This window comes from Diabrotica virgifera, chromosome 3, assembly GCF_917563875.1.
Source record: "Diabrotica virgifera virgifera chromosome 3, PGI_DIABVI_V3a".
Taxonomy (NCBI): domain Eukaryota; kingdom Metazoa; phylum Arthropoda; class Insecta; order Coleoptera; family Chrysomelidae; genus Diabrotica; species Diabrotica virgifera.
This window is the reverse complement of record NC_065445.1, coordinates 274,307,439-274,379,527: the sequence shown is the minus strand read 5'-3', so window position 1 is coordinate 274,379,527 and position 72,089 is coordinate 274,307,439. Positions and strand designations below refer to the sequence as shown.

At 32.4% G+C, this 72,089-nt stretch overlaps 1 protein-coding gene across 1 annotated transcript; it reads right to left on the bottom strand.

Annotated features, from left to right (window-relative positions):
• Positions 1–41,123: 41,123 nt before the first annotated feature.
• Positions 41,124–54,044, bottom strand: LOC126882756 (uncharacterized). Its single transcript, XM_050647750.1, has 6 exons — positions 53,997–54,044; positions 51,759–52,246; positions 50,824–50,925; positions 46,945–47,044; positions 43,263–43,421; positions 41,124–41,243 (listed from the first exon to the last, which is right to left on the bottom strand). The coding sequence occupies exons 1-6, from the start codon at positions 54,042–54,044 to the stop codon at positions 41,187–41,189; spliced, it is 954 nt and encodes a 317-aa protein (XP_050503707.1). The 3' UTR covers positions 41,124–41,186.
• Positions 54,045–72,089: the final 18,045 nt, after the last annotated feature.

Sequence of the window (72,089 nt, the reverse complement as noted above, 5' to 3'; positions counted from 1 at the left end):
AAAAATAACAGCTTAGTAATAGAATAATGACAAAAATTTCTTCGGGATCTTGTATGGGGAACTTTCATTTATAGTCCATGTGGTGAGACCGCTCCCGTCTGAAAAAAATGTCTGATTCGTTTTCTTTGTGGATTCCTATTCAAAAATGTCCCCTCTAAACAAATCTGAAGGGTACCGGTCGGAATTTTTGGGCAGAAATTGTTTAAACAATTTTTTTAAACGAATACAAAAGATAACGTTTTTTTGCTCTGTAACATAAATTTTTAGGATTTTGGGTCATTCTAAACAAGAAAGGTATCTTGTAATTTTTCTTAAAAATTGACAGTTTTCGAGTTATAGGCGATTTAAAATCTGAAAAATGTGAAAATACGCATTTTCGAGGCCTAAAAACTCATATTTAAATTAGTATTTTTGAGGTTGCCAGATGCTTATATTGAAGATTAAACATTTAGCTTCAAGATTATAAAAAGTGGTTTCGTCTAACCTTAATTTATACCGTTGTTTTTAATTGTTAATTATGCGTGTTTTTCCGATTTTTTTGCCGGTGCGGCGAGCTCTATTTCAAAAATCTCCTATTTTCCTCCGAAAAATATTTTTTTCTAGATTCTTTGGAATATTCTAAATAAGATAAGTTTCTTGACATTTTTCTCAAAAATTAATAGTTTTAAAGTTATAAGCGATTTAAAATCCGAAAAATTTAAAATCCGAAAAACAAACGCATTTTTGGATTTTAAATCGCTTATAACTTTAAAACTGTTAACTTTTGAGAAAAACGTCAAGATACTTATTTTATTTAGAATATTCCAAAGAAACTAGAAACAATATTTTTCGGAGGAAAATAGGAGATTTTTTAAATAGAGCTCACCGCACCGGCAAAAAAATCGGATAAACACGCATATTTAACAATTTAAAAACAACGGTATAAATTAAGGTTAGACGCAATCACTCTTCAGAATCTTGAAGCTAAATGTCTAAACTTCAATTTAAGTATCTGGCAACCTCAAAAATACTAATTTAAATATGAGTTTTTAGGCCTCGAAATTTCGCATTTTTCAGATTTTGAATCGCCTATAACTCGAAAACTATCAATTTTTGAGAAAATTTACAGGATTCCTTTATTGTTTATAATTACCCACAAAACTTAAAAATATATGTTCCGGAGCAAAAAAACGTAATCTTTTGTATTTGTTTAAAAAAATTGTTTAAACAATTTCTGCCCAAAAATTCCGCCCGGCACCCTTCAGATTTGTTTAAAGGGGACATTTTTGAATAGGAATCCACAAAGAAACCGAATCAGAAATTTTTCCAGACGGGAGCGGTGTCACCACATGGACTATTAGTCACTTTCTGACTTTCATAATAATAACTTTTAACCGAGTTATTAAGCCTTGAAAACCGCCATTTTTCGTTTTTTTCAATTTTAAATTGCTTATAACTCGAAAACGATCAACTTTAGAGAAAAATTATAAAAGACCTTTTTTATCCAGAAACGTCTAAAAAATCTATAAAAAAATTGTCCGGGCCAAAAATATTGATTTTGGCAATTTGATTAAAAAATAATGTTAAAAAAAATTTGCCCCACTTTTCACGTGGGTGACTTTTTGAACCTTATTCTGGGATGTCTCACGAATGTAATTATGCAAAAAAATCTCATGGGAATATTTTTCCCAACGAACCCGCCGTTTTCGTCTTGTCTATTACTAGAGATGAAGCTGTTTTGCGTCTCAAAGGTGGAATTTCTGCATCGCGGTGATTTCCCTTAAAAAGCAGGCTTGTTTGATTTTTGATTCAGAGTTGGGACTGCATAGCTACACTGATGAAACATAAGATGCAGAAATAGCTATCTTCACAGAAATTTTCACAGAAGGTAGGTAATAGTGCAAGGATCATTTTCTATATCATGCCGCTGTACGCTAAAACCTTGGGGGTAGTTACCACCCCATCTCGGGGGTGGGAATTTTTTATTACATTTTAACCGTGTAGATCGATGTAAAATGTAATTCTAAGAAAAAAATGTATTTTACATTTTCTTCGTAAAACTAATATTTTTCGAGTTATTCGCGCTTGAAAGTAACAGTTCTTCGTCGAATAAATCGACTTTTTTAGAGGGTTTTTTGAGAATACCTCGAAAAATATGCATTTAATCAAAAAAACTGCACATAACAAAATTGTATCTTTTAGTAACACACACTAAATTCTATTTCTATAATATCTTTAAGACCAACACAAACCGAGATACGGCATGTTAAAAGTTAGCTTTTCGTCAAAGGCATAATTTAAAATATTCAAAGCCAAATAACGGGAAAACTTTGACTTTTTCGAGGAAAATTTAAATTATCTTTTTTAAGTATACAGTTAAACCTTTCAAAAAATAATAATAAAAACATTTTTTCATGAAAATAGAGCGACTTATGATCAAAGAAGGTCGGTACCTGCTTTTCTCTACGAAAAAATCAGTGAAAATAGCCCTCTAACTACCCTCCTAGTTAAAAATTGGTCTTCACTTTTCTGTAATTTTTTGTATATTTGTATTGTCAATACACCCAAGAAGTTGGACCTATTTAAATGGCCTAATTTTAGAAAAATTTGAGTTTAAATAAAAATTGATTTTTTGCAATTTCGTATTTTTCACCTTTTACTTCCAAATATCTCCGAAATACTGGAGATACGAAAAAAATGATAGACTGCTAAATTGTAGGTTTTTTGATAGATAAATTTATATTGTGCATATATTTTCATTACAGTGAACAGTTAGCGAGATATAGCTGTTTTAAAACTTCTATTTACGAGCAAACACCCCCTTATTCGAGCCCTTTAAACCCACCCCAATTAAAAAGTAAGGGATATAACGGAATTTAATTTACACAGTCTTATAGTTCTTCAAAAATCCTACAAAATTATTTTTGAGAAAACTTTTTATCGCCGAAAACGAAGGAGTTATGTTTATAAAACGAACTTTTTTTTCGAAATATTCGAATAGTCCGCTTATGGAACATTTTCAATGCATGTATAATACCACAGAACTGGTTCGTATACTGGAAGATAACTTAAAAACTATTTGTATGTGTACTTCTACATCTACATATTTGTAAATTCGTATTTTTGTGTAAATAAATGTTTTTGTAATTCTTTAATTCTATTTTTTTCTGTATAGATCTATTAAATTATCTACTTATTAAAATTTTAATGTTCTTAAGGGTGGTTTTTAAGGGTTGAAATATTATGATATTATATCCTAAAGCATAAAACAATCTTTTTTTTTTTGAGTAAATCAGAACCAAATTTTACCCATATTAAAGGTTAAAATGTTTTTATATAATTTTTGACAATACGGGGTAGTTTACACCCTTAAAAATAATCGACGCCCTTGATCATGTTATAGAATATGAAGTACAGGGTGAGATGATCCTAATCCCAAATTTTTATGTAAGTCGATACAAGCCGAAATTATTCTTATAGGATAAGTTATTTTTTATATATAGCTCCAACAAGGGTGGTTTTAAGGGTTGAAATATTATGATAGTATATCTTAAAGCATAAAACAATCATTATGTAACTAATAAGAACCAAATGTTGACAATATTAAAGTTTAAAATGTTGATTTATAATTTTTTACAAGTAGTTTTTTAGGGGTAGTTTTCACCCTTAAAAAACCAAAAGCGTACAACCGCTCAATATAGAAAATGAACTAGAGGATGAAATGAGCCTAATCCCAAATTTTTGTACAAATCGATGCTGGACGAAGAAATTGCGAGGTTTTGCCATTTTTTCAGTTTCATTTCCTCGACTATCTGTAGATGGTGGTCCAACTCTGAATCAAATTAAAACAAAACTGCCTTTCCCCCATGTTCTCCTTTACTCAGATTTTTGAGTACTCGAAACTGTCTTTCGGCACTTTTTCCTAGACGAAAAGGGAGTAGATACGTGACCGTGGTCCTTTCTACTTTCTTCTATATTCGTCGTCTCCGTGCTTATAATGCCATAGGTTCAGGATGTAACCAGAAAGCAGTTTCTTTCGACGAAAAGTCTTGGATTTAAAATATTGTCTATTGTTTTATTTCAATTATTTTAATTGTTTTATTACAGTAAACTTTGCATCTCGGTCTTTTCGTCGTCTTCCTAGTTTTGCTAGAGATGTCGGTGTTTTGCGTCTCAAAGGTGGATTTTCCGATAAGGTTCTTACATTACATGTATTTCTGTAGAGCGTTCGTCGTTGTTGGTAGCCTCCTATCATGGTACAAAGATGCCAGGTACGATATTGCGCATGCGACTATCAGCTGATCGTGTTCTGTCGACGTCACAATGAGAGTAGTCGCTGTTGGAATACATACGTTTATATCGAAGTTTTATCGATTTTTTAGCTTTTGGGGAGATTTTTGTGAGATTTAAGTTTATTAGTACGCTTGTTAGTGTGAAAGAATTATAATTTATCCCTTAATGTATTGTCTCCAAAATTAGTTTATTTAAAAAACAACTGAACGGGTATCTTAAAATAAGTTTATTGTAGTTTATTATTCTGAGATGTTTGATAGTTTAAAATTTATTGTTTATAAAGTAAAGCTTTCTTAAAACTTTTGTAAATGGATGCCGTTAATAAATAAATAATGTACAAATTACTTTTGAAATTTGATTCGGTCGACAAATTATTGAATTTTACAGAAATGAGTGAAATTTAAAGATGGATAACTATATAATTTATGTATAATATTGATGTTTTGATATACTATATAAATTATATCCAATGTTCTTAATTACAATTTACGCTATATATGTCGGTATATACCTACTCAATATTTTCCTATGCTAAATAGTTCAAATTTCAAAATTGCTGTGGTAAGTATTTTATATTGAAGACCAAAGTAATAATTATTTATTCATCAAATTTTGCCCTATCGCAAAACAAAATTCTGACATAAATACGTATCAGTTATTAATAGTTCCGACTGGACGTTATTAGATAAAAAATAAATATCATCTTACAGTGACTCAACCCGGGCTTGGCATTGGGCAATAAAAAAGGTAATACCTATTTAGATACTGCCACATGTATATACTTACTGCCACTTTAGTCCAGAGAAATAAGATTTTTTTCGGGACACTTGAGCAGTCTGGTTGCAAATGGGTTTTTTTTGGGTACTATATACCTAATACATTATAAATACAAAAATGCCCGTCACAGTTCAGACGGGAAATTTAGTTATTAACAAATATGGGTCAAAAATGGCAGTTTTTTCGTTTAAATCGCTACAGGTAAAAATAGAGTATTTAAATATCTTCCACTTACACGTGGATTGACCAAGTCTCCGAAGGGGGCCTAAACGCTTAAAGAAACCTCCAGAAAAATTGGTGGTAAAAATGCATCAACTGGATACTATATTTAATAATTTTAATGGGTCTGTACTTCAGTTAAAGTCAGAGAAAAATTATTTGCAAAGACTTGATTTGTCTGAAAAGATTGAATGTGATTACAAAACCAAACTCCTGCTTTTTCGGTCGCGCATGTATTCTAGGATTAAGAAATTAAATTAACACTTAAAGAAAATATGAGAAATAAAAGAAAATTAAAGAAAATTGTAACTTAGTGTTTTATTTGTTTTGTGATTTTGTTTCACACCATTAATAATCAATTATTTTCATCTGTTTACGTGCACACATATGGGTGGGAGGCGTGGCCCCCATGGCTTTTCGGGTGCTGTAAACTGTATATTGTCATCCAAAGTATACAAAATGTAATGTGCAACATCTTCAAGTCTAGCCCCCCTGCAAATTTTTATATGTACGCCCATGGCTCGCTCCCCTCCTTAACACTGGCCCCAAATAAGACAAGCCAATCAAAAACAAGCTCGTAAAATTTATTTAAAAAGCGACGAATACAAAAAAAAATTTGAATATACATCACAAAATTTTAGAAATTTATTTTTGTTCATTGTACTGTTAATTAATTTTTTAAATCAAAATAATAAAACACCTACATTTCAATAAATCCTAAATAGTTAAACAGAAATTATATTAATCTATTAAAATGACTCTTTATGACCAATTTAAGACTAATTGTGCTCCAAGCGCTAATGTTTTAATTGGGGAATATTTGAAATCACTCTCATTGTGACGTCATGCGCGAACTCATCCGAATGTCGGATATTCCGGCTATCGTACCTGGCGTCTTTATACCATGGCCTCCTATAACCCGGGGATTTTTTGCTACCCACTGTCCTTGAATCCTTCCACTACCTTTGTTGGGAACAAGCAAGCTGCCGGGGACTAAGGGCCATTTTCTTGAATGTTTGAATGTCTAATTATACTCGGGTGGGGGGGGGGGGGTTCTGGCATTTAAACACCACGCTTGATAGGCGGATTGATGAGTTGGTTTAGGAAAGTGGTAGAGTATGGTAAATATTGGGTAGGAATGGGGTTAGGACATGATTCCTCTCCAGCACAGTAGTTGAGAGAGAATTAAGGCTTGCGTATCCCTCAAGTAAGTGTGTCCTCCACTGGGATTGTGGAACAGTACCTACCATGTATAAACTTACCCTATTAAAAAGTTGTGGTGATCTACGCATTTCTTCAAACCTACTTTTAATTTATATCTCTCTTCATACGTTTCTGCTCTACTATTCATTACTCCGTCTAGTACATTATTCAATATTTTCCATTGAACAAGTGTTTGCAACAAAATAGTGCTAAAGAAGATATCGAAAGACAGACTACAAAATAAAACAAGAAAAGTGTAATCTTCTACTAAATGAAGAAACCAGTATGGAGGTGACTCTGGAACATAAGGCGAGAATGGTAGGATTCTCTCGTCATGGAAAAACGTTCGAATGATCGTCGATCCAACTGAATAGACACCAAGTGCTGGATACCAAAATAACATTTGTCTTGCTAGCTTTATTAAATATTCACCAATTCTGTTTGTTTTTTCGTAGGGATTTTCATCCTGGCTCCAAAAGATTTTGACATCGTTTAGTAAACTACACGCTACATTGTGATTAAGAAAAATAGCTGTGGACTTCAGAACATACTAAAAAATATTAAAAATTAAGTTTTTTAGTCAATATATTACCTATTAACACCTATTTGTTTTCTGCAGACAATTAGGTGTTTTGTTTAGTTATTAACAATTCAGAGTTAAAAGTGCCATTGTTTACTTACGATTAAAGACTTTTTAAAATAAAGTTCCAAATTTTGTCTTTCAAAATATTAAAGAAAGCTTCAAAATGGCGTAGTATATTGCAAAAAGGGTTATTTTGGGATTGAGCCCCCAATTCTTACTGCACATTCTTCTACATTTCCCAAGAACATAGTGGCTTTCTGTGTGGTTTTCACTACGTGAGTATTCCATGTAAGCCTATGATCAAAATCGATTCCTAGGAATTTTGTTTTTTTGGTAAATGGAATATCTATTCCTCCCAGAACTGGTCGTTTTATGCATTGTAACGCTCTCTTTTTTGTGAAGTTGACGATTTGTGTTTTTTGAGCATTGACTATCAGTTTCTCTTGATTATACTCTAGTTATCCACTATATATAAGGTTGGTTGCATTCTCTCAGACACTTTCTGGGCAAATTTGCCCTTGACGATGATTTCAATAGCGTCAGCGTATCCTAGGCAGTAAAACTCTTGTGGACAAACTGGTACCACATTCCAGTAGTACCTCTTTTGCCGAAGCGAAAATCAATAATTATCCTACCACAGAGAAGGAACTGTTAACAATAGTATGGAATATGTCCAATTGGAGACATCACCTGCCGAAGAAGGAATTTATTTTTCTGACGGACTACCACCCATTAGTGTACCTATTTGGTATGACCAACATTTCAACCAGACTGTCTGAATTCAGATTGAAGTTAGAGGAATACAACTTTACAAATAGGTACTTGAGCGAGGTGAAAACGTTCCAGCAGTTGTTTTATCACGAATAGAAGTTATATTAAAAGAGCTATATAAGTAAGGACACAGAAAGAAGCATATTGAAGCATAACAAACAGAAAGAAACTTTAATATCGGTCATACAGGTGATTGATTAGTAGGGTAAAGCTCAATAGCTCCGCTATAGTAATAGATAGCAATAAAAGTCAATAACAAAAATTTTAGCCACCTTTGAGCTTCACATTACAAAATTAGTTAGAATGTTACAGGGTGTTCGATAACATAGTGGCAGACCAAACTTTTGTTTTTTTAAATGGAACACCCTATATTTTATTTTATATTCGAAATCCTGTTAACTTCTCCATCACAAAAATATAAAGGTTTGTAATGTTATACAAGGTATTTACAAAGTTATAACCAATTTTGTATGAAAATCGTAACAAGTTCAACTCCCTGTATAAATAAAAATAAGCAAAACAACAATGGTTTATTAATGCCATATTTATTAACGTATTGTCAATATTTTCAAGAATGGTCGATATTGCTAATTTTCTTTATATCAAATATAGGGTGAGTCAGTATATGCAGATGATACAGTAATAATAGCCGATAGTTTACAAGACCTGCAAATACTCATGAGTAAAATAGTAAGGTGTAGTAGGGAGTACGGACTCTCTCTCAATATCAAAAAGACGAAGTTTATGAAAATTAGTAAAAACAACCATAATACTAACGAAATCTTGATAGTAGAGGGCCAGCAGATCGAAAGAGTTAAAAAGTACACTTACCTAGGGACACTTCTAACCGAAAATAATGACTACACTGCAGAAATCAAAGTCAGAATCGAGAAAGCACGTTCTAATTTTATGAAAATGAAAAAGGTCCTATCTAGCAAAGATTTAACATTAGCTCTTAAAGTACGCCTAACAAAATGTTACGTATATAGTGTACTATACTATGGACTGGAATCATGGACGTTAAATGTAGAGACAATGAGACGACTTAACACCTTTGAAATGTGGACCTATAGAAGAATTATGAGGGTTTCCTGGGTAGATAGAGTTACGAACAATGAAGTACTGAGAAGAATAGGTAAAGAGAAGGAAGTTGAACTTACAATTAAAGAAAGAAAACTACAGTATCTCGGACATGTGATGCGGGGCGAGAAGTATGGCATCCTGCGACTCATAATGCAGGGAATAGATGGAAGAAGAAGCATCGGCAGAAGACGAATTTCATGGCTGAAGAACCTCAGAGAATGGTTTGGATGCAGCTGAAAACAACTATTTAGAGCTACTGCCTCAAAAATTAAAATAGCTATGATGATTGCCAACCTCCGTAGCGGAGATGGCACCTGAAGAAGAAGAAGGGTGAGTCAAAACGCAAGTACATTATTTTCTCAGTAATTTTAAATGGAATACCCTGTATTTTATATCACTATTGAAAAGTACCATTACCGTACTTTAATTTTTAGATAACATTCCCTATGTCTCAATTTATTAGTTTTCGAGATATTTTCATTTTTCAATGGACCAGTAGCGTGGCCACCCAAATCACCAGAATTTAATAAACTGGACTGATTTTTTTGGGGTTACGTTTATAATGAAGTTTATAAAATACCTCCAACAACAAGGGATGAGATGAAAAATAGAATACAAAGTGTATTTCGGTGTGTTAATTTACAAATGCTCCGTAGAGTAAGTAGCTCATTTAATGATCATTTTTAGGCGTACATAAATGTGTTAGGAGATCATTTTGAACACCTTATGTAATTAAATATTAAAAATATTATATTAAAAGTAGCTTCTAATTTTTTCAAACATGTTTTTTTGCAAAATGTATTACTGATAAATTATGTTTCGTTCTTTATTTGTTACATTGTTACATTTACATACAAAAGTAGTGTTTGTCTTCACAAAATATTGCATTTTATGCTTGTGTGTTTTTTTGTAAAATTTATTACTAATTTTCTTTGTTTATTTGTTGCATTTACATAAAAAGATAGTTTTTAAATGTTTAAAAAATGTTGCATGTAGTGGTTGTGTTTTTGTTTGTAAAATGTATTACTAATAAATTATTTTTATTTCTTTATTTGCTACAGTGTTACATTGATTACCGGATTGATAATCGGTAATCTTCAATTGTCAATTCAGTCATGGCTTACTTAAAATTTAGATAAATTTAAACACCTAAAATAATTTGCTCTGAAACATGAAAATATCTCGAAAACTAATAAATTTGGGCATAGGGAATGTTATATAAAGATTAAAGTACGTTAATGTTAATTTTCAATAATGATATAAAATACAGTGTGTTCCATTTAACATTACTGAGAAAATAATGTACTTGCGTTTTGACTCACCCTGTATTTGATATAAAGAAAATTAGCCATATCAATAATTCTTAAAAATTTTGACAATAAATAAAAAAATATGGCATTAATAGACCACTGCTGTTTTGCTTATTTTTATTTATACAGGGAGTTGAACTTGTTACGATTTTCATACAAAATTGGTTATAGCTTTGTAAATACCCTGTATAACATTACAAAACTTTATATTTTTGTGATGGAGAAGTTAAGAGGATTTCGAATTTAAAATAAAATATAGGATGTTCCATTTAAAAAAACAAAAGTTTGGTCTGCCACTATGTTATCGAACACCCTGTAACATTCTAACTAATTTTGTAATGTGAAGCTCAAAGGTGGCTAAAATTTTTGTTATTAACTTTTATTGGTATCTATTACTATAGTGGAGCTATTGAGCTTTACCCTACTAATCAATCACCCTGTATAAAGATCGTTGTTGAATATAATGTAGATGTGGAGGTACACGGTTCGTTAGATCGACGACATCTTAAGCCTGAAAATCTTAGTCTATCAAAATTCTGCCATAATCGTTCTTTCTGATACTTATTCTACATTCTAAATGTTTTTTTTTATTTGAGTATTTCTGTAACCATGCCTTCTTTTGTTGTGTCGTTCTTAGGAACTCCGCTACCCACCAGAAGGCATTCCACTAGACATTGCTGTGCTTTGCCTTTCTTTTCTGTTTCTTGTATTGTTCATATACATATTTTGTGACTTTTAATCACTTTACTACCCTTCGTTTTTGTTGGTCAATACCTTGATATTCCAGGTCACTATTCTCATATTGTTGCTTTCTTTTTTATTCCTAATATTATAATAGGTCTGGATCCCGCGTATGAAAAAAAGTTGATTAATAGCAAGCTTAAAATTTGTTAATAGCTTAAGGGTGTCTACTCGGACAAACTTTGATATATAGGAACACTGGAACAGGGGAAGTTTTAATTGTGGAACAGGTTAAAAATTTGGAACGGTCAGACCACGAAAACGTCACTTGTTTTTTGTCCGACAGAACTTCCAATTGATTTGTTACCCTTTAATTAAACTTTCAAGCAAAAATCAGGCTGCTATTTATCACCAAATGGGAATTATGATGAGTGGAACACGTGTAGAATATGTCAAATGACAGGAATTATGACAGGTGATAAATAGCAGCCTGATTTTTGCATGAGAGTTTAGTGAAAGGGTAACAAATCAATTGGAAGTTCTGTCGGACAAAATACGTTTGACGTTTTCGTGGTCTGACCGTTCCAAATTTTTAACCTGTTCCACAATTAAAACTTCCCCTGTTCCAGTGTTCCCATATATTAAAGTTTATCCGACAAGACACCCTTAAGCTATTAACAAATTTTCAGCTTGCTATTAATCAACTTTTTTTTCATACGCAGGATCAAGACCTATAATAGTTAATTGTTAACAACTTAAAAACAACATCAATTTATCAGATAACAGATAATATAATGCAAGCAAGTGATTAAAAAATTAAAATCTAAAGGAAATTGCACACATAGGGTTAGGAAAGACAGAAATAAGCTGAATGCATTTTTAGTAGCACTGTGAAAGTGTAGGTTCTGGAGTGACAACCCAATTGTTGCCGAATTCAGTTTCAATCTACAACAATCTAAATAGAGTCAAAATAGACATAACATTGATCTCTTTACACAAAAGGGGAAGACAGGGAGACATAATTTAACGTTGAAAAATTGATAAAACAAGTACGACTGCCATCTACAACTGATAAAACGAAAGTACAGGATGCAAACATTCAATGGAAGAACTTAAAAGACCGTAGTTTGCAAATAAGTAAATATGAACTAAATAAAAATTACAAGAAGAAGAAAAAGGACTGGATGACCATAACAAGAGGATCATAACAACTATAGAGAGAGAAAAAAAGATATGCTAAGATAGCTACACAGAGAAATACAAAAGGATATGAGTTAAGCAAAGAAAAATTGGTTGAATGAGAAACACTATGAAATAGAAAATCTACAAGAATTACACGATTAGTTTAAATTAAAGATTCATCGGAAACTACAGATGCAGGCACGGAAATAATCTAATTGACGACAACGGATAGATAGCAGCAAACAACGAAACAAAAATACGAATATGGTGGAATAAGGCCTCTTTCAATTGGTCCAACAACATGAGAAGAACCAGACAGCGAACGAATAATAATAAATGAAGAGGTAGTATATGGACTCAATTTGAAAAGCGAAAAGACTCCTGGGTCAGAAGAGATGCCTGTTCAACTATTAAAGTTGGTCTATGAAACAGGAGAAACACCGGATGATTGGCTGACTTCTACTATCAAAGTTGATGTGAACTAAGACAATGAGAAAATCACCCCTGTGATGTATCAAACACGTTATAAATAACATGCACGTTATCCTGCATTTACGTTAAATTCTACAAATTGATGTGATGTATGACAGATAACGTTTCTCAAAAGCGTTATCTGGTAACATAACATGTTCATTTTAACGGGACCTATTTAACCTCTTGTTATAAAATAACGTGTAGTATAAAGAATAAATAAATATAACAAATGGACAATTTAGTCCAGAATTTTGCCAGATTGTAAACGTCGGGTTATTAAAATAATTATATGATGCTATTAGAAGGTTTGTTAAAGTTATTTTTTAGAAATAGTGTTATTTTTTGAGCTTACGTTATTTGTAAACAAAAACATTTTATTCACATACTTAAATTAAGAAAACATACAGACTATAGAGACCAGTTTGGCCAGATTGGGTAAATCCATTTGTATGTTCGTTTTGTAGTTTATTTCAATCCTTGTTGAGCCATTTTATAACATAACAACACGACAAGCAAAAATTAAATAACAAATAACATGCACAATAGAAAGAACACCTGACGGACCGAGAACCGGAAATATCAAATAACATCTTGAGTCATCTTGGTCTTGGTTTTGGTGAAATCTTAGAAAATGGAAATTTTTTTTCCCTCTCAAAAAATTTTCCATCCTCTAAGGGTGCAATGCAAGTGCCCAGGCCAGATGTGCGATGTGCGAGTGCGATGAACAAGATGCGTACTTCGTTGCACGCTGCATGTTTATGTCTGTCTTCCTGTAACGTATTCAATTTCTGTATACTGTTATTCTTGTCGTGCAAGACGATACTTTAACGTTTTGAAAATAACATGCTGGATAACGTGCACGTTAAAAACATGATACATCACATCTAATTTTTGGCAACACGTTATACAGGCTGTTATACTCAAACGTTATCTTAACATAACGTGTACACGTTATTTATAACGGGTTTGTTACATCACAGGGCTGAATGATTTTAAAACATTACAAATAAGAAACATCTTTAACTTACATTAATCATCATCGCAAAAGGTTCAAGTCGTGAGAGAATCTCATTCGAATCCAAATCTTCATATCTGAATTGTAATGTACATATGTACGCCGATATACCTACAAAAGTTATCTGAAAAAAGTATGTCATCTTTTGACTGGTTTGGTGGTGAAAGAAAGGGTTTATACCCAAGAAATTGAACACTTTTAAACAAATTTCTAAATTTCTGTACATCTTGCTGCGTTGTGAATCTAGAAATATAAAATTATAATTTAGATATTGTTAAATTTTTCACATGTTAAAAATAATATTATATTTTTGACTGTATCATTTCGATAATTTTCACCGTCAATTTTACATTAGTACCTTAATTCAACTACTCTTATCATTAATTTTACTAACTCTACTTCTTCTTCTTCTCTTCTACGGCACTACAACCCAAATTGAGCCTTGGCTTCACTTATCGTTTGCCTCCACCCTTGCTTGTCTGTGGCTGCTCTTCTCCATACACGGACTCCACTCCACTTCTTTAGAAACACAGACATTTTTGAACAATGTAAACGAAAACTATCTCTCTGCTGCCTCCTCTCGAAGTGAGAATCTCTCTTGTCTGTTGATCCCCGCAGTCAACAAACTTGCGAAGAGCTCTCTATGATTCTAACTCCCGGACAGAGAAGTCTTTTTTTTCGCTCTTGTATCCTCTCTCAGTGATAAAAACTAGCTGAACAAAAACAGTACCGCCAAGCTCTATGATTTCGTCTCCTAATAAACAAATGCTTTTTCTCCTTGCAAACTAATTTAAAACGTAAACAGTGACGTGTACATATTATTGTGTTTCAATTTATCATTCAAAGATTGAATAAAATTTTTTATTTTTTTAATATAACGCGGGCACATAAATTTGATACACCCTGTATATTGATTTGTAAATATTTATTAGAAGTTAGCTTTCAACGCAAAGTGGTTTCTCCTTAATGAATTTTTCCATGAAGAATATTCAAAACATTTTTGTAAATAAAAGTGTAGTGAAAGTTATTTAGGATTATTATTTTAAACCGATTGTTTATTACGGGAAATATAGAAGCCATAGGTAATTAGTTCTTAGAAAATTAAGGTAAAGAAAGTTTGGAATTTTAAAAACTTTTTGTTTAACCCCGAGTAAATTTTGTAGAATTTCCCAAAAGTAATTAGTATGATGATAGGAATATTTTTTAAAGTATGGGTGGGTGTTTCGAATGAAAAAAGAATGGGGAAGAAGAAATGTCTCTGATTGGTTTAGGCAATTTGGAATGGGAAGGAGAGAAGTTTAAATTTTCAGATAGTTTTGGAAAGAGGGATTATTGTGTTATCGGCATCCAAAAGGGGCAGTCAAAATTTTCGTGAGTAGTTCAGCAGCAAGTACTAGTGTTTTGTTTTGATAGTGAGAGTAGCCGAAAAGTGGTACGAGAGACAAATCAAATCGAGAAGAAATATCTCTTTGATTATGTACAGTCCAAGAGAGTAAGTTACAGGAATTATCATTATAAAAATTATTTGTGACACCAAGTAAAAAAGATACTTGGGTCTAAGGAGATTATTGTTGAGAGAAAGAGAGGAAAGAGTTTTGGAGTTTATTGAACGAGTACTGGCAAAAAAGACGCCTGGCTTGTGTTTTGGAGAAATAGTTGCTGGTATCCTGCTGGATTGTTTGCTGAGAACGGAGAGGGCTTTGATTGGTAGCGTAACATAATCAACAAGGAGGAACTGTTTGGGTCAAGAGGAGACATCATTGTGTGTGAATCAAAAAGGTCAGTCAATAACCTATGTGAGAGATTTTTTTATAATCAGAAGTTAATTTTTTTACGTAAAAGCATATGAATTTAAAATTCCAACATTTCAAAAATTTAATAGGAAATATAAGTAATTTTGCGAATACTAAATTTGTTTGTTTAGTTGGGTTTATTAATGGTATCAAGAACAAAGCGATAAATATTTGTTTGAATTAGATTAATTTATATAATAAAAGTTTCTTTTGGACAGTTATGCCCACAGAATTTAATTGATAAATTTACAGAACATTGCTTTTGGTAATAAAGATAATTGTATGTTTTTAATTATGATTTTTCTATTTATTTCCTTTTCCTATTTTATCCCGATAAGGATCAACTAAGAGATACTGAAACCACGAGAGAAGATAAGTATAACATAAGATAATTTAGACATTTTTTTATATTATAAAAAGGCACCCTGAGATTCTTTCTTAATTTTTATGTATGATTTGCGTTAATTAAATAATTGATCAAGTAAATAATAATTAATATAAAAGTAATAAGAAGCAGATCATAACAATATGTATTCGTGAAAAACAGACAGACAAAACATCCAAGTACAAAACATACACGTACTATATTTTTCTTTCTTTGATTATTCTTATTAATTTTTTTTGTTTGTTCATGTGCCGAAGTACCTCAGTGTCCCAGATAATGTAACTTTATTATTTTTGTGTTTATTATTTCGTATTCTTTGCCCATTTCTCGCAATACTTTCGTGTTCATTTTCTTTTGTGTCCATGCTAGTGTAAGCATCCTTCTGTAACACCACATTTCAAATGATTGTAGCTTGCCAAGATGATTGATGCCAAGAGACAAATCATAGAGCAAGTAACGCCCATAAAATATTTGGGAGCAAATGTCAATAGTCAGTGTAACCCAAAAAAGAAATCCTTTCAAGAATCGATGAAAACACTCATGAACAAGAAAACATTTTTTACAAGATCAGATCTTAGTCTGGAGCTCAGAATTCGAATGATGTTATGTGTTTTCTGTCTTGCTATATGGCTGTGAAATTTTTTACAATGGACTCTGAAACAAAAAAGAGAATAGATGCCTTTGAGATGTATATATACAGACGGATGCTGAAAATTCCATGGGTACAAAAAGTTTCTAACAATGAGGTACTTCGGCGCATGAATAAACACAAAGAATCACTGGGAATAATCCTTCTTCTTTGGGTGCCGTCTTCTTAGAGAAGGTTTGCGGTGACTTCTACAAATTCTTCTCCATTTTGAGCTTTTATTATTAAACTTTGAAAGTCTAATCCTGTCCATTCTTTGATGTTGCGCAGCCAGGTCATTTGTCGTCTACCAGGGTCGCGTCTTTCTTCTATTTAGAATAATCCAAGAAGCAAAAATAACATACTTGGGCCATGTGTTAAGAGGGGAAAGATATGAACTACTTCAGATCATATTGGAAGATAAAGTACAGGGCAAAATATCAGTAGAAAGGCGCCAGCACGCGTGGTTGAAGGACCTGAGAAGATGGTTTGACCGCTGATCCGCAGACGTTTTTCGTGCAGCAGTTTCCAAAGCTGCAGTTGCCATTTGGATCGCCAATCTTCAAAAGGAGACGGCGCAATAAGAAGAAGAAAAGTATTTTTACCAAATTAATGTTTTTTATGTACTTGAAACAATTATTACATGAAGCTTATTTGGCTTTTAAAAATTAGTAACGTATGTAAGAGTTTTGGAAGACGTAAGTATTTAATTTGACAGGTACTAAACAAAAACTGTATGAAATCCTAAGAAGCAAAAACATTGACAGTCGCGACATTAACATCATATCCAGGTTGTACTGGGGACAAACAGCAAAAATCAAGGTTGATAATGAGTTAACCGAAGAAATAGAGATTCTTCGAGGTGTGCATCAGGGTTGTGTGCTTTCTCCACTACTATTCAATATATATAGCGAAACAATATGTCAGGAAGCGCTCCTAGAGCAAAACATTGGTATGAACATTACCGACAACATAAACACTCACACCAATAAGTATGGTCTAAAACTGAACATCAAAAAGACTAAATTCATGATTGTAACAAAGAAGCTATATACCAATGTGAATTTAACCATAAATAATCAGCCAGTTGAAAGAGTTACGTCCTACAAATATTTAGGGGTTTGCTTCACTGATACTAATCGAATCGACACAATCGTTTGTCAAAATGAAAAAGTTCCTATGCAGCCGGGACATAAATATAAACTTAAGAACGAGAATGTTAAGATGCTATGTTTTCTCCGTTCTGCTGTACGGCATGGAAGCTTGGACACTAAAAAAGATAAACATCAAAAACATTGAGGCATTCGAGATGTGGTGTTACAGGAGAATGTGGAAAACACCATGGACAGAAAGAGTAACAAATCAAGATGTTTTGCTGAAGATGGGGAAGGAATGCGAAGTCATAAAAACCATACAAACGAAAAAACTGGAGTATATAGGCCACATAATGAGAGGAGAAAAGTACTCTCTGTTAAGACTCATAATTCAAGGAAAAATCTCGGGAAAGAGAAATGTGGGACGTAGGAGGATTTCCTGGTTGCGAAATTTAAGGGAGTGGTATGGGTGCAGTTCAATACAGTTGTTCAGAGCTGCAGCCAACAAAGTTAAGATTGCTGTGATGGTAGCCAACCTCCGATAAGAGACGGTACTGCAAGAAGAAGAAGAAGAAACAAAAACTAACTTACCTATTACATGAGGTAATAGTATAGAAAAACTTTAACCCACCGTTAGAGACCTCAACACCCAACATGTAGTAGACAAATGCAGTTAAATATGTATATCTTACATAAAAATATAGCGTTCAAACCTAAAACTTTGCTTAGATAATTGTAGTAAATTATAGTTTCTTAGAATTAAAGAAATGTAACGATTTTTTAAATTATATGGTCTGTTTCGTAACGGTGTAAAAATCTTTTAAAAGGGGAGTAGAATTACTTTTAAAATCCTTGATAGTTCTTATTAAGTTAGCTTGAGCAAAAAAGTATTATTTTTCCTAATTAGGGTGTTTACCATGAGGTTTTAACAAAGGCATAGGCACAAAATTTCGCGCCGATGTGTTTTAAATGCATTCATTTTTTTCGAATCCTGAGAAAACTAATACGCATTTTTGAAAAATTTAAACGCAGAATGAAAGATTGCATTATTACAGAGGGCCGAAACTCCCTGAAAACTTCTATAATGTTTGTTTTAATACGTTACAGGGGTAAAAAAAGAGAAAATTTATTGTGAATTTTAATTTGAAATATCTCATTCAAAAGAAACTTTTTGGTTATTCTGAGGGACTTTCTGCCCGCGGTAATAATGTAATCTTTCATTCTGCGTTTAAATTTTTCAAAAATACTTATAGCCTAATAAAATAAAAAAAAGTCAATATGTAAATTCGTACAGGTTAAAACAAATTTTATATCAAAGTTTAGGTGGGTACAAAAGATATTTTCAAGAAAGTATCCAAATCATACAAGGGGATCATTGTTTAAATAATTAAAAAGGGGTCATTTTTGCAAAAAAAAATTACTTTTTTAACTGCTGAGGTCATTCAATTACTAATGAAGGTCTATAGGATTTTTTTCTGCAAAGTTGAAGGGTAAATTTTTCACATAAGACTTACTAAATTAAATTGGACCCCCTATTTATTTAAATAATTATACATAAAACTTTAAAAACAAATTTGCAAAAAATTATTTTTAGCGTTTTAAATAAGCAATATAAAATATCTTATTTTACATACTAAGTTGCGCTATGTTACCAGTATTAAGGAAAAAAAATTGGTCGAAAAATATTTAATATTTTTTGAGATATTGAATTTGTTTATTAAATGTTACTATATTTTCAATTGCAAAAACGCGGTTGTTGCCAAAGAAATATTCACCTGCTTAAGATCTTATTATTTTTATTTTTATGTATATTTTGGATAAATGTATTGATAAATTCAAATTTCAGTTAAACTCCCCACTAAAATGGCATTTGAAAATTATTCAAATTTGTTTATAATTTGTTTTTTTAATAACGTCGCGGGGATTAAGTATTTTGAAATGCCGTTTCCATAATTGGGTTCCTGGGAATTTTTTACTAATTAACAAAATTTTTTGGTCATTTTTCTTCTTCTTTTTTTTTCTTTGAGTTATATTACTACGGGCCCTTTTAGGGTTAAATTTTATTAAGAATGTCGAATCTCTGAGTTGTAGATTGTAGACCTAAAAATATTAAGATTTAACTAAAATCTCTTAAATAAAATGTGGCTACTTACTGAGTTACAGGGTGTTTTATTTAAAAATTTAAAAATTATTGTTACCAAATACTTTAAAACTATTTGACGTATCCTTATCATACTTGGCAGAAAGTGTGGCTATTATACACCCTATTAAATTGTGATTAATAAACGTTTCTAGCTAGTGCCAGAGGCGTACGACAGGGGATAGAGAATGATTGACCCTTCCCAAATTCTACGCCACTGAGTGAATTACTATTGTAGCGAAATTTTTCGATTCACCAATACTTTGTATGTAAATAACTTTATTGGTATCGATAAAGTCATCAGTTTGAGAGATATTGGAAATTTAAAATGAATGAATGAATGAATCAAAATAATTATGCCGTTTTATTTTTAACGACCAATATCTCGAAAACTAATGACTTAATAGTTACCAGTAAAGAGTATATTATTTACATAGAAAGTATTGGCGAATCGAACAATTTCGCTAAAATAGTAATTCCCTCAGTGGCGTAGAATTTGGGAAGGGTCAACCATTAACTGGCCCCTGTCGTACGCCTCTGGTGGTAGCTAGAAACTTTTATTTATCACAATTTAGTAGACTGTATAGTACCCACACTTTCTGCCAAGTATGATAAGGATATGTCAAATAGTTTGAAAGTACTTGGTAAAAATAATTTTTAAATTTGTAAATTAAACACCCTGTAACTCAGTAAGTAGCCACATTTTATGTAAGTGATTTTAGACCAATCTTAATATTTTTAGGTCTAGAATCTACAACTTAGAGATTCGACATTCTTAATGAAACTTAACCCAAAAAGGGCCCGTAGTAATATAATGCCAAGAAAAAAAAAGAAGAGGAAAAAAAGACAAAAAAATTTGTTAATTAGTGAAAAATTCCCAGGAACCCAAGTATCGAAACGGCATATCAAAATATTTAATCCCCGTGACGTTATTAAAAAAATAATTTATAAACAAATTTGAATTATTTTCAAATGCCATTTTAGGGGGAAGTTTAATTGAAATTTGAATTTATCAATACATTTGTCGAAAATATACATAAAAATAAAAATAATAAGATTTAAGACAGGTAATTACTTCTTTGGTAACAACCGCGTTTTTTCAATTAAAAATAGAGTAACATTTAATAAACAAATTCAATATCTCAAAAAATATTAAATATTTTTGGACCAATTTTTTTTCAATAATACTGATAACATAGCGCAACTTATCCTGTAAAATAAGATATTTTATAGTGCTTATTTAAAAAGCTAAAAATAATTTTTTGCAAATTTGTTTTTAAAGTTTTATGTATAATTATTTAAATAAATAGGGGGTAAAATTTAATTTAGTAAGTCTTATGTGAAAGCTTTACCCTTCAACTTTACAGAAAACAATCCTATAGACCTTCATTAATAATTGAATGACCTCAGCAGTTAAAAAAAGTAATTTTTTTGCAAAAATGACCCCTTTTTAATTATTTAAACAATGATCCCCTTGTATGATTTGGATACTTTTTTGAAAATATCTTTTGTACCCACCTAAACTTTGATATAAAATTTGTTTCAACCTGTACGAATTTACATTTTCATTTACATGTAGTGTAATTTTATTTTACTAGACTATTATTAGTTTTCTCAGAATTCGAAAAAAATTAATGCATTTAAAACACATTGGCGCGAGACTTTGCGCCTATACACTTAACTTTACCCTACAATCTCAGCAGCTTTTAGAAACAAGCGAATAGTATTGGAGAACTGTCCATAAAAAAATTGATACCGTGCAAACTTTATATTGAGTTTATCGTTTTTAATAGGTAAGTGATCATCATGGTTAAGGTTGTCTTCTTCTTCACGTGCCGTACCAGATTTATCCCACGTTTATCCCCGTACCACCTTTGCGAAGGCTTCTCGATCTCCTGCAATATAGAATAATTGAGGGGGCTAGACGTAAAAGGGTTTAAGTGCAGTTTTGATAGTTCTGAGATAATCAGCTTCAAAGTTGTTTGAGTTTTATAAATTCTAGGAATCATTAAACTAAAATATGTCAAGTGTACAATGTACTATAAAATGATAAAAATTTAAGGGTATATTATTACTTTTACTATATCCTTCCTTTTTTCAATTATTAAAAAAATGTAATTGAATCAGTACATGGTGTTGACAAAAGTTACTGGTAAAACGGTTCAAGTGCAGATGTTAACTACATTTTACTATCATTTTTGTCCTAGCTGTTATCCACAGTGTAACTACAACTGGCACGTTGCATAATACTTAATTAGTCTTCAAAATTGGTCACAAATCTAATATTTCTTTACATGAAATTAATCCTGTATTAACATGTGTTTACACACTACAGAATACTAAAAATAGTTTTGTGGTAAAACGGTTCAAGCGCACGGTTAAACCTATTTACTACCAAAGCAAACTGCAATTGTTTTCAGTGAACTAAATGTAATGGCGATAGATGGGGACTGTAAAGCGAAATATGCTTAAGGTTGATCTGAACCCCCCCAAAAATAAACTACACATTCAAAAAATTTGAAAAAAATTGAGAAGGTATATGTGATCACTAGAAGTATTTTGACAAATTTTGAGCAAACTTCATGTTTTCGTTTTCGAAAAAACTCAAAAAACCTCCTTTTTTCCAAGTATAAAGCGGGAAAATCAAACATACAATTTTGTTAATTTTATTACAGCATAAAGATATAATCCTAGGAAATACTTATGAATTTTTTTAAAATTTTTGAATATACAGTTTTGCCACAGTAGGAAAAAATAATATGTTTTGTCTTATAATCAAGCTACCGGTAAGAAACTGAATAAAATTTTAATAACAACATATATAAAACTGTAACAATGGAAAATATTTCCAATAAAATGTTGAATATTTTTTCCTAAACTTATGAAAAATCTCGTTAAACAAGAATTATATCTTGAATTGCCGCTACCAATTTGTGCCACCATGAACTGGCTCCCTCTAGAATATCGGTAATATTTATCTCCGATAGATAGCAGTAATTTCTGCTTAGAATCGTCTCAAACAGAACTGCATTCTAGCAGCGTTGCCATATCAATTATTTGTACAACACTTTGGGAGATTACAACAAAATTAATAACTTTTGTTTTGAAAATACGATGTAATAAAATCTACAATCTACAAATAATATATTTATAAAAAAACCTAAGGGTAAAAAGGAAAAATGTTTTTTCAATTTTCCCAGTTTTCAGTTTTTGATCAGTGAGGTGTTCTTAGAAAGCTCTCAATTACTAAAGTGTTTAGATATTGGTACCTGATAATGTAAATTTACAGAATATTATTAGAAATTTTAGTAGATGCAAAAAAAGGTATATTAATTACGAAAAGGTATTATACGATAACTAATTAATGAAATAAATTATAAGGTAGGTATGGTTTGTTCAACAGTAAATGGTTTGAATTCAATTAGTGCGGTCGTAAATATTATAAAATTTATCTGACCTGGCCCATTGTTAAGACCCACCCGGAGCGATAAGCCACCGAGGTAGACAGAGTTGGTCTTTTGCAATTAACACTGACTAGACGGTACTCCCATAATAAAGCCTAAAATAAATTTTACCTGAAACTCTGAAACCGGGCCTTTTATACTATTATCGGTTAATCCGGGCTGTTTATAGTGGTAACTAATTGAACTTAACCACTTACTGTTTAACATACCATACTTGGAAAAACCGGTCAGTGCATGTAGAACACTAATACAACTATTTCGAAAAAACTTTTTCATCATAGTTATCGTTGTTTATAATCAGAATTACTTTGAAAATTGGTAAGGGGTGTAGCGTGTAGCTGATATTACAACTAAACAAAACCCGATTTTCAGTTTCTTCGAATATTAATATATTTAATTGTTACCACGAAGACTGGTTTCTTTCAGATTTCTTCCGCGAAAAGTAGTACCATTGTAGTACGATTCGAATTATTTCCAGAAAATCTAGTAGTACTGTAAAGTACATAGGTATAGCTTACATGATCTCGAGTATTTCCCAAGGGCGGATCCAGAACGGATTTTCGGGAGGGGCCATGAACTTTTTTTTGGGGAGGGGTATCAGGGGGTCTGGGGGTAATTTTTAAAAATTAGGGTCACAATAGTGAGTTTTAAGGTACTTTTCACACACTTTTGAATGCAATAAAGACATTTAAAACTTATCGTTATTAAAGTCAGTACCGATTCCTACACATTCCTTCGGATCCAAGGGCAGTTCCTTCAATACATTTAATACTATTTTTCCCAATGCTTCTCCTGTCAGCATTGTTTCCCTCTTTCTTGATTTTCACTAATTATTTTTATGTTCTCATAAGCGTCAATGAACTTGACAAACTCTTCATGAATGTTGTTATTGTGTATGTATCTCAAATTTAGAAAAAGCTATTCCACGTGGGATAAGTCGGTCGATTCATCAAATATGGCAGAGTGATAATTTGCACTTTGACTCTAATTCATTCATTTGTTCAATTATTTCTTCACCAAAACATGTTATCAATTGATTTTGACTGGTGCTATTAATGTATGTTGCTCGGGAAGATGCTGTGGATAGGTGTTGTTTAGGAGTCTTATCTCCTGATGCGATTTTAAATCTCCCCTCAACTTCCCCTCATTGCTAGGTCCAGCATCTTTGTCCAGAAGTAGAAGGCCATCATCACGATGGCCTTTTAGAGGAATATTTTGTCGACCTAAGAACACTATACTATAGACATAGACCCTACTATTGGTCTAGTCTTTGTCTATTTTCTAGTATCTGTGTAGACCTGTGAGAGTCTATCTTGTTACTGACTGACTTTTGCGGGTTGAGATAACTTTGTAGAAAATCCAGCCCAACCTGAACGCACTCCTTGTGGTATGGTGTTTTTTCATGGGCTTGTATGGCTCCGTCTTTGCCCATGAGTTTGGCGAAAAATGTTAAAGGTTTTGTGACGAGGCTTTGGCCTGTCATCCCTTTATTGTGACTATGTATATTTTTCATTAGAAAAATACAATAAAATTTGCAATACTTGCAAAACAATCCCTTTTGAATGTGCGAAATTACCAACCCACTTTATTCTAAGTAAGTGCTGGTGACCCAAGTATAAATCTTTATTTCTTTTTTATTCTTTTTGTGTACAGAATATGCAAATTCATACGATTTTGATGGCTGCCAAGGCCGATTTAACAATTGGCACTTTGTAAAATTATCAACATTTTAATTTACAAAACATCCTATGTCATTCCTGAATAGTGTTGCCCAAATGCAAGACCAAGACGAGACTTGGACAGTCTTGGTCTTGCACCAGTACACCTGGTCTTGGTCTTGGTCTTGGTCTTGGTATTGCACTCCCAGTCTTGGTCTTGGTCTTGGTCTTGCAGCGAGAGTCTTGCAAGTCTCGCAGTTACCCACTAGCATATTGCTATTTATTAATAAACAACTCACATTAGGTGGGTTTGTACCCACGATCTAAACTATCCCTGCCTACACTCTAACTAACTGGGCTATCTACCATGTCCCACGGGAGTCAGTCTGTACATCTTCTTTTTTGGTTGACCATATCGGCCTTCGACCGTAATCCATACATATTATATTATACTAATACGTCGCTAAAGGGTCCCAAAAACAACTACTGTTTTTTATATAAAAGTAGACTAAAAATCTAAAAATTAAAGGAATAGCACAGAAAACACAAAAATCGCCGATATAACTTAATTAACCTATGAAATGCCAGTAGTGTCAAAATTTCATAACAGAGGAGTAAACTTGGCGGATGTTGGACCAGTTACAAACTAGCATTACTGTGCGGTAAATTTGAATCCTCTTTTGAAAAAATTCCTTTTTTATCCACTTTTTTAAATTAATTTTCCATTTCCAAATTTTGCGTTCCAATTTATTTTTACGTAAGGAATCCAAATCTGCAATAAAAAATGGGGGATACTATTTAAAATTTAAAGTACCCCCCACCCCACCTCCGCAGGGGCCGTGTTTGGTGTCATTTGTCATTCGATAGATTTTTCAAAAATATTGAATACGTGTAATTTTCAGTTTTTCTGAAAATGGGGGGGGGGGGTTTAAAGTTTGGGGGGTTTAAAGGAACAAAACCCCCATAAAATTTTTATGGGGTGTCTAAATTTCACTATAATTATTTTTTAATATACTACTGCCATAAGAATGCCAAATGTTCGTTTTTAATAAAAAAATCTCCAATAGTTTTCGATATATTGGAAAAAATCGATTTTAATTTTGTAACTTCAAAGGGCTGTAACTTTTTTTATGTGCACATTTGTACTAAGGTAAGTTAGGTTCAACGGAACTATTTTTAGTCCCAGAATATGTGATTAAATTTATGACCTCTATTTTTGTTACACCCTGTATTATTCCATAAAACAACACTCAATCCTAACTGCAAGACGCAAGAGTCTCGCAGGCTTAGTCTTGTTCTTGCTCAAGTCTTGCACGGTCAGTCTTGGTCTTGGTCTTGCTAAAATAAGACGGTCTTGGTCTCGGTCTTGGTCTTGCTAAAACGCAAGAACAAGACCAAGACTGCAAGACCAAGACCGATTTTGGGCAACACTATTCCTGAAGCTTCCGTTACTGCTTTTCTTCAATTCTAGTTCAGAAGACATATTTATCCCCTGTTTTTTTTTGCATAATATATGTATATGGTTTTGAAACTAAAAACATTAATTTGAACTGCAAATATTTAAATTTCTATTTTTTTACATTCTCGGAGGGGGCCATGGCCCCCATGGCCCCCTCCCTGGATCCGCCCTTGGTATTTCCAATAAACATGACATATTATGTTTCTGGTGATGTTTCTGGTGATGTTTCTCTAATCTTTTAAACATTCCAGTTGTTAGTTGTCGCATTTATTTTATCTCAGACTGAGAGATGTAATTAAATTTTACGACTTCCGTCTGCCGATAAAAATTGCTTGTGTGAAAATGTAAAATATTTACATTGTACTAATTTGGCTTATAAATAAACTTTTTAAGAACTAAAAAAATCTAGAGGGCAAATAAATAAATAGCAAATCAATGTATGATAGAAAAATAATAGAATTTTGATTTTAAATTCAACAAAATATATGTTTTATATAATAACTTTCATAAGATACCGCAGAATAATGTTCAAGAGGTCGCCCATACAAAAAGTGGTTTTAATTTCAGCCGAAAATACGTACCCATCCTCTTAAGAGCAAACAGTAGCGATCAACAGGTAGCGAAAACGCGTTCCAAGATTGCGGTTGTAATTTTGAATATTTTTTCGAGATATTTGGCACACGTATTCGTAATATAATAAAGAATGGCGGTACAGAGCCCAATTTGAAAAATATATTAATATGTGGAAATTACTCTGTAATTAAATACAATATTAAAAAAACGAGCCTGTACCGCCATTAAGAAGAACAAAAAAATACACTTTCTTCAAATAAACTTTTCTATCCGAGGCCTAGATTTTGTGTCATTTTGGAACTACTAAAATTTTTTATTTCATTAGTAGTTCCAAAATGACACAAAATCTAGACATCGGATAAAAAAGTTTATTTGAAGAAAGTGTATTTTTTTGTTCTTCTTAATGGCGGTACAGGCTCGTTTTTTTAATATTGTATTTAATTACAGAGTAATTTCCACATATTAATATATTTTTCAAATTGGGCTCTGTACCGCCATTCTTTATTATATTACGAATACATGTGCCAAATATCTCGAAAAAATATTCAAAATTACAACCGCAATCTTGGAACGCGTTTTCGCTACCTGTTGATCGCTCTGTTTCCTCTTAATCATCACCTCATAATTTTCTCGGATTATGGGAAATCCCTTCAATCAGATTATTTTAATCTTTTCTGTAGAATTTTGAGCTAGTAATTAAAAAACATTAGTAAGTATACTGATAATGCTAATTACAAGCACAAAACTTAAAATGAATTAGCGAAAATATACAAAAACTTGTGTTAAACCTCAAAAACTATAAGGGACGCTTAGGTGATGCAGGACTTTTTAACACCACTGTGTACATATTCGTATATTTTTTAGAATCTGGATTAATCTTACATGCTTTATTATCGAATGCCTTTTGAGTCCACGAAGCATGCAACTACAACTTTTATTTCGATCACGGTATTTTTGAAATAGGTTATTTAGCGCAAAAAGTGCCTCCATGCTACCCATAGCATTTCTAAAACCAAATTGGATCTTCGAGATCTTCTTCGCATTTGCGTCTAATTATATTGTGAAGTATTCTTTAAAAAATGTTGGGAAAATCTTAGGTTTTTTGTACCACGCCTTTGGTATTTCTTCTATTTGGTAGTAGAATTCTTAAATTTCCTCTTTACTTTTATCCGTTGTTATTGCATTAATTTGTATGAATCTTGTATGAATATGTAACTTGGCTATATTAAGCCTAGATCCCGCGTACCAAAAAAAAGTTGATTAATAGCAAGCTGAAAATTTGTTAATATCATAATGGTGTCTAGTCGGACAAACTTTGATATACGGGAACACTGGAGCAGGGGAAGTTTTAATCGTGGAACAGGTTACAGGTTCCGAACGTCAGACTACGAAAACGTCCCATGTATTTTGTCGGACAGAACTTCTAATTGAATTGTTACCCTTTCATTAAACTCTCTTGCCAAAATCAGACTGCTATTTATCACCAACATAATTCTTGTCATTTGACATGGTCTACATGTCGGACTTATTAAAATGCCCAACACATTTGTCGGACAAACATTTTTTCATATATTTTATACAGTTTGCTATTGAATAAACTTAAAAATAACCTACTAGTTTTCACAATCACTAACTTGTCAGGATGACATGTTCCACAATTAAAATCACGTTCCACAATAATTAAAACTTCCCCTGTTCCAGTGTTCCCATACGTCAAAGTTTGTCCGACTAGACACCGTTAAGCTATTAACAAATTGTTAGCTTGCTATTAATCAACTTTTTTTGTGTTCTAACACAAATTCGAGAATATTTAATATTCGGATATACAGGGTGTTTCATTAATAATTGTCCATATAGTAACTGGAGAAATCTTGTCACAAAATACGAAGATTTAATCTAAAACACTTAAATAAAATGTGGTTCCTTACTGAGTTACAGGGTGTTTTATCTAAAAATTTAAAAACTATTTTAGCTCAGCATTTTAAAACTATTCGACTTATCCTTTTCATACTAGGCAGGAAGTGCGACTACTAGACACTCTACTAAATTATGATAAACAAACGTTTCTAGCTACTACTAGAGGCGTACGACAGGGGATGGTGAATGGTTGGCCCTTCTCAAATTCTACGCCACTGGAGGAATTACTATTTAAGTGCCATTTTTAGATTCTACAATACTTTGTACGTAAATAATATACTCTTCATTGGTAACGATAAAGTCATTAGTTTTCGAGATATTTGAAGTTAAATATGAAACGGCACAGTTATTTTGATTAATTTATGATATGATTCATATGATTAAAATATAAAAATTATTTGTACCCAGTACTTTAAAACTATTTGGCGTATCCTTCTCATACTTGGCAGAAAGTGTAGATACTATACACCCTACTAAATTAAGATAAATAAACGTTTCTAGCTACTACCAGAGGCGTACGATAGGGGATAGTGGCTGGTTGACCCTTTCCAAATTCTACGCCACTGACGAAATTGTTATTTTAGTGTAATTTTTTGATTTTGCAATAGTTTTTATGTAAATAATTGACTCTTCATTCGTAACGATAAAATTATTAGTTTTCGAGATATTTGAAATTAAAAATGAAGCGACACAATACACTGATCAAAATAACCGTGTCGTTTCATTTTTAACTTCAAATATCTCGAAAACTAATAACTTTATCGTTACGAATAAAGAGTATATTATTTTCATGGAAAGTATTGGAGAATCCAAAAATTGAACTAAAATAGAAATTTTGCCAGTGGCGTAGAATTTGGAAAGGGTCAACCATTCACTTTCCCCCGTCGTACGCCTCTGGTAATAGCCATAAACGTTTGTTTAACATAATTTAGTAGCTTGTACAGTACGTATACTTGCTACCTAGTATGAAAATGATATGTCGAATAGTTTTAAAATGCTGAGCAAAAATATTTTTTAAATTTTTAGATAAAACACCCTTGAACTCAGTAAGGAACCACATTTTATTTAAGTGTTTTAGGTTAAATCTTCGTATTTTGTGCTAAGGTTTCTCCAGTTACTGTATGGACATTTATTAATGAAACACCCTGTATAGGTAGAATCGTTCTCTCGAAAACTAAAACTCCATAGTTCATCAAAAAACTTTTATAGAAAAATTCAGCATTGTCAAAATAAATTAGCACTTACTCGAGCAAAAATATTAAAAAAAAAGAATTTGTTATCTAGTTCATTAACGGAATCAAAAAATACTAGCAAACTTTAGGCTTTAACTGGGGTGTTGAACTAGTAACATAAAAAGAAAACTTCTTAACTTCTGCTTGCATGTAAAAAAAAACTGATACCAAAAGTGGTAAACAATATCTACAATCGCCTAATAGCAGCTAAAATTGCCCGAATTTTGTTGTCACGCAATGCATCGCCAGGCTGAGTTCTAACAGCAGGCCGAAGAACTTGTAACTACATTTTACTTTCACTAAGCTGGAACTGACTGCAACTCCAAACTAAACTTCACTTGATGACGACTATAACAGAACTTTCTGCCAAACAAAACTTAACTCCATGACGGCCCTAACAGAACTGAACTTGAAGACGGACCTAACAGAACTGAACTTGAAGACGGACCTAGCAGAACTGAACTTTTTTGGTTCTCCTTCAAACCTGGGTTTCCTCTTTCAAAAAAAAAGTTACCTCCCATTCTACCAACATCAGATCGTTTATCCAACAGAAACAAACCAAAAATTTCTTCTGCCAATAAGATAGCGAGAAAATGATAATAAGAGCACTGAGGCGGTAATCTTTCTTCGTTACCAATCACAAAAAAACAAACAAGCATGTCTCAATACTTCGTACCACCTACTTTTCTCCCAAAAAAAAAACGCTGACTTGGACGTATTCACAGCTAAGGCCCGTTCTCGTATGCGTCAGCAATTCTGCACGTGTGGCTCAGTGGACTAACACAACCACTTATCGGCACTTGGAGACTTTATCTCTACTTTGGAATTTATTATATCAACATTCGGTTCAAAGTGGGTAGAATTCCGTCTCAGAAAAACATTAAATTCTTTTGATAACTCGGCGAAGATAAACAAAACAATATCGGATGATCCAATTCACCGCTAAACATCCTGAGAACCGTACGATCGACAAAACACACATCATGTGAGGAAATAATAATTTATCCACTCAATCATTGTGAGAACGAAAAGAACTCACAGATCCAATTCCACGCAAAACGCGGTCCCAACGATTATGACATATAGGGTGTAACGAAAGTGTTACAAATGTAAACTGGATCGAAATTTCAAATAAATTTGGTACCGTTACACAGGCTGGTTGGATTCACTCAACGAAATTCTGATGATCATATATCTCAGCTCAAAACTCTCACATTTTTCGCTCATTCAGCTTTTCGCACAGCTGACCCACTAGATACCAACTAGTATATTATATAAACAACTCAGAGCCACTTAATCTCTATTAAGGAATTCTCAACAAAAACAAATCAGCATCAAAATAACATATTCCGGTCTAAGAGTCGCCAAAAATACATTTAGTAAAAGATTTACGAGTCTCAATTCCTTTGCGGTACGGAACATATCGAGGTCTCATATAAAAGATATATCGATATCCATTGAAACAAAAAATCAATTTATTATTACGTAATTACGTAATACTCAGAAACACAGCACATGATTAACGGACTTAGTATACAGGATAGACCAAAAATATAATGACTTTCGGACCGTTATACTATTAATAAAAAAACCTATACAGAAGTAAAAACCTATACAGAAGTAATCCACATGGATTGCAAAACGTTTTCGTTCTGAACAGAACATCTTCAGTGCCTGGAATGAAGTATTTCCACGTTAGATTAAGGCAAAAAGGTTAAAATTGTGACTGTTAATGAGAAAATTATGTGGAGAATACTTACATTCCGCAAAGTAGTTGTAACTAGCACACCAATGAAGGTGGTAACTTCAAAATATATGGCTTACATTATACCTTATGATAAAATATTATGACTACAAGTCGATGTTACTAGATTAAAATATGTATGTGCCTAAAGAGCAACATGCTTCCCTGCTCGAAAAAACTAGGTACTTGCCATTTGAATTAGCACAGACCAACTGATGTAAAATGAAAAGGAATGACAAAGAGTGACATGACAAGACAAGGTAAAGTCAATTTTTGGTTACGAACTTCAAAAAGTGTAGTTTTAATTTTTTTGGATTTTAATAAAATGTAAAGGTAGGTAATAGCTGATTGAAAATATAATTAAAATTGTTTAAAAAATATAAGTTGAGAATCTATTGTAAAGTCTAAATAGCAACTCTCTAATCCAGAAAAAACTTTAGGTTTGTTGGAAATAAGATCGGTATAAGTCATGGTTAGAAGCTTGACGTCATTGATTGTTAAATTTAAAGGTGAAAGTTTAATTTGGTGTAATAGAATGAGGTTTATACTATATGTAAACAATAAATGACCTGAAGTGGAGAGATTGGATGGTGAATAAAGCGGATTTTAATGAAAATGTTATTTATAGATATATGTAATGTTGGTTGCCTAACATGATGAGGAATGTTTAAATTTGGCTGTATACTGTTGTAATGATGATTCTGTCTGTTAAAATTGTAAAGGAAATTATGGAAAAAATTAAAGTTAAAATAACTAAAAGAATACAGATCAAGAGTAAATTACAATATTAAAGAAATAATTGTAAACAATGGAATTAATAAAATAATAATGGATTAGTAACGAAAAGGAAAATAATATGTGACAGCAAAATCTAATTACACTTTATGTTGTTTAGGATGGAATAAAATCGTTCAAGAAGAAATACCATGAAGGCTTCCAGCAGCAGTGGTTAAAGTGTGGGTGAATACTGTAATGATATCTAATAATATAGGATAATTATGTGTTAGTGTCAATATGTAATGGAGAATCTAGAATGCTGAGTATCTGAGATAGCGAACTATGAGTTTGATGTGGTATATGGTAGGGGAGTGAACAAACTGAACCAAGTTTGATGTAATCTTAGTGCAAGTTTATAATCTTAAATGACAGAGATGTTAACCAGAATTAAGAATGATGTAAAAGAACTAATATGAAATTAAATTAAAATAGCTGAGTAATGTGGGTTGCCTAATATGTAGATGAAAAAATGAAAATTGAACAGACTGAATTTAAGCTAATGGATTTATGTTTGCAGTACCCTATTGTTTAGTATAGTCTAATAAAATTATTTTGAAAGAGAAAAAGGTAACATCAAAATAAAAAAGTTAGTAAAATGTGTAGCAGACCAAAGGAGTTGACTGTAGTAGTTATTGAATGAGATGAATGAAGCAAAGGTGACATAACAGGCAACAAAACAAAGTGATTATGTGGTAAGAGAGAGAACATTCCAAAGAGAGACAAGTAAACCAGATCAATATTTAAGGGCTATTATCAGTAAGAAAATGAGAGTCTAAATAAATTAAGATAAAAATTTTTTGTGATATAAGAGCTGTAGGACCCGAAATGACAGAAACATGAGGTAAGACAAGAAAAAACACACAACTATAGGAATAGAAAATAAATGTAAAAGAAGATGGGAAATAAAAGAAAGAGGAAAGTAAGAAAATGTAAAGAAGAAGAAATGGAAAAGAGGAAAAGAAAAAAAAAAGAAGGAAAAGAAGAGAAGAAAGAGGAAAAGAAAAACAGAAAAGAAGAATCGAAACTACGGTAGGAATCGGATAAAGTAGGAGAAAAGAGTGAAGGTAAAGAGAAGGTGCAAGTCTAGATGTGTGTTAATGGGTGATTAGTAAGGAAATAGAAGAATGTTAGAAACTAGTGGGGCGTTGGGAAAGAGGGAACAAGGTAATGAATAGAAATAACGGAAAATGAATATGGGAGAGTATAAGAAGGATTAAAGTTGGGTTAGGGGAATAATTGTCGATGGATAGGAGTAAAAGGACGATTAAGAGTGGTTTGACGATTAACACAATTAGGGCTAGTTCTCATGTCTCTAGAAATCTCAAGGTCCTCATACAGATCCAACCGTAGAGTGTTCCTGTCTTGGATGTTGTGGATTAATTTAACACCATCGGGGATGCTGAGATTGTGATTGTTAACTTTTAGGTGATGAGAAAAAGCTGAAGTAGTATCTCTCTTAGAATGTTCAGCAGATCTGGTTGATAGTGATCTGCAAGTCCTGCCGATGTAAGAGGCATCACAATCAGAACAAGTCAATCTGTAGACTCCACTACGGTTCATATAGTGTATTGTATCTTTTGTATTTGTCAAAAAGTGGCCAAGGGTGTTACCAACTTTGAAAGAAATATGTATGTTTTCTGAAGAATTAGATACAATACGTTTAATCTTTTCAGATAGAGATAGAGTAGGGTTGTGATATGGTAATGACCTGTAAATGGGTGAAGAGGAAGAGGACTGACGGAAAGCCGAATTTTGTAACATTCTAGATTCTCTTTTACGGATGAGTTTGACTATTATAGAGGGATCGTAACCATTGTTGACAGCTATTTGTTTTATGATGTTGAGTTCATTATTGAATGAGTCTGTTGGCATAGGTATAGAAAAAAGTCTGTGTATGAAACTTCTAAAAGCTGCTAATTTGTGTGATAGAGGATGATTAGAAGAGAAATGAATAACGTGGTCTGTTTGGGTGGGTTTACGAAAGATACCAAAGTTGAATTGGTCGTTAAGTCTGGAAATAGATAAATCAAGAAAGTTAATGGACTGAGAAGATTCTAGTTCCATGGTAAATTTGATATTAGGGTGGATTTGGTTAATTTTGAGAAGAAGTTGTTGAGCTGAGTCAGGGTTACCAGCAATGAAGACCAAACAATCATCTACATAGCGAAACCAATGTAGAATTTCTGGATTTTTCATGATGTGATTGGACTCTAAATGATCCATAAAGACATCAGCTAGGAATGGGGATTCATGGGATTCATATTCAATGGGATATTATGGATCATTTAGAGTCCAATCACATCATGAAAAATCCAGAAATTCTACATTGGTTTCGCTATGTAGATGATTGTTTGGTCTTCATTGCTGGTAACCCTGACTCAGCTCAACAACTTCTTCTCAAAATTAACCAAATCCACCCTAATATCAAATTTACCATGGAACTAGAATCTTCTCAGTCCATTAACTTTCTTGATTTATCTATTTCCAGACTTAACGACCAATTCAACTTTGGTATCTTTCGTAAACCCACCCAAACAGACCACGTTATTCACTTCTCTTCTAATCATCCTCTATCACACAAATTAGCAGCTTTTAGAAGTTTCATACACAGACTTTTTTCTATACCTATGCCAACAGACTCATTCAATAATGAACTCAACATCATAAAACAAATAGCTGTCAACAATGGTTACGATCCCTCTATAATAGTCAAACTCATCCGTAAAAGAGAATCTAGAATGTTACAAAATTCGGCTTTCCGTCAGTCCTCTTCCTCTTCACCCATTTACAGGTCATTACCATATCACAACCCTACTCTATCTGAAAAGATTAAACGTATTGTATCTAATTCTTCAGAAAACATACATATTTCTTTCAAAGTTGGTAACACCCTTGGCCACTTTTTGACAAATACAAAAGATACAATACACTATATGAACCGTAGTGGAGTCTACAGATTGACTTGTTCTGATTGTGATGCCTCTTACATCGGCAGGACTTGCAGATCACTATCAACCAGATCTGCTGAACATTCTAAGAGAGATACTACTTCAGCTTTTTCTCATCACCTAAAAGTTAACAATCACAATCTCAGCATCCCCGATGGTGTTAAATTAATCCACAACATCCAAGACAGGAACACTCTACGGTTGGATCTGTATGAGGACCTTGAGATTTCTAGAGACATGAGAACTAGCCCTAATTGTGTTAATCGTCAAACCACTCTTAATCGTCCTTTTACTCCTATCCATCGACAATTATTCCCCTAACCCAACTTTAATCCTTCTTATACTCTCCCATATTCATTTTCCGTTATTTCTATTCATTACCTTGTTCCCTCTTTCCCAACGCCCCACTAGTTTCTAACATTCTTCTATTTCCTTACTAATCACCCATTAACACACATCTAGACTTGCACCTTCTCTTTACCTTTACTCTTTTCTCCTACTTTATCCGATTCCTACCGTAGTTTCGATTCTTCTTTTCTGTTTTTCTTTTCCTCTTTCTTCTCTTCTTTTCCTTCTTTTTTTTTTTTTTTCTTTTCCTCTTTTCCATTTCTTCTTCTTTACATTTTCTTACTTTCCTCTTTCTTTTATTTCCCATCTTCTTTTACATTTATTTTCTATTCCTATAGTTGTGTGTTTTTTCTTGTCTTACCTCATGTTTCTGTCATTTCGGGTCCTACAGCTCTTATATCACAAAAAATTTTTATCTTAATTTATTTATACTCTCATTTTCTTACTGATAATAGCCCTTAAATATTGATCTGGTTTACTTGTCTCTCTTTGGAATGTTCTCTCTCTTACCACATAATCACTTTGTTTTGTTGCCTGTTATGTCACCTTTGCTTCATTCATCTCATTCAATAATAGTCCTGTCGCCAGGGGGGGTACAACGGCCTCGTTAATTCAGATGGACTTACCCAAGTTTTTTTTATGTATTTTGACCCGTAGAACACGAATTTTTTGGGTAACAGTTGATCCGGATGTCGATAAGATTGTTATAGACCAAGAACTTGAGGAATCAAATAACAGCGATTTTTGGCAAAACAAAACAATATTTTGTATTTTTTGGGTCATTTTAAGCAAAAAATATTTCTACAAGTTTTTTAGTAGGATGCACAGTTTTCGAGATAAACGCGGTTGAACTTTCAAAAAATCGAAAAACTGCAATTTTTAAACCCGAATAACTTTTGATTAAAAAGTAAAACAGCAATTCTGCTTAGCGCCTTTGAAAGTTCAAGTCAAATTATGTCGGTTTTGATTATTTGCATTGCTAAAAATTTATTGTGTTATTGTTAAACAAAGCTACAAACAACTAGTGCGTGAGTGATGTTTCTATGATTTCTCATTTAAAATCGAACGAGTAGGTAGAATAGGTACTAGTGCAATCAAGACTATTTCTACGTTACATGCGTTAAAACGCATGTAAAAGCACGGGAAACCCTACGTGTTTATAGCTTTGTTAAACAATAAAAAAATAAATTTTTACCAATGCAAATAATCAAAACCGATATAATTTGACTTAAACTTTCAAATGCGGTAAGCAGACTTGCTATTTTATTTTTTAATCAAAAGTTATTCGGGTTCAAAAATTGCAATTTTTCGATTTTTTTAAAGTTCAACCGCGTTTATCTCGAAAACTGTGCATCCTACGAAAAAACTTGTAGAAATATTTTTTACTTAAAATGGCCCAAAAAATACAAAATATTCTTTTGTTTTGCCAAAAATCGCTGTTATTTGATTCCTCAAGTTCTTGGTCTATAACAATCTTATCGACATCCGGATCAACTGTTACCCAAAAAATTCGTGTTCTACGGGTCAAAATACATAAAAAAAACTTGAGTAAGTCCATCTGAATTAACGAGGCCGTTGTACCCCCCCTGGCGACAGGACTATAACTACTACAGTCAACTCCTTTGGTCTGCTACACATTTTACTAACTTTTTTATTTTGATGTTACCTTTTTCTCTTTCAAAATAATTTTATTAGACTATACTAAACAATAGGGTACTGCAAACATAAATCCATTAGCTTAAATTCAGTCTGTTCATTTTTCATTTTTTCATCTACATATTAGGCAACCCACATTACTCAGCTATTTTAATTTAATTTCATATTAGTTCTTTTACATCATTCTTAATTCTGGTTAACATCTCTGTCATTTAAGATTATAAACTTGCACTAAGATTACATCAAACTTGGTTCAGTTTGTTCACTCCCCTACCATATACCACATCAAACTCATAGTTCGCTATCTCAGATACTCAGCATTCTAGATTCTCCATTACATATTGACACTAACACATAATTATCCTATATTATTAGATATCATTACATTATTCACCCACACTTTAACCACTGCTGCTGGAAGCCTTCATGGTATTTCTTCTTGAACGATTTTATTCCATCCTAAACAACATAAAGTGTAATTAGATTTTGCTGTCACATATTATTTTCCTTTTCGTTACTAATCCAATATTATTTTATTAATTCCATTGTTTACAATTATTTCTTTAATATTGTAATTTACTCTTGATCTGTATTCTTTTAGTTATTTTAACTTTAATTTTTTCCATAATTTCCTTTACAATTTTAACAGACAGAATCATCATTACAACAGTATACAGCCAAATTTAAACATTCCTCATCATGTTAGGCAACCAACATTACATATATCTATAAATAACATTTTCATTAAAATCCGCTTTATTTACCATCCAATCTCTCCACTTCAGGTCATTTATTGTTTACATATAGTATAAACCTCATTCTATTACACCAAATTAAACTTTCACCTTTAAATTTAACAATCAATGACGTCAAGCTTCTAACCATGACTTATACCGATCTTATTTCCAACAAACCTAAAGTTTTTTCTGGATTAGAGAGTTGCTATTTAGACTTTACAATAGATTCTCAACTTATATTTTTTAAACAATTTTAATTATATTTTCAATCAGCTATTACCTACCTTTACATTTTATTAAAATCCAAAAAAATTAAAACTACACTTTTTGAAGTTCGTAACCAAAAATTGACTTTACCTTGTCTTGTCATGTCACTCTTTGTCATTCCTTTTCATTTTACATCAGTTGGTCTGTGCTAATTCAAATGGCAAGTACCTAGTTTTTTCGAGCAGGGAAGCATGTTGCTCTTTAGGCACATACATATTTTAATCTAGTAACATCGACTTGTAGTCATAATATTTTATCCTAAGGTATAATGTAAGCCATATATTTTGAAGTTACCACCTTCATTGGTGTGCTAGTTACAACTACTTTGCGGAATGTAAGTATTCTCCACATAATTTTCTCATTAACAGTCACAATTTTAACCTTTTTGCCTTAATCTAACGTGGAAATACTTCATTCCAGGCACTGAAGATGTTCTGTTCAGAACGAAAACGTTTTGCAATCCATGTGGATGACTTTTAGAAGTTTTAAATAAACTATTTTATACCAAAATACAATTTGAAGTTTTTACTTCTGTATAGGTTTTTTTAAACTATGGTATACAGCCAACTATTGGGATTTTTCCATTGATACTATTAATAAACTTTTTTTGATATGCAGGATCCAGGTCTATGTCAATATATGTAAATATCTTTTTGCTTTGAGGTCTCCATTCAGTATTTCTTCCATTCATGCCACCAAAGCAAAAACTTCACCCTGAAGCACAGTTGTAGATTGATCTAGGCCCTAGGCTGTTGTTTAGGCTAAAGATTTCTTCTAATTATTATAAACCTAGCCTAATAATAGGGAGGAATAATTTCCTAACGTAATATTTAAACGACACCTCTATTATTACGCCAGGTAATATATATTACCTTCGAATTCTATCTTACTACATGGATTTTAATGAAATTTTGGGCCTAGCCTCTACCTATCTCCTAATTCAAAGTCTACCCTATGCCGATATGTGCTTTTATATTGGGGGTGGTTCCCACGCCTTCTCAGGAGTGGAACATTTTTTGGTTAAAATTATCACGGAATTCGCTACAAAACCTAATTCTAAGCAAAAACTGTTCTACTATATTTTTTTTTTGAAAACTCAATATTTTTTGCGAATAACGGTTTTTTGCGAATACCTTAAAAACTATGCATCTAACTGGAAAAACTATATTTAACATTTTTGTAAGTTATAAAAAACAAAGAGACACTTGCCTCCATAACTCTTCTAATTATAATACAAAAGGAGATATGGTAGTTGAAAATAATTTGTTTTTTGGTACATTCTCAAACTGTTGTATTCAACTTGAAATAACAGAGAAAAGGTCGATTTTAGGTGTATAATGCTACCAATACCTTTTGTAGTGCTTGAAAAGACCTTTAAAATGAGCTATATTAAAGGTCCATTACATTAAAACTAAGCGAGATATGCTGCAAACAAAATTGATAACTAATGTGTTTTAAGAAAAAATGACAAGTAATTTTAACCCCCATCCACCAAAATGTAAATGCATCGTTTTCCTTCTACAATACCTTTTACTATAGTATTATTTCTATGGTCAGAAAGTTGAACGGTTCTAAACAGATTAAACGGGTTTATTGAAAAAAAAAAGATCAAATTATAGAGAGCATTTTTAAATTTTCTTAAAAATCTTCCCTTTTCTCCATGTAACTTGAAAATGATAAGAGACACAGTAATGAAAAATAAAAAGGAGATTTTAGTTTGAAAAACCCTATATTTTTGTGTGGTATCTTTTTTTCGTATCTCTTATCATTTTCGAGTTACATGGAGAAAAAGGAAGATTTTTAAGAAAATTTAAAAATGCGCTCTATAATTTGATCTTAGTATTTTCACAAACCATTCATTTTAAACCAGTCCAACTTTTTGAACATATAAATAATACTATAATAAAAAGTATTGTAGAAGGAAAACGATGTATTTAAACTCTGATGGATGAGGGGTTAAATATACCTCTCATTTCTTCTTAAAATACATTAGTCATCAAGTTTTTTGCAGAATATCTCGCTTAGTTTGAATGTAATCGACATTTAGTATTGCTCATTTTAAAGGTCTTTTCAAGCACTATAAAAGTTGTAAGTATCATTATACACCTAAAATCGACCGTTTCTCTGTTATTTCAAGTTGAATACACCGATTTGGGCATGCAGCAAAAAAATAAACTCTTCTTACCTACCATATCCCTCTTTCTATTTTAACTAGAAAATTTATGAGGGAACGAATCTCTTTGTTTTTTTTATAACCTACAGAAATATTTTATATAGTTTTTTTGTTAGATGCATAGTTTTTAAGGTATTCACAAAAATCCATCCGAAATGGTATCATTTTTCAATCAAAATGGCCAATTTTCAACCACGAATAACTCAAAAAGTATTGAGTTTCAAAAAATAATTATAGAACAGTTTTCTGCTTAAAATTAGGCTCTCTAGTATCTTCCGTGGCTATTTTAACCAAAACATTTTTCACTCCCGAGAAGGGGTGGGAACCACTCCAAGATAAAAGCGCACATCGGCATGGAGTAGCCTTTGTTTCATGAGCTATTCCCTACTTACTGTGAAAATATAAAATAAATCGATGTAGTAGGATGGAATTCGGAGCCAAATACCCTCATTGACTGCCCTATAAATGGGTGATATTAAAAAACTACGACTTTTAAAATATTTTTATTTGGTTATAATACAACAATTCAGAAAAATAAGATTATTATTACCTACATATTATGTAGGTAATTTTTGTGTTCCTTATCATTGTATTTAAATTAAATTATGTAGTTACTCGTCCCTCGTTTATTTGGCGTCCATTTTCGAAAGAAACGTGTAATAAGAAAATATTAATTTATATGTCTGGAAAAAAGATAATATTAGGTACAACTTACAGACTTAGAGAATCAAGTAAATAGTGTACTCTTTTCTACAAAACATTAATTAAACCTGTGGTAACCCAGATTGTGATTGTGAAACCTGGACAATAGCATAAAAAAGATGAAGCCCAAATCAAGACATTCGGCAGAAAGCTACTGAGAAAAGTCGTGACCCGTCAAAATAGCCCGGTCAAAACAGCCCCGTCAAAAAAGCCCCGTCAAAACAGCCCCGGCTAAAATAACCCCGACTAAAAGAGCCTCTTAAAATACACCTCCAATAAAAAGTTTTACCTTTTAACGGAGTACCATTTATTTTAAATTACTATTCTAATTGGGAAATAAGCCACAATTTACTTAAAAAAAATATTTTATTACCGTTTCGACTTCCACTTCGGACGTCGTTTTCAAAATACAAAATATTAATAAATTCAACAAAAATGTTATTGCTCATTGTCTTACAGAAGTACGTTGTCTTACGTTGTCTTACAGAAAAACAAAAAAATACATGATATTCAGAAAAGCATTGCTGATTTTTTTTTATTTTTCGAGATTTTTGGTATCCCTAACATTTTTTAAGTTATTTTGAAATAAAGCATATTTTTCAAAATTAAAATTTTAAATTAAAATCAAATTTTTTCCAAAATAAGCATTTTGAATCGATGAAACTTACAGATCATATATAAACACAACAAGTAAAATAATTTGTGGAGCGGTAACGATTAATTTCATTTAAGTTGCTAATTAGGGGGTGGTCTTCCCGATTTTTTTTGCCAAAACAAAAGGGACCAATTTTATTTTGAGCGTAACTTGCTTAAATTTAATGATAGAAACTTTTTATAAAAACATAAATAAACCTTTTTTTAAACACTTTAAAAAAGTTATAATGGGTTTTCCCTAAAAAGTGCTTAATTTTTTGGATATTTCACTTCGAAATATTCTATTTGAAATTTGGTGAATATGAATCTATTTTTCATTGGCTATAACTCTGGTTTTACGAGATCCAGAGAGTTGTTTTACGAGATCCCTAACGCGTCCACCATTTTTTTTTACTTTTTTACAGGCTATATTTTTGCAAAAAACGTTTTTTTCGACAAAATACTTACTTTCTGAGTTATTTGCGAAAAACCGTCTAAAAATGTAGTTATTTTGTTGAAAAATGAACATATTCACTCGCAAATAACTCGAAGTGTTGACTTGGCGAAAGAGCTCTATAGAACAAAAGTTACTTAAATTTAGTCCGTTTATTTATTTCCGGACTTATTTTGGACTTATATTTTCTCACCCCCAATAGGGGGTGAAAGTCACCCCCAGGGCAAAAGCACACATCGGCACAATATCACTTTTTTTCTTTGACATGTAAGCTATGCATATGCTAAATTTCATGTCAATCCAAGCGGTTCTTTAAAATTTAGAGCAAAAACCGTGAAAGAATGGACTAATATACATCTGGCCCCGTTGACGAAAATACCGTATGTTAGAAAAGGCAAGAGAGGCTTGCTTCATCTGTAATAATTTGTGAGTGAGAATGAGATGCAAAATATTCGCACGTAGGACGGAGGGCAGAGATCAGGGCCGTACTCATTTTTATGTTATATCATAAAAATCTATTTAGCAAATTTCAAAGAGTTACTTATATTGTATTTAAAGAATTGATGACGAAATAACTTAAATAGTCGATTGATATACTGGTGAGGCACTGCCTCACCTGCCTCATAGGACCAGCCGTCACTGGTTAGATGACGTGGAAGACGACCTGAAAACTATGAACGTAAGACAATGGAGGAAAAGGGCCCAAGAGAGACCTGAATGGAAGGACATATCCAGACAGGCAAAGACCCATCCAGGGTTATGATGCCAAAAAGAAGAAAAAGGGTATTCTTTTATTGCATATGTCATTTTATTTCCATTGTCTCCAATGTCTCCACACAGTGATAAAACCATGATGTACGTGCCTTACTATCGATGTGTATTTAAAAAAATGCATACATAATTAAAATCTTACCGATAGTCCGGTTGCAAATGTAAAATTAAATATCCTTGCTGCCGATATGTACACCGGCCTCTTGCTTATAGAAGAAATCATTAGCAATATTGGTTTTTTTAAATCCATGCCACTTTCATACCATGAGCTACCATATGCACATCTTTCTGTATTCTCTGCCTAAAGAATAAACAGATAATTCCATTATGGTACAAAATATTCAAAAAATAATCCAAAATGTAAAAAATATTCTCCAAACTTGGAAAATATGCCCAATTCTACAGGGTGATTAATAACTACGTGGAAAAGCAAATATCTTTTTTAAATAGGACGCCCTGTATATTTTCTCATATTTAGATTACTCTCATATTCTCTGTTCTTAAAAAGTGCAGTTTAACACTACTATAGTGTTAAACTGCACATAACGAAATGGCTATATATGAAATAAACACCATGTATATAAAAAAGGATTACATCAATAATTATTAATTATTCATTTTACATAATAAGGTAAACAATATGTTCTAGTTTTTTGATTAAGTTTTACAGAAATCATTTACAGGGCAATCTACAAAAAAATACGATTTTCTCATATTTTTTAAATGTACAACTTTATATGTACAACATATTTTTTAAATGTACATGTTTACAAATGTATTTTATTTACTGTTCAGAGATAGTGAGGAATTCTAACAGGAAAGTACCCTGGTGGAATGAAAACCTTGCAAATCAAAGGAGAGAAGTCAGATGAAAATTTAATTTCTCCAAAAGATCAGGTTAGTGGGGGCGAGTATCGCGAAGCTTTGGCTGTATACAGGGTGTCCAGAAACTCTACCGACAAACGAAGACAGGAGATTCCTCAAATAATTTTAGGACAATTTAACCCAATTCATCTAGTCCGAAAATGCTTCAAGAAGCTAGAGCTCTTTGAAGATGGCGTCTTGTAATTAGTTTTTCTTAAATACCTCCAGAACGCTTCTAGTTAGAAAAACGAAAATTGGTACACGTATTTATCTTCCAGAGATAAATCGATTCCATCTATTGTGAATTTCTAGTACCAGTCATAGGCGTCCGTTTTGGGAGGGGCAACGGTAATTTTATCGCATAACTTTTTTGTCTTTGACTTTTAAGCATTTTTGATACTGGATTATTAAATTGGAAGGTATTCTAGAACTAAAAGGTACTCTTTCTTTAAGTCGGTAGGACATACCGTTTTCCAGAAAAATCGATTTGAAAGTTTTTAGTTCCCTGAAATTGAAAAAAATTGAAAAAATTTTTCAAGAAAAACGGTGTATTTTACAAACTTAAAGCAAGAGAAACTTTTAGCACTAGAATACTTCATAATTGAATAATCTAGTGTAAAAAATTCTTAAAAATTAAAGAAAAAAAAGTTATGCAATTAAATCGTTGGCCTATCCAAAATGGACGCATATGGCCGGTAGTAGAAATTCGCAATTAATGAAATCGATTCATCTCTGGAATATAAATAAACGTACCAGTTTTCGTTTTTCTAAATAGTTTTTTTTTAATTTTTTTTTGATATTCAAAAACGAAAAATTTTCAAATCGATTTATCTAGAAAACGGTGTATCCTATCGACTTAAAGTAAGAGTACCTTTTAGTGCTATAATACCTTACGTTTTAAAGATCCAGGATCAAAAATGCTTAAAAATTATAAACAAAAAAGTTATGCAATAATATAACTGTTCCCCACCCAAAACGGACGCCTATGACCGACACTAGAAATTTACAATGAATGGAATCGATTTATCTCTGAAAGATAAATATTTTTACCAATTTTCGTTTTTCTAAATAGAAGCGTTATGGAGATATTTAAGAAAAACTAATTTCCAGACGCCATCTTCAAATAGCTCTAGCTCCTTTAGGAAGCATTTTCGGACTAGATGAATCAGGTTAAATTGTCCTAAAATTATATGAGGAATCTCCTGTCTTCGTTTGTCGGTAGATTTTCTGGACATCCTGTATAATAAGGAATTACGAAGGGCAAAAATAAAATCGTGGAAAAATAACTGCTAAGATAGAACAGAATGCAGAAATATCAAGACCACACTCATTCTCTCGCTCCAAAAAGAGTCAGGTGAATACACCCAGATTGATAAACATACTCTGAAAGAACTTTTCACATTTAACATAGTGGTAGTGGAGCAAAAGCGAGGATTTTTGCAGTTACTCGAGCGTGTCAGATTATCACATGGGGAGAAACCTTTTACCCTATAAATGTACCTCTACCATATATTGGCTCTTAATACAGGGGAGTTCGTTAAGTGGGGACGAAAAATAAATCTACTCTTAGAAAAACTCGAAATCGTGAGATTAAGATAAGGTAAGTTAAGTACATGCAAAACAGTGTATGTTTAAAAAATCTGACGATTTGAGCTGGGGGTAAGGAAATGGGAGAGACACAAAGTTTAAAAAAAATAAGCTAATATTTCGCGAAATGAACGTCAAATCGAAAAACTAAAAAATACGTGTTCAATATTTTTTAAAAATCTGTCGAATGATACCAAACACGACCCCCACGGAGAGGGGTGGGGGTAAATTTAAAATTTTAAATCCGAACACCGCAACATTTCGCGAAATAAACATCAGATCGAAAAACTGAAAAATACACGTATTCAATATTTTTGAAAAATCTATCGAATGACACCAAACACGAACCCCCACGGAGGTGGGGTGGGGATAACTTTAAAATAGGAGCCCTCATTTTTTATTGCAGATTTGGATTCCTTACGTAAAAATAAGTAACTAATCAGAAAAACGATTGTTGGAAATGGAAAATTAAATTAAAAAATGGAAAACCCCCACTTTATGGAAAACTTAACTAAACTTTTTTTGGTTTTAGTACCTACTCCTCACAACCCAATAGGTTTACCTCCATCGTGACCCGTCAAAATAGCCCGGTCAAAACAGCCCCGTCAAAAAAGCCCCGTCAAAATAGCCTCAACACAAAATAGCCTCGACAAAATAGCCCGCACACAAAATAGCCCCGACAAAATAGCCCGCACACAAAATAGCCCCGGTCAAAACAGCCCCGGCTAAAATAGCCCCGGCTAAAACAGCCTCTTATAAACAATTACATAATTATTTATACAAGGTGTCCAAAAACTTTTTTTTTTAATTTAAATTATTTGACAAAAAGAAAGAATGTATTTAATTTATTTAATTTAAAATGCATTTTACTGTTGCCCGAAAACAGAAAAAAATGTTTATATCATAAATTAACATTGATTTTTGCTTAACTTTATTGTTCAAACTTCCAAGGGGCAGGAAAGACAGGACTCGAGTTCTCTGAAAAGACAATTTTTATTTAATGTGGTTAAGATAAACATCTGAATAGAGGATAATTACCATTTCCGAAAAAATGTATTTTTAAGGAATTATTTCATGATGAATTCTGAAGGGAGCTTTTTTTTCGGGGCTATTTTGTCGGAGCTATTTTGTCGGGGCTATTTTGTCGACGGGCTATTATTCCGCGGCGATTTTGTCTGCAGGCTATTTTGTCGGAGCTATTTTGTGTGCGGGATATTATGTCGGGGCTATTTTGTCGGAGCTTTTTTGACGGGGCTATTTTGACGGGGTACCGGTTTCCATAACGCTCGAGTAATTGCAAATTTAGCATACTTTTCTCCCCTACTATTATAGTGTTTATTTTGAGTTTTTTACTGTTAGTATTTGTTACTTACTTCACTTGTTAATAGTTGTGCTGGCAATATATAAAACAGTAGAAATTCATTGGTGTATAAGAACAGGAGTGCGATACGGGTTAAAGCATCATCAGGTGCGCTGAAATAAAAGAAAAGCCTAATTACACCTTAAATTTTTATAATAATAACTAGGGAGCGGATTTTATGCTAAATGCATATTGCATGCATATTTCGCATATTTGAGAACTTTACTAAATTTTGCATATTTTTAAAAAAACATGCATATTTTGTGCCTATTTAAAAACATTTAAGTCCAAAAAAATTGTTTTTAAATTTTTTAATTCGACACAAAATATTTCTCAGCACAGGCTGTCGTATCGTACTTATAGTGCTTAGAGCACGCCGTTATAAAATTATTGTAGGATGTTAAAATTATGAAGGATGGTTTACCGGGAAATCCGAATTTTATTTACTTTTATTATTTAGTAGGTACCTATAATTCTGGTGATTCTTTTAAACCCCTATTGTTAAGAGAATTTACACCTTTAACCATCGTTTTATTTTACGATTTTCTAACGAAAATTATTAACGGAACATATTAGGGGTGAATTCCCTGATGTAAATGTACTAATAAGTAGCGTAAAAAAGTATTCGTCAAAAGTCCTTTACGGGTTCAGTTGTACAGGAACAAACTACCTAATGTACCTTTACCTCCCGGTCCAGTACTGACTAGGTGGGGAACTTGGTTGGAAGCTGCAATTTTTTATGCAGGATTTTTGGCTTTAACAAGTTATTTTAAATACGCCCCAATTATTTCTGTTGATGTTTAAAGGAGTTTTTCAAGTTATAAAAATATTTTATCTGATCAAAAAATGTTTCCTCGTAAAAAAATTGGAAAAACACATTGTAGTGAATTATAATCGAAGATATAGGTATATATTGATGTTGTTGTTTTATTTTAAATAGGTAACTATTGGTATCAGTTTTTGTAAAAAATGTGAATAAATTGTATATATAAAAAATAATGATTTTATTTGAAAGATAATAAATAAGACTGCCGCCCCCCCTATAAAAGAACCCCCTAGAATAGAATAGAACAGAAAATTTGTGGTTTCTCGAAATGCGCATTTTTTGAATTGTTGTGTATATCTTGCGCATATTTCGTAATTTTTTACTGCATATATATGCGCATATTTTCTCAAAATTGATCGCATATAAGTCCGCTCCCTAATAATAACAGTCTCCCTTTATAACGCTAGCGCGGCTTTGGGACTATAGCAGGGTAGTATGCTATCTTTTGAGCCTACGGTAAGCAAAGAAGATAACCATGCCAGGACCTCGATTTTGACCCTTCGCTTCGTTATCCATCATTCGCTATCTGTACACTAAACAGATACGAAGCGAATACGTTCGATAGCGAAGCGAAGGGTCAAAAATCGAGGTCCAGTAATACGCTTCAACCGCCTAACATTACCCCCGGTTTTACGCAAGGTACTCATTTGTTCAAGTTGAGTTGATCTGCGACTTACAGATATTTTAAATATCTATATATGTATTGTGCTGGGATTCGATCCCCAGTCTTTTGCCTGGAAGTCCATTAAGTTTTTATACGTAACTAATATTTAGTTAAATACAAGATTAACTGCTAAATAGAGGTGAACTAAAGTGGAAAATCAAAGGAAAAGTAAAAGAAAGAAATGAGCTAGAATAAAAATATAGTTCTAATATAATTTTTGAAGGAATATGATTAGTATTATTACTATAGACCAGGGCGGATCTGTGAAAAAACGTCTATTTTTGGATGTGCGAGGTGGCATTCGGATTTTTGCAGATAAAGTTAGGTGACAACTTCAACAATAATAATTGACTTATGCTCCTTCTCAAATATGTCCGGAACATTAATAAAAAAATTAAAATATTTACAAATTTCGAAAAACATCGATTTTTTTCCACTTTCTTTGCTCATAACTTTAAAACGATTCATTTTGGAAAAAAATCGTGGGGAAATAAAATAAAGATAATTGAATTTTGTATGATAAACGACTGGTTAAAAAAAAGAATGTGTGTACTTTGTACGCACGTAAGAAGTTATAATTCTATTATATGATTATATGATTATAAACGAAATTAATATACTTTTTATTTATATTTTATTTAAATATTAAATTAATTTATACTTACTACTTCTCAAACATTTTTATTAAAACAGTGCCAAAAATTAAAATAATAAAAAAATAAAACACACACAAACACACTAAAAATGCCACAAATGATTTCTGAACATTAATTGTCGGAAAAATTTTTAACTAAATACGTATTTTCTGAAAATAAAATTATATAATAAATATACTTACAATCATAAAATGTATAAAAAAAAATAAAAAAATAAAAGTTTCTATTGGGATTCGAACCAACTTACCACGCGGCTGGTATTTGCGTTGTATTGGGATTCTCTCGCATTAAAACTGCGCCACAGAGACAGCTTGTCATTATGTGCGAAGATCGTCTAACTAAACAGATTAACCTTTTGACATTTTTAACTTATGTAAATTAAATTATTTTGATTTTGAATTGAAATGATTTAGAATTGAAAAAATACAACAAAACATAGAGTAAGAAGACAATATATTATGTAAATATAAATATAAATTATGTAAATAAAAGTATTACATACTACTTATGTATTTTGGTAGGTTCAAGGTAGGTATCGGAGCCCGTATAACGACTAATAAATTTCGCAATCACTTGCGTCGTGCAAAGTGGCTATGTTCAAATATCATAACAAAATTTGATCAACTATCTATAAAACACTTACCAGTGAAAGATTCTTTAGCTTTGAATAAGCGAGATCTGCGGCACTCATACTAGGCACAGTTTGATGAGCTTTCACATTGGCATGAAACAGTCATCTCTTTTATGTAAATAAGTCCAAAAATATAATATGAAAACTATTTAAAAAGGCAGTATAACCATTAACTAACTTTTTGTTTGTTGTTTCTCTTCCTACAAATTTTAAAACGCAACAAGCATACATTATAACCAAACGCAGTCCCACAGCTGTGCCACAGCTGCCATATTGGATAATTTTTGTCATGTCATTTGAACATCCAATCAGAACAAAGTTATAATGCGCATGCGCCCGGTCGCTAGGTTTTCCCATATAAAATTTCACCGTCATTACGCCCGTAAAGAAGTATAACTTCAAAAATTTCTTAAATTATTACCCTTTCTGCAAAATAGCAATAAATACAAAATAAGGGGGCAAAATAAGCCTGTTTTTATTTAATGTTTTTAAACCACTTTGGTTGCACTTAGAACTTTCGTAATTTGCTTAGAAAATTCTTACAACATACTTAAATCGTTCACCAAATTTCATTAAAATCGACCTGATAGATTTTGCAGAATAATTTTCCAATCTAAATTTTTAAAAAATTAATTTTTTTAACTTTCTGAAGAAAAAGTAGACCATTTAGAAGTTTGCTAATATTTTTTTACATATAAAGGGGTTTTCTACTTATCTAATACACTTTACAAAATTAAAATCTGATTATTTAAGCGGCCTCAGCATCGTTTTAAAGTTATAAACAATTTTTTGGCTTATAAACAAATACAGTGAGGACGTTTGAGTTGGCATAAATTCATTTTTTCGAGAATAGGCGCCTCTGGAGATAAATCCCGAAACAGGTCGATTTTTATTTTTAAATTTTAATTTTTTGGTATATATATCATACTAGTGACGTCATCCATCTGGGCGTGATGACGTAATCGATGATTGTTTTAAATGAAAATAGGTGCCGTGTGATAGCTCAATTGAAAGGCTATTCAATTTTGTATTCACTAATATAAACATTAACATAATTATTTATACAGGGTTTGAATTAAAAAAAATAGCAAAATAGCAAAGATAATTATACATACCATATTAAAATAACAAATAAAGATACGCAGTACGTAACCACTACAAGAGTTATCATCTCTAGATTCACATAAGCCATAAGCTTATTGATTCGTTCAACGTACCTAAAAATGACGGAGTATTTATAAAGCGCAAAATCCAAATAAAATTTAAAAAAATTGTAAACAGTTTCTTGTTTATTAATTTATTATTGGAAATTTTTGCAACTTGATGAAATGCTTCTCAGGTCGTACGTGCTGTTTTGCCATCATCATTCAAACAATCGCGTCCACTGCTGGACACAGGGTTTCCTCAGTTTCTTCTAATGTTCGCTCCACTGGGCTGCTGTAGCTAGGTGCAATCCAGCAGTATTTTCAATCCAGCTGGATTTTTATTGGCCTGAATCCAGCTGAATCCAGCACCTTCTTTTTATCTGTTCGGACAAACATTCTTCTTATCTCTTCTGGCTTACTTTTTAATTGCTATATTTTTTTCTTCGTATTTTTTTCTAGCGCTTTCCTTTCTTTGGCTGCTTCCTTTTGTAACACTTTTTGAGTTTATTTCTTTCTTCTATTAGTTGTAATGTGTCTCGGGTTATCCATTTTCTGTTTTCACTTTTTTTAACCCAATCGGTTCGTTTGCAGTTTTTGACATTATGTCCTTTAAAGTTCTTCCATATTTCCTTCGCTATTTCTCATTTTGGGGCGATACTGTTCGATTTGAGACCTTTACGTTTCTTTGTGATCTTTTTATGCTTAAATATACTTCCAGCTATTATAATCATGTTTTGTTTACAAAACTGTATCGGTCGACTTCCATTATCATTTCTTTCCCATAACTGATTTATGTCCCGCATTATTATTTCCTACATTGGCGTTCATATCTCCAATAAATATTTTCATATCTCATTTGTAATAAAAGAGATAATACACATTTTACATAAAGCTAAATCACTTACCCCCTCAAGAAATTGTGATAGTCTACAAGCTTCTGAATTTGGTGCTTAAACAAAATTCTTTCCTCTTTTGTATCCACTTTGGTTTCTAGCATCTTCACCAACTCTCTATTAAACATTCTCCACTGAATAACAACCATCATCATTAAAGTAGCGAAGAAAACATCAAACATCTGGGCTCCAACGGTGACAGTTAAAAACGAATAATCTTGTAATACGTGAAGCACCCAGTAAGGAGGCGATTCTGGCACAAAAGTAGAAAATGGTAACACCTTGTCCTTCAGAGTCAGTATAACGTTCGATATGGCTGAGACAACTCCGAGTCCTGGATACCAAAGTGCTAAGAATTTTGATACCTTATACCAGAGCAAACCAGTTTTTCTTTCGGTGGAGTAGGGACAATCTTCTACACTCCAGAATAATTTAGTATCCAGTATTAATGATTTTGCAACATTGTGATTTAAGAAGACAGCTGATGACTTGACAAAAAGCTGTAATTATAAGATAAGTTAATAACAAACATGAAATAAAAACACTAGTTCATAAAAATCGATATTGTTTAAGTCCATTTTAGTCCAGAAGTCGCTACTAGCGTGTTAGGTTATATAACAACTACCAGTTACCAGTTGGTAGTTGTTCCAGCTACCACAAGTATTTCTGATGAGTCGTGAAAACTCGAGACACGTTTGGACAATGATGGCAGGATATGTATAGGTCTCCCATGTTTCAGAATGCACGGTTTTCTGTAGTATGGATTCAATTTTTCGTCATCTTTGCAGGATTATCTTGCCATCCTGCAGGTGATATTTTCAAGGTATTCTGGAATCTGGAATGGTTTTTGCGAAACGTAGCCCTTCCTGTACGTTTTGCAAAAAATTTACTCAATAGTAAAATGAAGAGGACTAAATTTCCTACTATTTATTTCCCAACAGCATATGTCAATCACCCACCGTTTAGCGGGGGTGGCGCCCCAAAGTTGACAAGTTTTTAAAAAAGATATTTAAAAAAATATATTTTTCCCTAACTGTAATGAGTGAAGAAATACAGTGAAAACTGTGGAAATACTTAGTATATATAGTAGTGTCGAAGATAAACTTAGCTTATGTAGATAAACTTTAGCTCTTTGTAATTAGGTTTTCTTAAATACGTCCAGAATGCTTCTAGTTAGAAATACGAAAATTGGTACACATATTTATTTTCCAGAGATAAATTGATTCCATCTATTGTAAATTTCTAGTACCAGTCATAGGCGTCCGTTTTGGGTGGGGCAATGGTTATTTTATCGCATAATTTTTTTTGTCTTTAACTTTTAAGCATTATTGACACTGGATTATTCAATTGTGAGGTATTCTGGTACTAAAACATACTGTTGCTTTAAGTCGGTAGGACACACGATTTTCTAGAAAAATCGATTTAAAAATTTTTGGTTTCCTGAATTTAAAAAAAAAATGAAAAAAATTTACAAAAAACGGTGTATTTTACCAACTTAAAGCAAGAGTAACTTTTAGTACTAGAATACATCCTAATTTAATAATCTAGTATAAAAAATTCTTAATAATAATTAAAGACAAAAAAGTTATGCGATAAAATAACCGTTGACCTACCCAAAACGGACGCATATGGCCGGTACTAGAAATTGGCAAATAAATAAAATCGATTCATCCCTGGAATATAAAAAACGTACCCGTTTTCGTTTTTGTAAATAGTTTTTTTTTGATTTTTTTTTTCATATTCAAAAAACGAAAAATTTTCAAATCGATTTTTTTAGAAAACGGTGTATCCTATCGACTTAAAGTAAAAGTAACTTTTAGTAATATAATACCATATATTTTAATAATCCATACTCAAAAATGCTCAAAAATTAAAAACAAATAACTTATGCGATAATATAACTGTTGCTCAATCCAAAACTTGTAATGAATGGAATCGATTTACCTCTGGAAGATAAATATATGTGTCCAATTTTCGTCTTTCTAAATAGAAGCGTTCTGGCGATTTTTAAGGAAAACTAATTACCAGACGCTATCTTCAAATAGCTCTAGCTCCTTTAGGAAGCATTTTCGTAGTAGATGAAATGGGTTAAATTGTCTTAAAATTATATGAGGAATCTCCTGTCTTCGTTTGTCGGCAGAGTTTCTGGACACCCTGTATAACTCCTCTTCGTAGTAGAAAATTTAGACGATATTCCTGCATTGTCTTTGCCCTACCACTACCCGATGGCCTAAACTACAAAAAACTTACATTAGTAAACATTTCAAAGGGTTCAATCCGAAGTATGACCTCTTCCATACTGGTAAATTCTTGATTTACAAATTGTAGAACGCACAAATACCCAGAGAACGCTGCAAGAGAAAGATTAAACAAATACATAAACTTCTGCGAAAAGTTTTTATGGTGAAAAGGATTTACTCCCATAAACGTAAAGATTTTCAGACATATCTGTATGTTGTAAAACATTTTAGAGCTCACTGTTGAGCTTGAAATAATATTCTAAAAGATTTATGGTGGAAGTGAATATAAGCAAACTTCTATTCTATATCGATTTTTTTTTATAATAAAACTTTTATAATAGTAGGGGAGGAAAGTATTCTAAACTTGCAGTTATTCGAGCGTTATGGAGACCTATTGGGTTGTGAAGAGTACTTTGTACGCACGTAAGAAGTTATACTTCTACTACATATTATGTGATTTTTAAAACAATACCAAAATTTAAAAAAAATAAAAGAATAAAACGCACACAAACACATTGAAAAATGCCACAAATAAAAAATGATTTCTGAACGATAATAATTGTTGGCAAAAATTTTAAATACGCATTTTCTGAAAAAAAAATTATATAACAAATATACTTACAATCATAAAATGCATAAAAAATAAAAAATAAAAACTTGCATCGGGAATCGAACCCGTGAATTTCGGGGCGCTTTGATTCGTAATCGAAGCCTAGACTCACTCGTCCAATTCCACATTAAATTTGTCATGTGGAAAAATAGGGTAACTGAACGTTTTACTGTTTGACAATTGTTTTGAATATAATTAAATTATGTAGTTTAAATTTTGTGGAAGAAAATATTAAAATATAACAAAACAGTAAGAAAACAATATATTAGATGAAGATTGGTAGAACTTTTGTTGGTAATCAAATTAAGTATGTAAATCAAAGCATTACATACCTACTAGATAAATAAATCTACGCCAAAAAATCATAATTTAAAAATAAAAATCGGACCTAATTTGGGATTTTTCTCTAAAATCCCCATTCTTGAGAAAATAAATGTACAGTAGAGCGTCGATTATACGAACGTCGATCAACCGAACGACCGCTTATTCGAACTATCGACTCCCGCGTCCCGCACTCGAATACAAGGCAAGCGTTAGTAATTGACGCTTAAAATATCTTCAATTTTCTTCAATATTTTATCCAAAAATAATTATGTTGTTGCAAAGACTGCACTTTTTTGTTTATTTGCTAGTTGTCATTATCAAGATATAAATAAATATGTAGGTATATAAATATGGCTTTTATTCACTTGTGGATAAATATGTATGACTATAAATATGTATCAATATATTGTAGTTCGATTATCCGAACAAATCGGTTTTCCGAACACCTATGTCCCCCAATTAGTTCGGATAATCGACGCTCTACTGTATTTCAACCTAATACAAATGTATAATTACAATATGATTATAATAAAAACTACTTACCAAATTAGAATGAGTTTTCCTTGTCCAAAATAGTCCAAAAGTCCAAAAATATAGGTATATGAAAACTATTTAAAAAGGCAGTATAACTATTAACTAACTTTTGTTTGTTGTTTCTTTTGTTTTTGTTTAATTTAGTTTTTTTTGGCTCCTTGCAAACAAATATTATACAGGGCGATATTTTAATATTATTTACAACAACCTATCCCTTTTAAAATTCTGGAAATTGGCTAAAAGGGTTGTATTATTTAAAACGTATAGCACGAGAAGTAGTAGTATTATTACTTATAAATTAAATATTTGTTCAAAAATTAGTTATTTTCCTAACTAGTGCGAAAAGTGATACTTTCACGCACGAGACAGCCGTTGACCCAAACGACGCGATAGCGGAGTTCGGGCAAGCAGTCGAGTGCGGGGAAGACACTTTCCGCATGAGTTAGGAACAATATTTTTTCTAGGGCCGTACGTTTGGAAAAAAGCCACAAAAAATAGAGTAATATCAATTTTTATTTAGAAGTGAAAATGCACAAATTAATTCTTTGACAAGGATGTTAAAACCAAACTTTCAATATAATTGGTTACCACGACGACGATATTGGTTTCCATGACGACGATTCAAAACCATTGTAATTGTCTACTGATCTGACTTTTAAATATTATGTCAAAATAATTTTATTTCATCGAATTATCAGTAGTAATTGCACAAGAGCTCTAAAATTCTATATTAATTATAGAGATCGAGTGCAATTTGTTGCGATTATTTCATGAATAAAAACTTTTCAAAACCAAAATTTTATTGTAATTTATTTATGTAAGTACAAATTAGTACAATTAAACACACGTTATAAATATTTGACGGTTGAAAGTCATCACTTTTATAATTTTTAAAACATTAATTGTCATTAATGTCACTGAATGTATTTTTTCATAGCAACGAAGGGCATCTGACGTAATATACTTGACGACGGGAAATTATCAAAAATTATCGGGTATAATATGACAAGAGAGTGAGAATAAATTAAAAATAATGCGACAGTTTTTAGAAAATTTGTTGTCTGGCAATAGACACGAGAGTGAGAGCCCGCAGGGCTCGAGTGGCTATTGCCCAATGACAACAAATTTGAGTTAAAATGAAGCATTATTTTCTTATTTATTCTTACTGTCGTGTGATATTCGTAAGATTATTTTTTAATAAGTATATTATGGATATTTTCTTAAATGTGACAGTTGTCAAAACTAGGAAACTGGTTGCCACTAAACAGAAACAATCTACTTAAAAAAAATTCTATCGGTAATTTGCTACAATAGATAATTCTCAGTATAATTTTAATCTGACTGGACAGAATTAAACACGTGATCAAATATTTTACTATACGATTGGAAGTTAAAATCATTAAAAAAGAATGTGTGTGTACTTTGTACGCACGTAAGAAGATATTCTTCTATTATATAATAGGTAATTTAAACGAAGTAAATATACTTAAAAGGTTATTTGTATTTTATTTAAAAATCAAACAAACTTTCTTATCTACCGCTTTCAAAAAATTTTTATTAAAACAACCAAAAATAAAAAAAAATATGTATCGCCCAGGAATCGATCCCGCAACCTTCCAATCTCAGTTAGCACTGAGTTGCATTTCCCACTGCTCCAGCGAGGCCGTAGAAATAGACATGCAAGTTTCGGATATAATTACACAACACGGCGACACATAGTGTAAAAATGTTATGCTTACATAATATTTTATTAATCCAAAAACACAAGAATTATAATAAATAATACATTTCCTAAAAACACTAATATATTCTTTTAATGACTTATTTGCACGGTTACAGATACATACATACCTATTTTGAAAGATTAACAATGAACTTCATACTGTCAGAACTACATACTGTCAGTGTGCGCAGGCGCGTGGAAATGTACAATTTTACCCTCAATCGATTCTTCGCTAAAGAAGAATATCTTCAAAAAATAATCAGTTTAATCTTTATTTCTGTAGCTTTCTATTGGTCAGAATCTCCTGTGAATGAAATAATCGCGCTAATTTCATTAAAACATGAACACAGTAAGATAAATTTGATATAAATTAGTAAATAATATCTAAATATTAGTTTATTGCATTCTGGACCAAAATTAACCGGCCACCTTAAAAATGGGTTATTTTTGATGTCTTATATCTCCTAAACCTCTCGACCGATTTAAATTATTTTTTCAATATGTTATAGCCTTATTCCTTGACAATATCGTTATAATAATATTGTTGCTAAACAGGTAAATTTTCATTGTATACCGGGTGTACGAATCAAAGTGTGTTATTTTCATAAAGTTTGCAGCACCCTGTGGAATATTCTAGCATTTGTAGAATTTTGAAATGAAAACCTAACTATAGTCTCATGCTTTTTCAACATTTTGTTGCTTGATTGATTCGCTTATGTTGGATAATAAAAAAGTTAGGTGCTTTAACAATTAGACATGTTTTTTTATCAATACAGGGTGTTTTTAAAAATTTTTGGCAAAGTTTAAGGAGTTTAAGGGGCTACATGAAAAAATAATGACAGTTTGCTTTATAAACTTAGGTCCGCAAATGCTTAGTTTCCAAAATAGGGGGTGTTTTAATTTTTCTGACAAACTGACAATTTATTTATTGTTTTAAAACCGGTCGAGATATGCAAGTGCAATTTGGTGGGTTTTATGACGTAGTTATTGCATATTTTTTGATATACAATTAAGAATTTAATATTCACCATTGGTGCGCATACGGGTAATATGAGCCATCATATTACCTGTATGCGCGCCAATGGTGAATATGAAATGCTTATGACATGCATGTGCATGTCAGTAAGTTTTAAAGTAATAAATAAATCATCAGTTTGTCAGAAAAATTTCAACACCCCCTATCTCGGAAACGAAGAAATTGCGGACATAAGTTTATAAAGCAAACTGTCATTATTTTTTCATGCAGTATTTCACCCCTTAAACTTTGCCAAAATTTTTTAAAAACACCCTGTATTGATAAACAGCATGTGTGGTTGTTAAAGCACCTAACTTTTTTATTATCCAACATAAGCGAATCAATCAAACAACAAAATGTTGAGAAAGCATGAGGCTATAGTTAGGTTTTAATTTCAGTATTCTACAAATGCTAGAATATTCCACAGGGTGATGCAAACTTTAAGAAAAAATCACAGTTTGATTCGTACACCCGGTATACAATGAAAATTTACCTGTTTAGCAACAATATTATTATAGCGGTATTGTCAAGGAATAAGCTATAACTTATTAAAAAATCACTTAAATCGGACAACAGATTTAGGAGATAAGACATCAAAAATAACCCATTTTTAAGGTGGCCGGTTAATTTTGGTCCAGAGTGTATATTATAATGCCATATTATAAGGTACTTTACTTTCCCGCACGCCGTGCGGAAAAGTGCAACTTTCGGAAACGAAATGCGTGCGGTGAAAGTGGCTCTTTTAGCACGGCCGTAGAAAAAACATTTTTCTCCCCATTTTTTAATTTAATTTCCCATTTCCAACAATTGTTTTTTCCGATTATAACGCCATCTATCCATAATTCGAAAAAATGTTTCGAATAAAAGTTACTTATTTTTACGCAAGGAATCCAAATCTGCAATAAAAAATGAGGCTCCTATTTAATATTTTAAAGTAACCCCCCACCCTACCTCCGTGGGGGGTCGTGTTTGGTGTCATTCGATAGACTTTTCAATTATTTTATTTTCACTTTTCACTTATTGAATACGTGTATTTTGCAGTTTTTAGATCTGATGTTTATTTCGCGAAATATCGCGGGATCCCTATTTAAAATTTAAAATTTACCCCCACCCCACTCCGTGGGGTCGTGCTTAGTATCATTCGATAGATTTTTAAAAAATACTAGCTGACCCGGCAGACTTCGTACTGCCTCAATAGATAAGAACAAACTTTTGTAAACAATAAACTTAAAATAAACAAAAGGAATTCGTAATTAATAAACAAAAAATGCTCGATGTGAATGAGTTTTTATTATTATTTTTAATGAATTACACATAATGTTTGAAGTAATAAAATTTAGTTAGAAAAAGTTTGCAGTGCAATAGTTGCAATCTTAAATTTGTTTTTCTTATAAAGAATATAACAGCTTTATTTTATTTACATTCAAAACAACCCTGTATTTATAATTGGGTTCGGGGTTGTCCAACTATATAGGTGTTGAAAAATAAAATAAAATTAAAATTAAATATAATTAAATAAAATGAAACAAAATTTCATAAAATTGAATAAAAGTTAATAAAAATAAATAAAACTGAATAAACTTAAATAAAAATAATAAATAAATTTAAAAAAATATTAAAATTAAAAAAAAAATAATAGAATCTAATAAAAATAATTAAAATTTAATAAAATGAAACAAAATTAATTAAAATTAAATAAAATTTTATAATTTGCTGCTTGTTCTTTTCGTGTGCTCAGAACTTTTCTTCTGCTTGCCGTTCGTCAGAAAAGTTCGGTAGAGATATTTTTTGAAAGTTTCGAAAAATTAAGAAATTCATATTTTGCCCAAATTAAGTCCAAAAGTTAAACAGTTGCACTTTTCTTCGATGAAATTTGTTGCTCGTTCTTCTTCTGTCCTCAGAATATTTCTAAGGCTTAAGATATTGTATTTTGGACACCGATTGAGCTAGAAAAAAAATTTAGTAAGGTTCTGTTCGGGATTCAGCAAGGAGTACACCGAATTAATTTCGTATTTTTCACGTCCTTATTGCGAGAGGTATGACGTCACACGCAACCCTCTTATGACGTAGAGGTATAAAATATCGACATAAACCTACTCCCGGTCCGGTCGAGTACACTTGCAAACTTTCATAAAAATCGGTCAAGTCGTTTCGGAGGAGTATGGCAACAAACACTGTAAAAAGAGCATTTTATACATATAGCTGTAAAAATTTTGGTGGCTACTAAAATGACATAATAAAACCGTATAAACCTTCCCTGAACTTCCACAAATAATTCAACATCAAAATTAGCCAAATCGGTCGACACATTCTCGAGTTTTAGCGAGACTAACGCACAGCAATAGATTTTTATATATAAGATGCAAAACTTTAGATGGCTATTAAAAAATAACGGTCGAAGATAGAAAAGTGAAAATTTAGGGTTGTATTTACCTTTGCCTTCCTTCTTCTTCTTAAGGTGCCGAGACCGCTTGTCGATCGTTGGCTCTCATGTTGTGCAGCATATTAACAATCATTGTCTTATTTACAGCCGCACGAAATAGTTCAGTGCTAGTTTTCCCAAACCATTGGCGTAGGTTTTTAAGCCAAGAAGTTGTACGGCGGCCCACACTTCTTTTTCCCATTATTTTACCTTGCATGACAAGGTGAAGTATGTCATATTTTTCTGGGTGACGCATTATATGACCAAAGTATTCCAATTTGCGCCTTTTAACCGTGTTCACTACTTCGCAACTTTTATTCAAACGTTGCAAAACCCTTTCGTTTGTGACTCTTTCTACCCAACTGATCTTCAGAATACGGCGGTAGACCCACATTTCAAATGCTTCTAGGTTTTTTAAAAGCGATTCTGTCAGTGTCCATGCTTCAACCCCGTAAAGTAGTACTGGGAATATATAACATCGGACCATTCTTATGCGAAGTTCCAAATTTAGATCATGACTGCACAGGATTTTCTTAAATTTCATAAAACTTGTTCTTGCTTTGGCAATTCTACTTTTTATTTCTGTACTAGGGTTCCAGCTTTCATTAATATGAGTACCCAGATATACAAGATTACTTACTCGTTCAATTGAGTCATTACCGATTGTTACGTTATAGTTATTATTATTTACGGCTGCCTGTTTACTAATAACCATAAACTTTGTTTTTCTTGCGTTGAGTTTGAGTCCATATATCGCGCAGAATGCCACCATTCGATTCAATAACGCTTGAAGATGTTCAATTGATCCAGTCAGCAACAAGGTGTCATCTGTGTATCTGATATTGTTCATAAGCATACCATTAATGAGTATTCCCTCTTTTGCGTTTTCCAAGACTTCATTTAAGATTGTTTCAGCGTAAAGATTAAACAACATTGGTGACAATATACAGCCTTGTCGAACTCCGCGCTTGATTTTTACTTCTTCAGAGCACTGATTCGCAACCCTAATACATGCAGCCTGGCCCCAATACAAATTTGCGATTATTCTAATGTCCCTACCGTCCAGACCGGTAGTTTTGAGAATATGTAGCATTTTTTCATGGCGAACTTTATCAAAGGCCTTTTCAAAATCAATCGCGCACATGAAAACGTCATGATTTACATCTCTGCATCTCTGAATTAAAACTTGGGTTGCGAATAGTGCATCACGCGTTCCAAGGCCACAGCGAAAACCGAATTGAGTACTTGAGATTCTTTCCTCAATTTTTCTATATGTTCTTTGATGAATGATTCTAAGAAACGTTTTCAATACATGACTCATTAGGCTGATGGTGCGATAGTCGCTGCATTTTGTGGCTCTGTGTTTTTTTGGTAGTACAACAAATGAGGATTTAAGCCAATCTTTAGGAATTTTTCCGCTTTCATAGATTAAGTTGAACAATTTCGTAAGTATCTTAATGCCCTCGACACCTAAAAGCTTTAGTGTTTCTACGTAAATCCCATCTGGTCCGATCGCCTTCCCGTTTTTTGCGTTCTTTATAGCGTATTGCACTTCTTCCTTAGATATTGGAGGACCGCTTATGTCATTTAGCGTTTCTAGTTCGCTTCTTTCATCATCGAATAATTCCTTTATATATTCTGTCCATCGTATTAGTTGACCTTCGATATCGATTATAATTTTTCCGTTTTTATCTTCGATTAGTGGAGGATTACATTTTTTATTCAGTCCTGCAACTTCTTTCAGTTTTTTGTGCATATTGAATGCGTCATAGATACGCTCGTAGTTCTCAATTTCTTTACATTGTTGTTTATGCCACTCTGATTTAGCTGATCTTATTTTTCTTCGAATCATACTGTTTAGCTTTTTGTATTCTGTCAGATTAGCATTCTTATATTTTCTTCTTGCATCCATTAAATTCAATATCTCTTCTGTCATCCACTGTTGCTTATTCCTACGCTGATTTTCCATTAGATGGTCTTCTTGGACTTTTTCCAATGTTTCTTTGCATGACTCCCATAATTGTTCTTCTGAATTTTTATTTCCCAATTTCTGAAACTGATCTTCTAATTTATCGGTTACTATTTCTTTCACTTCCGCATTTGAAAGTTTATCTTTGCTGATCACATCACATAAAATTAAGAAAAAACAGTTTGATCAAAAAAATAAAAAAATATTTTAGGGGGGCAGCCCCCGTTACGACGTACGGATATGAAAAATACATAACAACCTATTCTCGGTCCGGTCAAATACACGTGGAAAATTTCATAAAAATTTATTCAGTCGTTCTCGAGTTATGTGTTGGTAACTGTCACGACTTTCTTTTGTTTATATAGATGTAAAATATTTAAATGGCCATTAAAAAATAACGGTAAGTGATAGAAAAGTGAAAATTTAGGGTTGTATGTATCTTTACGTTCCACATCATATGCAATTAAAAAAAAAGAGGTTGTCTGAAGAAATAGAAATAAATATAAGGGTGGCAAGCCCCCTTAAGACGCACGGGTATGAAATATAGATAACGACCTACTCCCGGTCCGGTCGAGTACACTTGCAAACTTTCATAAAAATCGGTCAAGTCGTTTCGGAGGAGTATGGCAACAAACACTGTAAAAAGAGCATTTTATACATATAGCTGTAAAAATTTTGGTGGCTACTAAAATGACAATATAAAACCGTATAAACCTTCCCTGAACTTCCACAAATAATTCAACATCAAAATTAGCCAAATCGGTCCACACATTCTCGAGTTTTAGCGAGACTAACGCACAGCAATAGATTTTTATATATAAGATTGAACTCGTATTTTTTAGTTTTTTGATCTGACGTTTATTTCTCGAAATATTCGCTTTTTTCTTGTGAAACTTTGTGACTCATCCATTTCCTTACCCGCTCAAACCGTCAGATTTTTTAAATATACACTGCTCTGCATGTATGTACTTAACTTACCTTATCTTAATCTGACGATTTCGAGTTTTTTGAAGGATATATTTTTTTTTCGGACCCCCTTTAACGAACTCCCCTGTATTTAGATCCAATATATGGTAGGAGTACATTTACAGGGTACAAGGTTTCTCCCCATGTGATAATCTGACACGCTCGAGTAACTGCAAAAATCCACGCTTGGGCTCTCCTACCATAAGGGGCGTGAAAAATTGGGTATCAACAATAAGTTTATTTTTTAACAATAGTGTTTATAGTAGGGGAGCCCAAGCGGGGATTTTTGCAGTTACTCGAGCGCGTCAGATTATCATATGGGGAGAAACCTTCTATCTTGTAAATGTACCTCTACCATATATTGGCTGTTAATACAGGGGTGTTCGTTAAGGGGGGTCCGAAAAAAGAAATCTTAGGAAACCCGAAATCGTCCGTCGAAATCGTCAGATGAGGTAAGTTAAGTATGTACATGCAAAAGAGTGTATATTTCAAAAATCTGACGTAAGGAGTCTGACGTAAGGGGCGTAAGGAAATGGGGCAGTCACAAAATTTCACAGAAAACAAGCAAATATTTTGCGAAATAAACGTCAGATCGAAAAACTAGAAAAGACGTTTTCAATATTTTTCAAAAATCTATCGAATGATACCAAACACGACCCCCGCGAAGAAGGGGGGGTAAATTTTAAATTTTAAATACGAACCCCGCGATATTTCGCGAAATGAACATCAAATCGAAAAATTGCACAATATAGCTCTTCAATTTTTTAGAAAAATCTATCGAATGGCACCAAACACAACCCTCCACGGAGGTGGGGTGGGGGATACTTTAAAATCTTAAATAGGAGCTCCTAATTTTTATATGGATTGTTTACGTAAAAATAAGCAACTTTTATTTGAGAAATTTTTTCGAATTATGGATAGATAGCCCTATAATCAGAAAAAAACAATTGTTGGAATTGGAAAATTAAATTAAAAAATGGAAAGTCCCCACTTAAATGGAAAACTTTACTTAAATCTACTCTACTTTTTTTGGTTTTAGGACCTACTCTTTACAACCCAATAGGTCTCCAAAGCGCTTGAGTAACTGCAAATTTAGCATACTTTCCTTCCCTACTATTATAAATAATTCTTTTCCAGATTTATTGTGTAGAGTATATCAAGGGAATGTTGAGAACGCTTATTTTTTTAATAACACGTCATTGTTCTTTAGAATCTATACATTGAAACGGGCAAAAAATGATTTTATATAGGCCAATACGATGGGTTCGTTGCATCATTGTCGGGAACGTTGGGACTGGGTATGAATACCAATAATAAAAATATAACAGTTAAACAAAAAATCAAAGGAATTCCGAATTTTGTAATGAACACTGCAAAGATAAATGGGCGTTAATAAATCTTAACCAGATCTTTACAAAGGAATCAAATTACGTTTTAAACTAAATACCTATATGAAATTCTTACATAAACATTTTTTTTTTGTATAAACATGACTTTGTCTGTTTTTCAATGTGCCTCCAGTAAGTTGTCATTTCATATTTTTCGTGGTCTTCCCACTGATCGTCTTCCTGGTGGGGAACCGTCTCTCGTCGTCTTTACTACTATATTTGGTGTCTTCCTCCCCAGTCTTTAATGTTCCTTACATCTTTGTCATATATATGTACTTTTAGCTCTGTCTCATAGTGTCATCATCGATTTTTCTAAAGTTGTTCGTCTCTGCTATTTCTAGCACTGTTTTTGTCCTGTCTGTGTCGGGTCGTGTTTTTACCACGTATGTTACTATTGGTCTTGTATTGGGATTCACAGCATCCATTATTAAGCATCCAATTAAGAGCAAGACATATTCTTTTAAAATTTAAATGTCCTTGGTAAACAAACACACGTTTGTTTATTATACATATTACGTGACCCAGATTACTCCACACAAGTATACCAGTTGTCAATCCTGCGGTGTCAGCGATTCAATATTACATATTCCTAATTCATGGCCAAAGCCGACTCAGCATAAATAATATCAATATTTTCTCTTTTATTTATATACACAGAAAACATCGGAAGGCATTCTAAATTCATTGCGTGATCAATCATCATTGATAATTGAAATACACCAGAGGGTGAACGTACATTAGCACACCAACTCCTTACAGTCGTACTCCGAGTTGATAATAAATGAATATACTGTGAGTAGTGTTTACTTCATCAACCCCTATCGTAGGGGGTAACTACCCCCAACCACTCTGAGATGGTCCAGATGATATAGAACTAATATAAGAACTAATATAGTCTGATGACTGTAAATTCTAAGTTTCATTTCTTTCCCGATATTTTCATTTCTCCATATTGTTTCATTCAGGCAACCTGCGGCCCAGTTTGCTCTGTTAATTTGATCTTTCACTTCTGTTTCGAGCTCTCCGGTCCTAGATATTATGATGCCTATATATTTAAATTCCATCACTTGTTCTGTTAATTTCCTCGAAAGCGGTGCCGACAACCTCCGATCGTAACACTGCGATGCATGACATCATAAAAAACTGTACCATGCAAAATAATAGCGTTGGTTTCCAAGGATGCGTTGGAAGCCACCGCTTGCTGAGCTTGCACATTCCATTGCCCCAGTGAAGAACCTTAAATTTTTCACCGTATTCTGACGTAATTCATCGCAGTGCTACGATCGCTGTTTGTCGGTGCCGCTTTCGAGGAAACCCAGGCTTTATCTGACCCTTCAGCTCTAATTTACGTCTTATAGCCCAATAAAATAAAATAAAATCAAAATGTAATTCCGTACAGGTTGGAATAATTTTTTTTATCAAAGTTTAGGTCCAAGCAAAAGATATTTTCAAGAAAGTATTAGTTTCATACGGGGGATCATTGTTTATTATTTTTTTTTTATTTAAATTTATGTGTCTCAGCAGCAATGGCCATTGACACAAACAATATTGGTTATACAATAATTAATTACAATAAGGACTTAAAACTAAATATTATAACAGTTAATTTCTAACTCTTAAATAACATTAGGTAAAAATTATGAAGAAAAAAAAAATTGGATATACAATCATTGGATACTATAGAGACGTACAACTAATTATAAAATTGCTTCGGTCTTCTTGGGATACTTCGGACGTTGTTTAGTCATAGTAGCAGTTGCATATGAACTAGTAAGATTACTGGAAGAATTGGATCCAGACATGGTGTTGCTAACAGTGGGGAAACATTGATTTAAATTATTCATGTAGTCAAAAGTAACTTGAATTTGTTTATATTAACGCTTTGGATGTCTGGCAATAAGTGATAACCTTGGACACATCACTGCAATACTGGTTGCCTAACCGTTGGCGTCCGTTGGGACGGGATAGCAACAGTGAAAAACTATTGACAGTTTGACACTGAATGTGTTTAAGTTGGAAGATTATTAAGTAAAACATCTCTTACTGACCGAAGTTACAGCTTGTTCTTGATGATTAACACGTAACACAATTTTGTTATTAGTCACTATTTGAGCGAAAACTAATTTTGATAACTAGTATTTACAGTAATAATTACAAATTTCGGCACCAATTTACAGATCGATCGATACATACACGTTCTGACGTTAGTTTGACAGTCCAGGAAATAATTAAATTACAAAGATAAGCGATATTTCACAGTAGCAGAATTATTCTTTTATGCGCTAAGGAATACTTTGATATTATCCGGATAATTGTTTAAATAATTAAAAATGGGTTATTTTTGCACAAAATTTACATTTATAACTACTGCGATTTTGATGGTTTTATTAAGGTTTTAATAAAGTCCCTTTATAGTCAAAGTTGGCCTAAGATGGTTGATTGAGGTTTTGGTAGGGTTTCACCATGTTCCCATAGGCGATATCCTTTAACATCGGCGTTTAGCCTGTTTAATATTATTTTTAAATAATGTAAATTGAATTTTAAATTCAACCATTGTTTGGTTCTGGGGCTATTTAGCAAGTATGCACATTCACTGATGATGGACCGATAGGTCTGAAAACGTTCTGAATTGGACATATTTTATTCAATCCATTGGGATTTTTTAAGTTTTAATAAATATACCAATTTACATAGAAGTGGTTTTACTTCTTGTTAGAGTTTTTTAACTATATGGTATACAGCCAACCTAGGGAACTTCCCTTTTAGAAATTGAATAACTTTTCAAATGAGCTAGCACTCGACCCCTATTCCCATTTTAAAAAAATAGTCGCTTGCGTCATCACGCCCAAATGGATGACACCCAAATGGATGACATCACCATTTTTTCAAGTTACGAAAAAATATACTGGATGTTTTAGTAAAAAAAAGTCAACAACGATTTTTTTCAAAATTCCGCCATTTTGTATTTAAAAGCGATATAAAAAATGGTCATTTACCTAAAAACTTGAAAAACCGTTCATTTACCTATCCAGGGATATAAAAATTTTTAAAATCGTTTGTCAAATGACTGAGCAATTCATTTTTAAAGTGAGAGATGCAATGTGGAAATCACATAACATAATATCAATTTGCTTAGTTATGTTATTTAGGTATGTGATATCCATGTTGCACCTCTTATTTTAAAAATTAATTACTCAATGATTTGACAACCGATTTTGAAAAACTTTATATCGCTGGATAGGTGAATGACCTTTCTTTCAATTTACAAAAAAAACATACTGGGTGTTCCATTAAAAAAAAGTCAACAACGTTTTTTTCAAAAATCCGCCAATTTTTTTTACGTATTTGAAAGCGATATAAAAAATTCAATCCATTCAGACAAAACTTTTACTAAAATAAAACATTTCAGCGAAAACCGCATATTTCTATCTTGAGCCGTTTAGAAGTTACAGGCAGTTAAAATGGGGGAAAATATAAGTGGACACCCGGTATTATATACGTTCCTCTTTCTTGATATTTTGTTGTTGTTGAGGAATCCTCTATTTAGTGACTGGAATAGTTTTCCTGTACTCTCTACTCTCTTCTTGAGATCGTCCTCGATGCTTTTTCTGTTATTTATTACTGTTCTCAGGTATTTGTATATGTTTGTATAATATATTGTATATATTTTCTGTTGGGCTATCACCACTTCTATTTGGTCTTCCGATTCTATTTTATTTTGATTTTTGTTTCTATCATTATTTTGTATCGTTTCGCTTCTACGCACAATAATTATATGCCTATATAATTCTGATAGTCCATTGTATTTCCCTTCTCTATTTCTCTCTCAGATTGGTACAATTATTGCATTCGACCAGTTACGAGCCAATAATTTTTTCTAATCATTTCTAAATTTTCCCCGTTCTTCTTCTATTATTTCTGTCATTTATCATTTTTTATCAATTTCCTTCTCTAACTTCTCCTTGTATGTATCTGGTTTTCGTTGTTGCTTTCCTTAGTTTATGGAAGTAAATTATTTACTTGTATTTCTATTCTTGTGTAGTGTTATCTACAGTCTTACTCAAGAATAATTCTCTTAGAGTTTTATATGATATCTCCAATATGGACCTCCACCATTCGTCTCCATTTGATTTCTGTTTGTAAAATTTGTTGTTACTCCATCTTCGTGTCTTTCATTATATTCAACACATATATCTAGTTTTAGAGGATGTTCCACTCTGTTTGTGCCTTTTGTTTTGTCGGATATAATTTTTTTGCTGTCTCACAATAATTCAATCTCTAGCGTTTGTCTTTTCATTGCTTATTAAGTTTTTTCTTATAACAAAGTGTTTACTGGTGGATGCTTATTTTCAGAATACTGCACGTAATTTAGACAGGAAAAGTGTGATCATTTATTGAAAAAGGACAAAAATCTATATAAAGTTTGTACAATATCAAATTTCTTTATAGACAGTTCTTAAATACTAATTGCTTGTTTCTAAAAGCTGATGAGATTGTAGGGTAGCGTTAAACTTTTGTTAAACACCCTATTTGAAAAACTTAAAACTTAATAATACATTTTTGCTCAAGCTAACTGTATAAGAATTATCAAGGATTTTAAAAAGTATTTCTACTTTCTTATTAAAGGATTTTTACACTGTTGTGGAACAGATCATATAATTAAAAGAAATATCTTCGAAGACTATATTTTTATGTAAGATAACAAATATTTAATTGTATTTGTCTACTAATATTGAGTGTTGGGAGTCCAGCGGCGTATATAACACCAACCAAAAGACATAAAAACGATAAACTCAAACTACATAAAAGACATAAATAATAACTTATGTGCATTAATTCTTTTTAATTTTCCTAACTAGCGGGTTTATTGGGCAGGGCCGCGTTTAGGTCAATTGCCGCCCTAGGCAATTCTCTAGTAGCCGCCCTTCAAACATGTACCATTTTTGCGAAAAAAAAAAATGCAAGCAGAATTTTTTATTTAGGGAGCGTTCAAGTATTATGTAACGCGATTTTTGAAGATTTCTGAAGATTTTTGACCCCTCCCCTCCCACCCCCTACGTAACGCAATTTTTGAAGATTTTTGACCCCACCTAACCTGCGTTACGTAATACTTGAACGGTCCCTTAAATAAGAAATGTATTGTTTGGAAATGTATTAAAATGAGGAACATAGAATTTATAAAAAATAATATTTTACACAAGTGAGAAGAACAAAAATCACACTGATCACAGTATGGTATGAATTCACTTTTGACCGGTGAAAATAAACACAAAATGTTTTACATAAAAATGAAAAATTATGATTATGTATAATTTGCAATTTGCACTAGTATAAGATAGGAATGCGACTTTTCGAAAAAGTACTAGCAGGCAAAAAAGTTTTTAAAACATTGTATTTAACTAATGGCACTACAATAATAATTAAATTGGAACGCAGACAAAAGTTTGGGGGGGGGGTTTAAAAGAACAAAACCCCCATAAAATTTTTATGGGGTGTCTAAATTTCACCGTAATTTCACCGTATTTCATCGTAAATATTCAATAAAATATCTCTAACAGATTTCGATATATTGGAAAAAATCGATTTTTATTTTGTAACTTCAAAGGACTGTAACTTTTTTTATGTGCACATTTGTACCAAGGTAAGTTAAGTTCAACCGAACTATTTTTGTTCCCAGAATATGTGATTAAATTTGTGACCTGTATTTTTGTTACACCCTGTAGTCAGAGGAAAAGTACAGCCCGGAGGATTCGATATGCAAAATGGCCAGAACATCGAGGTCATGGGTGAAAACGATATCTTGGAGTAAAGCAAGCGCGGAAAATTGACCATAAGCAAATGAAAATTGAAATAACTGCGGAGTTTATACGAAGGGTAAAACAGCTGCTTCGTTCACACCTTAACAGTAGAAATTTGTTTAAGGCACTAAACACCTACGCATGTTCCGCGCTTAGCTATTGTTTTTGTCATTGTTAAGTGGACAAAAACGGACATAGAGACTCTTCAGCGAAAAGTAAGAACACCATCCTAAAAGTGCAGTAGAAAAAACGACATTACCATGGAATCTAGGAGGAAGAGGACTTATGGATATAGGTGAGCAATTAGATAAACAAATTGCTAATTTAAGAACTTATTTTCAGATGAAAGCTGAGAAATCTACTCTACATCGCGCTATCTGCGCAGTAGATGACACAACACCGATCAAACTGAGGGAACCAGAAATGCGCATAAACCACCTCACCAAAGACGAAAAAATGCGCACCTGGATAGGGAATATCATCACAGACAGAAATCAAGAAATCTGCATATGGACAAAATACATACAGGAACTTTTTGATGATACTAGATCCGAACAACCTCCATCCTACATATGTGATGACCACTTACCAATCACATCAGGTGAAGTGGAAAGAGCAATATCACAACTAAAAGATGGCAAAGCTCCTGGACCTGACAATGCATATGCTGAACTCATAAAACTATTTGACACCGACGGTACTCAACGCCTAACCAAAATAATTAACGACATATATTTAAGCGGAGTAATACCAAAAGCATGGTTGAAGTCGACGTTTGTTGCTTTACCAAAGAAAACAAAGTCCGTATCCTGCAGTGATTTCCGAACCATCAGCTTAATGAGCCATATTTTAAAGCTATTTCTATTACTATATTTTTCATTACTATATCTATTTCTAAAAATTTGTTTGGTTTTCGAAATGCAGCGGGTACAAGAGAGGCTCTATTTAGTATAAAAGTGCTATTTCAACGATGTAGAGACGTGAATTGCGATATTTATGCATGTTTCATTGATTACCATAAAGCGTTCGATACAGTAAAGCACGACAAGCTGATGGAGATATTAACCAATATTGGAATAAACACCTGTGATTTAAGGATTATCAGCAATCTGTACTGGAATCAAACATCATCTATCCGGACAGAGGCAGGAGAATCCGACGATATCAAAATCAAACGTAGGGTCCGTCAGGGATGTATACTATCCCCACTGCTGTTTAACATCTACTCTGAGGAAATCTTTCAAGAAGCATTGGATGATGTTGAAGCCGGAATTAGAATTAACGGAGAATGTATCAATAACATAAGATACGCAGACGACACTGTGGTATTCGCTGACAGTTCTGAAGCCCTACA

Coding starts and splice junctions, on each gene's coding strand:
- LOC126882756 (XM_050647750.1), bottom strand. CDS start 54,044: ATGGAAGAGGTCATACTTCGGATTGAACCCTTTGAAATGTTTACTAAT. Junction 52,247..53,996: donor CCTTTGAAATGTTTACTAAT/GTAAGTTTTTTG, acceptor TTATAATTACAG/CTTTTTGTCAAGTCATCAGC. Junction 41,244..43,262: donor CATTTGCAACCGGACTATCG/GTAAGATTTTAA, acceptor TCTTTTTTCCAG/ACATATAAATTAATATTTTC.